This window comes from Vombatus ursinus, unplaced genomic scaffold (genome assembly GCF_900497805.2).
Source record: "Vombatus ursinus unplaced genomic scaffold, bare-nosed wombat genome assembly UNPS02014807.1, whole genome shotgun sequence".
Taxonomy (NCBI): domain Eukaryota; kingdom Metazoa; phylum Chordata; class Mammalia; order Diprotodontia; family Vombatidae; genus Vombatus; species Vombatus ursinus.
Window position 1 is genome coordinate 43328861 of NW_020954585.1, and position 71559 is coordinate 43400419.

Genomic DNA, 71559 nt, shown 5'->3' on the forward strand with positions numbered 1-71559 from the left:
CAGGGCAGGTACCTTCATTCAACGACCGCAGCATGTCCTAGGAACTAGAAATACAAAGACAAAAAAAAAAAAAAAGGAACAGTGCCTACCCATGAGTTTACATTCAATTTGGGAAAAATAATGTGTACATAGAAAATTAAATATGAAATATTTATGTGTACAGAAAACAATTTCTATGGGAAGGTACTAACAGCTGAGAAATCAGGAGAGACTTCATGAAGGAAGCAACAACAACTGAACCTTGAAAGGAGCCAGGGATTTCATGTGTCAGAGGTAAGGGACTCTATGAATACAATTACAAAATACTCTTCACACAAATACAGATCTAAACCACTGGAGAAATATTCATTGCTCATTGGTAGCCAATATAATAAAAATGACAATTATATCTAATAAATAATTCTACATGACAATTCTACCTAAATTAATTTACTTATGTAGTTCCATACCAAACTTCCAAATAATTATTTCATAGAATTAGAAAAAATAGTAACAAAATGTATCTGGAAGAATAAAAGATAAAAAATATCGAGAAAATCATTGAAAAAAAAGGTGAAGGAAGGTGGCCTAGCAATATCAGATTTGGAACTATATTACAAAGCAGTAATTATCAAAACAATCTGGTACTGGCAAAGAAATAGAGTGGTGGATCAGTGGAATAGATTCAGTACACAATATACAGTAGTAAATGATGTAATCTAGGGTTTAATAAACCCAAAGATCCAAGCTTTGTGCGAAAGAACTCACCATTTGACAAAAATTGCTGGGAAAACTAGAAAGCAATTTGGCAGGAACTAGGAATAGATCCACATCTCACACTGTATACCAAAATAAGGTCAAAATGGATAAAATGATTTAGACATAAAGGATGTTATCATAAATAAATTAGGAGATCAGGAAAAAATGTACCTGTCAGATCTATGGATAAGGGAAGTTTATAACCAAACAAGAGATAGAGGGGATCACAAGAAGTAAAATCAACAACTTTGATTACATGAAATTAAAAACTTTTTGCACAAACAGAACCAATGCAGCTAAAATTAGAAGGAAAGCCAGAAACTAGGGGGGAAAATTTACATCAAGTGTCTTTGATAAAGGCCTTATTTCTCAAATATATAGGGAACTGAACTGAACCAAATTTATGAAAGTATCCTCAGCTGGCAAACAATCCAAGGATCCGAACAGGCAGTTTTCAGAAGAAAACAAAGCTATCAATAGTCACATGAAAAATCACTATTGATTAAAGAAATGCAAATTAAAACAACAGTGAGATACCACCTCATATCTGTCAGATTGGCTAACATGACATAAAAGGTAAATAGCATGCTGGAGAGAATGTGGAAAAATTGGGACATTCATGCACTGTTGGTAGAGTTGGGAACTGGTCCAACCATTCTGGAGAACAATTTGGAACTACGCCTAAGTGGCTATAAAATTATGTATCCCCTTTGACCCAGAAATACCACTACTAGGTTTGTATCCCAGAGAAATCAAAGAATAGGGGAAAAGACCTATTTGTTCAAAAATATAGCAGCTCTTTTTGTGGTGGCAAAGAATTGGAAATTGAGGAGATGCTCATCAATTAGGGAATGGCTGAACAAATTGTGGTATGTGATTGTGATGGAATACTATTGTGCTATAAGAAATGACAAGCAGGATGCTTTCAGAAAAACCTGGCAAGACATATAGGAACTGATGCAGAGTAGAGTAGAACCAGGAGAACACTGTATACAGTAAGAGCAATACTGTAAGGACTTAGCTGTTCTGATCAAAACAGTGATCCAAGACAGTTCCAAAGGACTCATAATGAAAAATGCTATCCACCTTCAGAGAGCAAATTGAAGCATAATTTTTTAACTTTATTTTTCTTGGGGTTTTTTTTTGGGGGGGGTTGCAACATGGCTAATAGAGAATTGTGTTTTGCATGACTTCACATGTATAATTGATATACTGCTTGCTTTTTCAATGAGTGAGTGAGGGGCAGAAAGGAGGCAGAGAGTTTAGAACTCAAAAAAAATTTTTTTGAACTCAAAAAATTTTAATGGTGTAACAGTAAGGTGTTATGGGCTGCGAAACACTTAAAATTTGTTTCACAGGTTCAGATCTGTACCCACAAGGACACATTCACACTTTTCCTAGCTTATAGATGATTTCATAATGATAATAATCATAAACATCCATGCACATAAATGTGATTACATATAATTATACAATCTTAGAAGCAAAGACTATTAGCAGGATAGAGAGATAAAGAAGAAGAAATATATCACCAATCCAGGGAAGCACCAACTCCTGAACATCTGGCTGGGGGAATCTTGTATCACAGCTGTCAGGGTCTTGGTTGGGAAAGTCCCTACGGCAGAGCGTCCTCTCCGAGGGAGACTCCCAAAGTCACTTTCCCAAAAAAGACCCTTTTTATCATTCTTACACAAAGAAGGCAGGGAGCCAGGGAATAAGTGATTAATCCTAAGGACCTGAGAGTTTTGGCCAAAATTCTCCGACCTCCAGAACAATTTTGTTATGTCAAAAATGTCTCGGGTCAATGCCCAGGAACTGGCCAAGTCCCTGGATGTTTACCTCAAGACCTGTTTTTAAGGAATAGTTCCCCAAGGTGGGTCGGGGTTGAAACAAATCCCAGAACAATATGTTAGGGAAGTTCCTTGTCCCTTGGCTTGGGCTGTGGGTAGGGAAGATCTTATACATTAACCCTTCAAATGGATATTTAAAAATTTAATGTAACTGGGAAATAGTTTATGAAATAACTAAAATATAATTCAGTGGTGATTTAAAAAAACAAGTCTTGAAGCCATTACACTGGACAATTTTCTTGTTGGCAAGAAGATGAATCACAGAAACCTTACCAGCCTCAGCATCCCAGAGTGGTCTTACAAAAAGTACATAGTAGGCATTTAATAAATGTTTATTATATCATACCAATTCAATTCAAAAGACACTTATTAACTACCCACAGTGCCTCACAGTACAGGCATCGGGGGAGTTTCAAAGATCAAGAAAATAGCCACTGAATAAACATATGAATGAAAAAGCATGTATAAAGCAATGGGAAGGTAGACAGAAGTAGGCTGCAAATGCTAAGAAGGGGCAGTAGGGGCTTTGATAGCAAATCAAAATCTTGATATCAGAGAGAAATATCTCCAATTTTGTGGTTTTATATTGTTCTTGTGAAAAACAGAAATCAGTCCCAACATGGCCAGGCAAAGCTGAGAAATCGAATGTATTTTAACTACCTACCATGTGCTAAGCAGGGAACCAGTAATTTGGAAGACTGGGAGTCCTAGATCTGAGCAGCCACTTTGGCACACAGAGCCTGACAGATGGCAACGCAGTTGGCACAGTGTTGCCACCTCTGTGGTTTCATATCCATTCTGAAATTTTTTTTCCTCTTTTAGTTATATTGAACAACTCCCACGTATAAGGCCTTGTGGGTAGTCACTGAGAGGATAAGAAGAATAAAACACAGTCCCTGCTTTCAAAGAGTTCATCATTTATTAGCAAAAAATGAGACATAGAAACGTAGTAATGTTTTAAAAAAGATTTCTTCATGAAAATTATAGAAAGAGGTATGGCTGTCTAGAGAAGCCCCTTCAGATGAGGAGGGATCAAATAGAAATGATATCTGCCCGAGGCCTCGAAGGATGGGTAGTATTTCGGAGGAGAAAGATGCAAAGGGAGTGACTGAAATGTGCAGATGTGTGGAGACAAACTGGAGCAAAGTATATATGAAAAATGGATGGCAGTCCGGATTTGGCTGCTAGAGCATAGATTTATGTGTGAAGAAGAGTGGGGGGACAAAGTTGAAAAAGTAGATTATGGCCAGATTTTAGAAAGTACTAGATGCCATGCTAGAGAATTTGGATTTTACTCCTTAAGTGATGAGAAATCAGTGAAGGTTTTTGAGCAAAAGAACTGCCATATCAGAGTAGTGCTATATATAACCCTAATGTGGGAATGGGGTGTTTGATGGAGGAGTAAAGATTGATGGCAGAGAAGCCAGTCAGGAGGCTACTGCAGTGGTCCAGTGAGGGGTGATTAGGGCCTTCACTATGGGAGTTGCAATCAAAACAGAGAGAAGGGGACAGATTGAAAATACAATGAAAAGGAAGAAGTGACTGGATTCGTCAACGATTGGATAGGTAGAGCTGGCATAAGGAAGGGAGAAGAGTAAAGGATGACCAGGGATGTTAAGTCTTGGTGACTAGGAGAATGGTGATGCCTGTAACAGAAATAGGGAAATTAGTGAGAAAAGTTTGGGGGTGAGTTTTAAACATGATGGGTCTGTGGTGCCATACAAGATATCTTAGCTGGGGTTTGCTGATTAATTGCAAATACAGAACTGGAGTTTTAGAGGCTGAAGATAATAGATTTGACAGTCATGCTCATAGAGGTCACAGTTGAAGTTGGAACAGGTAGTGTCTACAGAAAGGAAAGAACCAAGAACAAAATCTTGGGGAACATTTATAGTTTGGGGGCTGGCAAAGGAAGAAAAGTCAGTGAAAAGGATAGAGGATTGGTTTCTATTCAGTCACAGAAACCAAAGGGAAAGAGCATTTCAGGAAGAAAGGGGATGGTTAAGAGTTTTACATGTTACACAGAGTTAAAGAATGAGGACTAAGAAAAGAACATTGGATTTAATGATTAGGAGGATGCTGTTGACTTTTGAGACAGTGGTATCAAGGAGGTAGTAGAGATAAAAGCTATGATGCAATGGGACAGTGAGGAAACCAAATCTGGTCAAAGTGCAAAATTCAGAGATGGGAAGTACTGGTGAGGTTGCAAAAGTAGATCGCAGGCCTTAGGAAGTGAGAGGCCAGAAACTTTAATGACCACCTAGTCTAATCCATCCCCCAAAATTGTAAGCTTCTTGAGGATGGTTCATGTTCCCCTTTGCATCCTTAGTATTTAACTCTGCAATTCACACATAGTAAGTCAACTTAGTGAATATTGAATTTGTTGCTGAATGTGGTGACTTCCACAGAGAGGTAAGGTCACAGCCTGCCAAGTGGGAGAGCTGGACTAAGAACCCAGGTCTATAGACTCCAGAGGCGTAGTAATGAAGGCGACTCTTTCTCCTTCTCATCTCTTCCTATGCTACATTCTTTTCTATCTCTAAGACTTCCCTATCTTGAAATCCCTAAAAATCCCTCTTCTCTTCCTTTACCCCAGTCTCTTGATGAAGGGGTGACTCTTCTCATCAAGGCCAACCTCTCTTCTTGTGCCTTTGGTCTCATCTCTTTCAGTCTTCCACAGCAGGCTGCCACCACAATTGTCACTCCCCTCCATCTACTGACTCCTTCCATACAGCCTCCCAATATGCTCATCTCTTCCATCATCAAAATGCCTTCCCTTGACCTTATTATCTCATACGATCATGGATTTATACTTGGATTGGCCCTTAGAGGCCAGCTAGTCCAACCACCTCGGTTTACAGAAAAAGAAGCTATGATCCAGAGATAAAGTAACAGGTTAGCAAGTAACAGAGCAAAATTCAAAGCCAGGTACTCTGACTACAGATTCAGCCCCCTTTCCACTGTACCTTGATGCCTTGTCTTTCTCAGCCCGATTCTCAGATAAAGCTATCTATTATTTATATGTAGCCTCAACTTTCTTGTTCAAGTCTCAATCTCTTGCAGTCTGGTTTCTTACATCATTACTCAGATGTTTTCTCTGAGGTTACCCATTATCCCTTAAATGCCAGATTCAACGACCCTCTCTCAATTCTCATCCTTCTTGACTTCTCTACAGCATTTGACATTAATGACCACTCCTTTCTACAATACTCTGTCTTCCTGAGTTTTCATGACACTTATCTATCGGTTCTCTTACTATACAGATCTCACACACACACACACACACACACACACACACACACACACACACACACAATCTCAGATCTATATTTCCTTGTCTTTTTCTTGAACTCTATGGTCTCACATCACTAACTGCCTACTGGGACATTTACAGCTCTAATTTCATATGTATACCAAAGTTAATATATATTTAAAAAGAATTCATTATCATCCCTTTTCAAGCCCTCCCATCTTCCTAATTTCTGTCTTTCTGTTAAGAGCATCAGCATGCTTCCAGTTACACTGGTTCATAACTATGGAATCATTCTAAATTCTTCCCTCTCACACCCCAGAACGAGTCCACTGCCATACTGGATTGATTCTGTCTCTAAATAATCTCTCACATCATTCCACTCTCTTCACTCACACAGCTACAACCTTAGTTGTCAGATTCTATGGATTCTTATTTGGCAGTCTCTCAAATCTGTCCTTTCTCTTCAGTTTTCACGGTCACCACGCTAGATTTAGTTGTTTTTTTTTTAATCAGTCACCATACTACTGAAATTAATTCATAACACAATTATTTCTCTTACTCCAACTCATTTTGCATACAAGCAATAGATTAATCATCCTAATATCACTTTGTTCAGACCAATACCCTTCTTAAACAAAGTTCCAACTCAGCCCTGCCTGGTACTGACTCTTCACCATCTGTAACCTAATTTTCCAGCCTCAGGTTATTTTCTCTCTCCAATGTACCCTATATTCCAGACAAATTAGTCTGGTTCTGTCCCAAGAAGCCTGCCGCTCATGTAGGCGAGGGAATGCCCTCATGAAAGAAGCCTCGGAGGAGAAGATAATTTGTGTTGCCTTCAAACATCATCCCTAACCTAAGCTGATGAATTTCTGACTGTCTCCTCTGGTCTCCCTCCCAGTACTAATATCATATTCCCATATTTTCAATTAGGTTTGAAGGACCACATATCTGAGAGCCCTTTTGGCCCCTGCCTACTTGCAATGAATCTGGACCCAGAGTAAGAGCAACCAGACATTCTTGGAACAATGGAAACTGCAGGAGTCTTGTGCTTGTCGTGTGACTCTCTGACATGTCATAACCTTTCTGGCCCTGAGTTTCCAGCATCTGTAAAATGGGAGGACTGAAGCAGAGGATCTGCTGCGGATAACGCAGGAAAAGTAACACACATTCTTCTCTCACTGTTGGTCTTTCGAAGTCTCGACACGGTCTAATCTGCCTGCGCGCCTCAGGTTGGCGAGTTCCTGCGGACGTCGCTGGGGGACAGCTTTCAATGACCGTGAACTTTCCGCGAGCAGAGCCCGAAGCAGAGTCGCGCCATCTTGGGTAAGGTCAATACCTGAAAGCCGCGGGGGGGCTCCTGTTGCCTCGGGCGGAAGAGCGGTGAAACTGGAGCGCCGCCATCTTTTCTGAGGGCACTCTTCGCTCACATTTCTCCCTTCCCCCCCCCCAACAGCCACCTCCCGCCCAGCGGGAACAGGGGAAATACCACCGGCTTCCCGCGGCTGCGGTCACGGCAGTGGTCTAGCAAACACTTCCGGTCCTTTAGGTTCCTCCCCTTCCTGCGTGGGCAGAGTCAGGGCTGCCCAAGGGTGCTGAAGCCACAAGGGGGCTACCCCATCCAGTCTGCGCCGCGGAGGATGAGCGAGGCCGAGGCCGGGCCCGGGCCGGGGGCCAGGGGCCCCGTGAGCTTCGCCGATGTGGCCGTGTACTTCTCCCCGGAGGAGTGGGGACGGCTGCGCCCCGCGCAGAGGGCCCTGTACAGGGACGTCATGCGGGAGACTTATGGCCACCTGGGCGCGCTGGGTGAGGGGCGCGGCCGGGGCGGGCCGGGGCGGGGGCGGGGGATCAGAGCTTCTAAATTCTGGGACCCTCCACCATAATCTTCTGTGTCCATTCCCCCCACCCCCTCCCCTCAGGATTTCCAGGTCCCAAACCAGCGCTCATCTCCTGGATGGAACAAGAAGCGTGGGACTCGGATATCAGCTCTCCCGAGGGTGAATGGGAGAAGGCAGTAACCTGTGGAGGTGAGGGATCGCTGCAGAGTGCGGCTCTTGGAATCCCGAGACTTAAGTTCTGAATGTTATGTTTATTTGGGTGACAGTGGGCAAATTATCAGCTTTGACTTGGAAACTAGTTCTGTGCCATGGCTAGTGGATAGAGAGTGTTTCCCCCAAAGGGGAAAACTGTCACACAGTGGGCAATGGGATTCAAAAATAAAAGTTTGTTATAAGGGATGATTGGGGGGTGGGGGTGAGATCAAGGGGAAGATAGAGGTTACATAAAAGCAAAAAATAGCACTACTAAGAATTTTTAAGAATAAGCAAAATCTTTTCTGGGGGCAAAGAATAGAAAATTGAGGGGATACCCATCAATTGGAGAATGGCTGAACAAAATGAGGTATGTGATTATTAAGGAATACTATTGTGGTATAAGAAATGATCAGCAGGATGCTCTCAGAAAAACCCAGACAGACTTACATATGCTGATACAAAGTGAAATGTACTGTGTACAAAGTAACAGCAATATTTTAAGATCATCAGCTGTGCATGACTTAGCTATTTTAGCTATTCTCAGCAATACACTGATCCAAGACAACTCTGAAGGACATGATGAAAAATGCCATCCATCCCCAGAGGAAGAATTGATGGTGTCTGAATACAGATTGAAGCATCCTTTTTCACTTTATTTTTCTTGAGGGTTTTTTTTGCTTATGTTTTCTTTCACAACATGACTATTATGGAAATGTTTTGCATGACTACACATGTATAAACTTTATGGAATTGCTTGCCTTCTCATTGGGAGTGGGTAGAGAGAGAGGGAGAAAGGGAGAGAATTTGGAAATCAGAGTTTTAAAAATTAATGTTAAAAATTGTTTTTACATGTAACTGGGGAAATATAAAATACTAAATTTTTAACATAAAAATAAGCACAATAAGTTATAGTTAACTCATGAGTCTGAATTATTCTTTATCCAGCAGGAGCTAAGAACAATAATAAGGAGAACAGGAAGATGCTTGGAGCTGAGGAACAACCTGTGATCAAGAGACTGGAAGATGTTGGACAGCCCACAACTAGGACTGGAGAACACAAGGATCAGCCAGCCCCTCTTTCTGCTTCCTGTCGGGGCCGCCCTCCCACAAACCCCAGCCTGCGTGTCAACCTTCCAGCTCCTAGGACTGACAAACGCCATGGCTGCAACATATGTGGGAAGCACTTTGCCTGGCGCTCCACACTGGTGGAGCACATTTACACCCATACTGGTGAGAAGCCCTTTCATTGTTCCGACTGTGGCAAAGGCTTCAGCCAGGCTTCTTCACTAAGCAAGCACCGAGCCATCCACCGGGGAGAACGGCCTCATCGTTGCCCCGACTGTGGCCGGGCCTTTACTCAGCGCTCAGCCCTTACGACTCACCTCCGTGTCCACACTGGTGAGAAGCCTTACCAGTGTGCTGACTGTGGCCGATGCTTTAGCCAGAGTTCAGCCCTGTCACAGCATCATCGTGTCCACAGTGGTGAGACACCTTTCCCCTGTGCTGACTGTGGCCGAGCCTTTGCCCATGCCTCAGACCTAAGGCGCCACCAGCGTACCCACACAGGTGAAAAGCCATTCCCTTGTCCAGACTGTGGACGCTGCTTCCGGCAGAGTTCAGAAATGGTTGCTCACAGACGAATTCACAGTGGTGAGCGGCCCTATTCCTGCCCTGAGTGTGGGAGGCGATTCAGCCAGAAGTCAGCTGTAGCCAAACATCAGTGGATCCATCGGCCTGGTGCTGAGGGCAGGAGGGGCCAGTTGTCTGAGGTATTACCTGTGCAACTTGTCTCTATCCGGGGAGACTTAGATCCCCCAGTGGGCTTCCAGCACTACCCAGAGATCTTCCAGGAGTGTGGGTGACTGGCTAAGGACGATGGGAGAAACCAAAGGTCCAAAGATGGCTCAGGATTAGAGTCTGAAAGTACAGCCTAGGGACAGACATAAAACCTACTGCTCTTGCCTCCTCTGATGGTTTGAGAAAGCCAAAAAGTTGCACAATGGACAGAGTTGCTGCACCAACTCCCTGAGGGCCTAATGAATGAGGATGGTTATCCTCCCCCTCCCTTTTGGAGTTTGTTGTTCAAGTAGTGTCTGACTCTTTGTGACCTTGTGGACCATGGCACACCAATATTGTTCATGGGGTTTTCTTGGCAAGGATACTAGAGTGCTTTACTATTTCCTTTTCCTGTGGATTAAGGCAAACAGAGGTTAAGTGACTTGTCCAGGGTCACACAACTATTAAGTGTCTGAGGCCAGATTTTAACTCGGGTCTTCTTGACTACAGGCCCAGTGCTCTATCCACTGAGCCACTTAATGGCCTGTCCTGGAGTTTACCATCCTTCAAAGTCACATCTCTGACTACTGCCCCTGTGCCAAAGGCTCCAGCTTTGGATGGCTACCTAGTATCCCTGAATTCTCAGTTTTGAGCCTGACCTTGTCTTTTCTCTTTCCTCAGTTGGTTCCTAGCAGGGAGCTTCCCTTCCCTTTGACTGCAGGAAGGTGTACATATATAGCTCCTGGCTGTGTCAGGGCCAGGACCTCCCTCCTTTGTACAGTGTAGGACAGTAAAGGAGTTTTCCTAAGAACTGCCTCTGTGTCTTGATAGTATCGCTGGGGATCTGAGTTTATTCCCTCCCCCACCCACCCCCTTCAATCAGACTTGTGTTTTATATATTTTTCCTCCTTACTGCAGCAGGAATGGGAGAATGTTAGAAAGGATAACCTTTTAAGGTAGAGATGGAAACAAAAAACCCTCCTAACCCCTTTAGTATCATACCCAACTGAATACTTAATTTGGAAAGGGAGATAGAGGAGACTGAGTTTTGGGCTAACACCTGAGAATTTTAAAGTTCACCTGAACAGAAAATTGGGAGTTTAGGCAGTAGAGGGACCTGGGTAAGGAAGGAAGAGGCGTAGCTTGTCCTTCCTCCAGCCTCTAGAACCAGTTCTCTACCATACTCGATGCTGTCCCAAGAGCTTAAGGCCCTCAACACCAGATTCTGAGAACCAACCTAGAATGCAGCCCAAACTTAAACCAGTCCAGACTCATGGTAGATAGAACATAGGGCCCACATTCAGACTGGCTGCTTAATTGGCTGATGAACCATTTTTCTCCCTGAACACAAACATTTACCAGTAGCCAGAAGCCCAGTCATGTCACACTCTTTATCCTATGATGCTACCTCCTAATGTTGAATCCATAGCTCATGGGTGAACACCTGTTAGTGTAGTACTCTAGGTCTTTCTCACCTGCTCCCCCTTTAACATAATGATTAGGATTGAATCCAAACTCCAGCATTAGATACTTCTACCCAAGGAATAGACAGCATCTCCTTTACACTGACATGATACTGGCTTTTGAAGCATGTAAGTTTGTGAGAGATTTTCCCTGGGGGCCATTGCACTGAACTGTGGAATGATAAATGTCTTATCCACCAAATCCAACAGAGATCTCACCAGCATGAATTTCTGCATCCAGCCAACTGGCACCTGGCAGTCACTGTTCATGCATGAATTCCCAGATCCCCTTTAAAAAGCCATACATGGTCTATCTTCTAATGCAGGGGTGGGGAACCTGTGGCCTCAAGGTCACATGTGGCCCTCTTAAGTCCTCAAGTGTGGTCCTTTGACTGAATCCAAACTTCACAGAACAAATCACTTGAGGACCTAGAGGGCCACATGCCAGTTCCCATCATACCAGGCAAGGGGATACATCTAGAGACCCTTACTTCCTTTATTTTCCCACAAAGCTCTCCATTCCCCTAGAGCTCCAAATGATACATAATGCTCCAATGGTTGGACCCATCTACACTTGACGGTTTTCTCTGAGTAGAGCCTCTTGCTGTCTCTTCTCCAGGTATGTTTTCTAGTGCAAAAAGAGAGCAGGGTTCATACAGAATCCTTTCTTATATTCAGTGGGGTTTCTACCTAGTATAGACACATTTATGCAGAACAAGGGCCAAGCTGACCCAAAACCCAGCCACACACCCCAATGCTACATCTTCCCTGTAGACCAGTGACTAGGCCTGGAGGTGAGGTCCTCCCAGACTTGCTGCTTTGCTAAGACTTTGTGCCACTGTGAACACACCTGTGCTGGAGGAGGATGAGCTTACCCCCAAAGTATTTCCTATAGTTGAGACATCTGTAGGCTTTTCTGCCTCTGACTGCAGTGACACTGTTATTGACAAGATTGGTTAGAAACTTCATATGATCTAGCTCCCTCATATGGGGAAACTGGTGCTGAAGCAACTTAGAAGCCTTTGTCACTCAGGACTCATGTAGGGCTTCTTTCTGATCAGGCGTATGGCTAAAGGTCTTGTTACAGAACAGGCAGGACTATGATTATTCCCCAATGTGGGTTATCTTATGTATGATATTAACATTCTGCGAAAAGCCCTTAGGGTAATCTGACCACTACTAGGATTTCTAAACCATTTGGATATACTGGTAGGCGATTGGGTATGAGTTCTGTAGGAAGTTATTCCCAAAGTCAGAGTTTTTATAGGGTTTCTCATCTGTGTGGGTTCTCTGATGCTTGCTGAATGACCAAGTAAGAACTTTGGACAAAATCCTTTCCAAAAACCCTACAGCCTCTTGGATGTCTAAAGACAGAAAAGGTGTCCCTGTTTAATTTCTGAAACAATATAGACAGGGTATCCCAAAAGTCTTAGTGCAGTTTAAAGCTATTAAAGTTTCAACTAAATCATCTTTAATCTCTGTGTCCTTGCCAAGTTCATCTTCTATTTGAGAGTTAAACATATTGGAAAGCTGGAAACACTTTGATGAAACATTGTTGTAAATTTTAATAGCTTAAAATGGAAGTATGACTTTTGGGACACTATGTCCCCTGACCTGGGATTTTCTTTGAAAATGTCCCTATGCCCTGGCCTTTCCCATTTGGGGTTCTCATTCTTACTCTCAGTCCCAATGGTAAGAAAGGGAGAATCCAGATGCAAGCCACTTCAGAAACAATCTTCTAGCTTTTCCCTTTCTTTTTGAGCTTCTTTTCCTAGGCATCCAGGCTAAAAAAGCAGCAAGAAGAATGATTCAAGAGTCTCTATTTAGTACAGCAAGGGTAAGCCTACCCTGAATGGTTCCTACCACACAAACAATCCATTCTCAACAGGGCATGGTGGGCAAGTGCTAAAGGGTCTCCCTTCAGTTCTAGAGACCTACATTTCACCTCTCAATTTCCCTGACAGCAGTGGTACAAGAGTATAAAGAAAACTAGATTTGGAGTCAGGAGACCCAGGTGTGAATCCTGATTCTGACACTTGGTTTTCCAAGTGTTTGTGGACAATGTTCATGGACATGTTGTTTCCTCATCTAAAAAACAGGAATAACACGCACAACCTACCTTGCAGGGTTGTGGCAAAATACTTTCTAAATCTTTAAACATTACTGAAACATGAAGGTTATTATCAGATGCTTTACCCTCATCACTTCTCACTTACATCATTGCAACTGCCTGTTAAATGGACTTCCTGCTTCCAGTCTCTCCCCTTTCCAATCTTTTTTCCCTATGGAATCTTCCTAAAGCACAAATCTAACCATGTCATAGGATCATAGATTTAGAGCTGGAAAGGACCTAGGAGATCAATCTAGTTCTTCTCTCCCCCCTCACCCCTCACTTATTTTACAGATAATGAAATTTACCCAGTAAGGAGAAATAATTTGCCCAATGTCTCATGGGTAGTAAGTGGCAAACTGGTGATTTGAACTCTGGTCCTCTGACTCCAAATCAAGTTTTCTTTCATCCACCATGTTGTATTTTCCTCTACTCAGGAACCTTCAGTGGCTCCCTACTGCCTTTAGCATATAATATATACATTCCCTAGCTTGCTATTTAAAGCTCTTTACAATCTGCCTCCAATGCACCTATGTACACTTATTAGGCATTATACTCCTTCATGGACTCTACTTCCAAGTGAACCGACCTACATTCTACTTTCTCCATCTCCTGCCTCCTTGCCTTCGTCCACACTGTCCCCTGGGCCTCTTAGAATCCTCCCAGTCACCTCCTCCATGAAGACTTTCTTATCCTCTTATCCTCCCTTTCAGTATTCTCTTCCACCTCCTGGAATTATCAAGCATACTGATCTGTTGACACACTGCATCTACCCTATTACTCCCCTAGAATGTAAGTTCCTGGAGGGCAAGTCCTGTTTATTGTTTAGTCTCTGTACTCCCAGTGCCTTAAACACAGTAGGTGCCTAATAACACTTGTTAACTTGGACTTTTGCCCAGTTCTCTCTGGTTGTGATTTTGACAGGACCCCAGCTACCTCCACTCCCATTCCCCGACCTAATTAATTTGTCTGGATACGAGATCTGGGACGTTCTTCGCTACAGGAAAAGAAAAGGCCATATTTTCCTCCTTCTCCACCTTTCCCTAAACTTAGGTGTGGGGCAGCCAGGTGAGGCAGTGGATAGAGCACTGGGCCTGGAGTCAGGAAGATCTAAGTTCAAACCCGGTCTCGGACACTGTGTGGGCAAGTCACTTAACCCCTATTTGTCTCAATTCCTCGTCTGTAAAATGGGGTCACACTAGATAAGGAAATGGCAAATCACTCCAACTATCTTTTCCATGAAAACCCCTGAACTGTGGGACACGACTAACTACCAAACAACAACAAACCCAGGCGCCCTGTTCCCCCCTCCCCCGATACACTCACCTCTCAGCGACCCATTTCCCCCCGGATCCTTTACCCCTTTGGCAAAGAATGTCAGAGAGGGGAAAGAGGAAGGGGAAAGGAAACTGAGCACCTAGGAATCCAGAGATTTAGACCAAGCTGGGGGAGGGGGAGGGAGGGGGAAGCGGGAGGGTCGATGGACGAGACAGGAAGCGGAAGGAAGAGTTCGGTGCCCCCCCCCCCCGTCTAGGTCCTCTCTAGGATCTCCTGGCTATAGAAGGTGGGACACGTTAACCCCTTAGCGTCTGGAACCCGTGGGCATCCTGAGAAGGGTCTCAAGGTGTGGGTGAGTGGGAGTGGGGAACGGGGAGGTGTGGGGCGGGACTTGGGGAACGCAGAGGAAAGGGGTAGTCCCTTAATTTGTCAGATAGGGAGAAAAACCGAGGCGGAAAGGGTAGGGACCACTTAAGGAACCCGAAGGACCGCAGGAGGTCTGGGGCTCCCCCCAAAGCCCTTCGCGGGAGCTGGAAAACCCCGCCCCGCGAGAGCCTTCGGGCCAATCAGGCTCCGCTGGAGGATCCTCGCGCCTGGGAGCGACGGTTAACGCCCCCACGAGCAAGAGGGAAAGGGGCGGGGAGAGAAGAAAATGGGCGGGGCATCAGAGCCATGAGACCAATGGCTGGCCCCCTTCTCATGAAGGAAGGCGGTGCCTCCAGGCCATCCAGCTCGCTCCGCCCCTGCGGCGGAGCCGTCTCCTTGGCAACGATCCTAGACTGGAGGGAGGGGCAGGCTGTTGGAGGGGTGGAATGAGGGCTGTGAGAGGGGATGAGCGAAAGGAGGGGTGGGGGGGCCCCGGGTGAGTCTGGGGGGCCTGGGTCTGAGCTGTGTTCACTAGCGGGGGAGGCATGAAGGGGCTCTCCCCACGGCAAGCGGGGGACTCCGCTGACCGCCACGCCACTCCCGAGCTCCGCTGGAAGGCCGGAGGAGGCGCGTCGCGGAGATCTCGCCGTCTCCGGGTCAGAGGGAAGGGGCGGCGGCGGAGTTTGATCGCTGAGCCAGAGCCAGAGCACGAGCCCGTAGGGCAAGCCGCCCCCCGCCTCGCCGTGCCTAGAGTCTGGGGGCTGCTGCTCCGGAGCTCCGGGGCACGCTTGCACGGACCGAGAGACCAGCAGACAGACGGGCAGACAGCCGGCCTAGGCTCTGGGACGGAGCGTCCAGGCCACTATCCCTGCCCCACGCAGGAGCTGCTGCTGTTCCTTCAGCACCTGCTCAGGCTCGCACCCCGGGGCCCGGGGCTTGGTCGGCCCTGCACAGGGTTAATGCCACCGAGTCGCACCTCCGCGGCATCCTAGAGCGGCAGCGGCGCCAGCCTAGCGGGGAGCTGGCCGATCACGGACACTTCCTGTGCAAGGGGCGGGGGGAGGGGGCTGGGCAGCCGCAGCCCAGCAAGGGGCTGGGGAGCCGGGCCACCAACACCTGGGTCCCAGGAAGGGTGTCTAGGGGCCGGAGGGCCGTCGATTCTCGGGTTCAGGCGGCCTAGATTCTGAAAGGGGACGGGGGCCTTGGGAGGAAAGTGGGAAAGAGTGAGCTGGGGGGAGGAGGGGGAGGGGAGGGGGGCGGGGCTCCGGGGAGGGAGAGCTGGAGGCCTGGGGTCAAGACATCTGGATTCTGGGAAGGGGAGCGGGGCCCCAGAGGCGCGCGCACACGCACCCGCTCCCGCGCCTACCCGGGGCTGCGGGGAGCCCGCCGCTCAGGTGACTCTTCCCGGACCGTGGGGGCACCCGGGGCTCACGCCGAGGGGGAGCTCAAACTTGGAGGGCTGGAGAGGGAAAATTACTCTTGTTCTTCTCCAGAGGCTTCCCTCGGCTCCTGATTTCTAAGATGGAGCAAGAGGCCAGGCCGTGGGGCCTAGATCCCCAGAGTCCCGAAGAGATGCAGAGCCAGAGAGGCACCCCCACAGGTGAGAGGCGCGGGGCCCTCCAGCTTGGAGCTCTGCTGATCGGGAGGGAATACCTGGAATGGGGGAGGACGCCTGCTGTTGCAAGGGTGGGAGAGAAACGAGGGCTGAGATAGAGTAGAGAGTGTTGGGGAGATGAGGTTCAGACTCCACTTTTCTTTCCACAGGCAGCGAGTGTGGCAGACGGAAGAGTGTGAGTGAGAATGAGGAAGAGATTCCTCATCAAGAAGACTCTGAGAATGAAGACGTTGAAGAGATACCCTTTGGAGTTGAACCTCAGAGTCCAGGTTTTGATGAAATTGCTGAGATGCCCCTGAGCCCTGAGGAAAAGGATCCTCTTGAACTCTCCCTGGAGGATGATCCCCTGGACTCCTACACTGAAGGGTATGAGGATCAACCCCCTAGGGACCTGCCACTGGGGACCACATTTGAGATGCCCTCAGGGACCCTGCTCACTGACCCCCGGTTTGAGATACTTCAGGAGAACCCTCTCAACCTCACCGAGACCATCCACAGCCAGTCTCGGCGTGGTGGGGGCCCTCGAGGTCAAGGTAGGCAGCCCCCACGTCCCAATATTTGTGGTATCTGTGGGAAGAGCTTTGGGCGGGGCTCCACACTGATTCAACACCAGCGCATCCACACAGGAGAGAAACCTTACAAGTGTGAAGTATGTGGCAAAGCCTTCTCACAAAGCTCTGATCTCATCAAGCATCAGCGTACACATACAGGTGAACGGCCATATAAGTGCCCCCGTTGTGGCAAGGCCTTTGCTGACAGCTCCTACCTGCTCCGCCACCAGCGGACCCACACAGGCCAGAAGCCCTATAAGTGCCCATACTGTGGCAAGGCCTTTGGCGACAGCTCCTACCTCCTGCGCCACCAGCGCACCCATAGCCATGAGCGACCCTACAGTTGCCCAGATTGTGGCAAGTGCTACAGCCAGAACTCATCCCTTCGCAGCCACCAGCGTGTCCACACAGGCCAGAGGCCCTACAGCTGTGGCATATGTGGCAAGTCCTTCTCCCAGCGCTCAGCCCTCACCCCTCATGCCCGAAGCCACACCCGAGAAAAGCCCTTCAAGTGCCCTGAGTGCGGGAAACGCTTTGGCCAGAGCTCTGTGCTTGCCATCCATGCCCGCACCCACCTACCTGGCCGAACCTACAGCTGCCCTGACTGTGGGAAAACCTTTAATCGCTCTTCCACCCTGATTCAGCACCAGCGGTCCCATACGGGTGAACGGCCCTATAAGTGTGCTATCTGTGGAAAGGGTTTTTGCCGTTCCTCCACTCTCCTGCAGCACCATCGTGTCCATAGTGGTGAACGGCCCTACAAGTGTGACGACTGTGGCAAGGCCTTCTCACAGAGCTCCGACCTCATTCGCCACCAACGGACGCATGCAGCTGGGCGGCGCTGACCATGGAACCCCAGGAAGCAGGAAGAGGGTCACATTGGGAGGGGGTGGGGATAAGCAGCCTAGAGACATGGGTAGAGTTTTTTTGGGGGGAGGGGGAAGGGAGAAGGGTTAGGGTCAGATATTTGGTTTCAGAAAAGGAAATTGAACACAAAACCTCTCTTGGAAGCTGGGGTAAAAAAAAAAAAAACTCTACGCTTTAGGAGAGGGAGCTAGGAAAGACGAATTGAGTATTCTGTCTTTTTCTGGGAAAATATCCCTGAAAAAGTTTTCAAATAAGGGGTAGGAGCCAACAGCCAAGAGCAGGCCTTCCCTGTGCCCTCTGAAAGTCTTTGGGAGAATCAGAGGAGAAGAATAGGCAGAGAGCTGACTGCCTACGCACCAGTGCCATCTGCTGGAATCCTGGAGATGGCGAATTGCTAGATGTAGGGGGATAGCTCGCTAGGTGGTTAGATAGAGTGGGAATTAGCTTAGTTGGGGAGCTCCCAGACCCACTAGGAGTCAGGGAGAGGGTGGGACTGAGGATTGGGGTGGGGATCCGGGTATCTGGAGTGGGCCTGGCCCCAGCATTCAGTCTGGGGTCTCCTCTGCCCCATCCAGCTGCATCATCACTGATTCAATAAAAACATCAATATGGAAATAGAGTGCCTCAGCCTCATACATCCACCTTGGGTTAGGGTTTTTGTTGTTCAGTCATTTCAATCTTGTTGGCCTCTTTGTGACCTCATGTGGGTTTTTTGTGGCAAAGATACTGGAGTGGTTTGTCATTTCCTTCTCCAGCTCATTTTACAGATGAGGAATTCGAGCAAATATGGTTAAGTGCTACTTGAGGCTGGATTTGAATATAAGTCTTCCTGACTCCAGGCCAGGCTACTAGCTGCCCTGGGTTCGGGCTAAGCTATCACTATCTTTTCCCCATCCTGATTGGCTCATTCCAGGTTAAACTCAAACTGCTTGGAAACCAGATAGAGCTACAGTAAAGAGACTGGTCAGAGAAGAGACAGTAATGCATACTTGTTCCACCCTAGCCAAACTGGCAAATGCCGTAGCAGAACTGCCTAGGAGAAGAATTGTGTAGTCTACTGTCTACTCTTTCCAGCTCCAATCTGATCCAAGTCCCTGATGGCTGGGGCCTCTGGGAATCTCTGCCCTGGAGAAGAAGGCTAAGTGAAGAGGTCTCATTGCCTGAGGCCCTTGGGCTAGGGAATGGTTGGCTTTGTTTTGTTTTCAAAGTGGAGAGGGGCCCTGCCCATTAGAAACACTTGGTAGAGTCTTCTGGCTGATTTTAGGTCTAGACTTGAATAAGTGTGGCTTCTGTAGGTTCTAGGACCCTAACTTCCTTCCCACTGACCCCTCCTTGTCTGCCCTGGCTCCTCTCACACGTTCCTATTCTCTCCTTTGTAGCATTTTGGCCTCCAGTTTTTCGAAACTGAGCCACTGTCTGGCTGCAACCTGGCCTTTATTGTTGAGTTGTTTTAGTCATGTCTAACTCTCCATGACCCTATTTGGGGTTTTCTTGGCAAAGACACTGGAGTGGTTTGCCATTTCCTTCTCCAGCTTATTTTACAGATGAGGCAAATAGGGTTAAATGACTCGCCCAGGATCACACAGTTATTATGTGTCTGAGGCCAGGGATTTGAACTGAAGTCCTCCCAATTCCAGGTTTGGGGCTTTATCTACTTTGCTACCATAACATTGCCCAGGAGAACAGGACCAGGGAGAGAGCTCTAACAGGAAGTGGGCATGCACTGTGACTTGTCTCTGGGTCCAAAAGTGAAGGTGGGGTAGGGAACTTCAAGGTGGTATTTTCATTCTGATTCACATGCATTTGCTTATTTTTTCTTCCAAGTTGGGCTTCTTGTCTGGCACTACCAGCCTGGTGAGAGAGCACTGGGGCCGAAGTTCTGATAGTGTGGCCCTGCCCAACCCAACCCCTTTTCCTTTGGTTTCCCCAAAACTCTGAGTTGGGAAATCCTTGCTGTCAGGTGTCATTTGCTCTCTAGGTCTAGTATCTCCCCAAATGAATAATGGAAGGATGAGAACACATTCACCTGGCTTCTGAGTTAACTCAAGTGATAGCCTTATACCTTTAGCTCCATAAGGCTAAGCAGACACACACCCCTCCACTATTAGTTTAAATCGCCATCTGCGGTTCCTTTTTCTTTCAGTAGGAAAAAATGATTTCCTAGCCAGTAAGGTGTGTCTGGAGGTAGGAAGGGAGGTCAGCCATGGGTAGAACCCCATCCCTGTAGAGAAACCCCAGGTATCACCTTGTGTGATAACAGAAAGTTACAGAACCCTATAATGGTAGTTGTTCATCCTTCATTTTCAAAGAGGACTGATGACTTCAGGAGTCTTAAATTGCTCATTTGCTCCCTCTCTCTTCCAGAGTCATCAAAGTCCAGTGGAAGGACAAGAGCTCAGATGACTGACAATGGCCCAGGATTCAGTGGATGACCTTGGTGCTTTTTATGCCTGACACATGCCTTCATGGCCGTCATTGTTCTCATCCACTCATTCCTCCAGGGCAAGTCTTCACATGCTTGGGGTCGATATCTCCCTAACTCTTGGGGTTTGAGGCCTGTCTGTTACCCTCGACACCTGTTTGAGGTATGTTTTGGGTATAGGTCAGTGTTATTTGACAAACCCTTCACTGATATGTTTCTTTTATAAGCTAACCAGAGGACAAAGAAAAAGACATTTAATTAAATAAGCATTAGCCCATCTGCCCAAGAAAGTTTACCGAATGTGGCTGCTGTGCCTGCTGTAGCTTCTTGGTCACAGCTGAGAGCTGAATGAGCAACCCTGAAAAGGGTGCGGCAGCCCTCACACCAAAGGTACTATTCCTCCCTGAACACTCCATAAACCTATAGAACCCTATAGTATTTGTTGAATGAAAAAATGTCCCAAGCTCTGTACCCACTCTGACCACTGGAGGAAGCCTAGAGGCAACTCTTCCCCCAACAACCGTCTCTCCTCCATTAAAGAGAGTTGAACTTCGAGATGACAGGCTGAGAAGGAATTTCAGGCTATTGCCCTCATACCTTTTCCCTTCCTCTCTTTCTGTCTGCCTTATATGCAGATATAATGGGCAGACCTTAACCCCAGACTACTTGGTTAAGTTACAAGCCTCCAAGGCAAAGGCCTCACATTTGTCCAAATGTGTTCAGAGATGCCTCCTCCAAGGAGGAAAGGATGCTCCCCAAACCAGGCAGGAGCTTTTGTGTCACCATCCTGATCCCCAAACCCCCTTTTAAATTTTTCATTATTATAAAATCACAATCTCTGAGCTGCAAGGGACCTCAAAGGTCATGTAGTCCAAATTGTAGCTACATAAGAATCTCTATGACAATATGCTGACAAGGGTTCATTTGGCTTTTAGTTGAAGACCCTCAGTGATGAGAAACAATCCCTACCTATTGAAGGAGGTCATTCCACTTCTAGGCAGCTCTGTTTTCCCTTATATCGAGAATAAATCTGACTCTCTGTACCTTCTATCCATCACTCCTAGTTCTGTTCTATGGGCGGGTCCCAAACAAAGCAAGTTTAATCCCCATCTTCAATGTGACAAAGACAGTTATCAAGTTACCCTAAGTTTTCTCTCATTCAAGCTAAATTTCACTAGTGTGAGTTGGCCCAGAGACGTGAGCACAGGCTACATATATTTCTAGCTATGCATATTCCCTGGTAAAATGCTTTCTAGTCACTACATGTGTTCATTCCCTGGCTGGTAGTGTGGTAACCTGTAGGAGAGTGTACATCTATGTCAGGCCTACACAGCATATCACCCATGGGCCCCTTGCGGCCCACCAAAGCAGCTGGGATGTATGTTGTGCAGACCTGCCCTAAGGGAACTTAGAATGGTCAGTTTTGCTGAGGGATTTACATAAAAGCAGGCCTGTACAACATATGGCCAGGGGCTGTTCTGGTAGGCCACAAGGGGCCCAACGGCTATATGTTGTACAGGCCTGATCTATGTTAATAGGAAAAACTTTTTTGTTAATTATCTTCTAATGCTTATTTAATTAAATGTCTTTTTCTTTGTCCTCTGGTTAGCTTATAAAAGACAGATATCAGTGCAGGGTTTGTCAAATAAGACTGACCTATACCCAAAATATACCTCAAACCCAATGTAGGGCCCAAGTGCAGCAAAAGGAGCATATTAGTGGTCTTTTTTGTTTTTTTTGGCTTCCATACAATACTGTTTACTCATCTTGGATTTGTGGTAAATATTTGTTGAATCATAGTTCATTAAAAGCCCAAATCTCTTTCACAGAAATTGTTGTCCAACTATGCCTCCACTCCTGTATCCATATAGTTCCTAGTTAACAAAGTACCAACGCCTGTTATCTTAGCTTCAAAACAGCCCCCTGATGGAAGGTACCATTATGTCCATTTCAGATGAGGACAAGGAGGCTCTGAGAGGCTCAGTGATTTGCCAGAGACCATACAGCAATTCAGTGACAGAGCAAGAAGTAGATCACATATCCCTTCATTTCCAACCCAGGATTTCTCACCCCTCATCACACTCACTTTCATTCTTTTTTTTTTTTTTTTTTTTGCTTAGGCAATGGGGTTAAGTGACTTGCCCAGGGTCACACAACTAGTAAGTGTCAAGTGTCTGAGGCTGGATCTGAACTCATGTCCTCCTGACGCCAGGGCTGGTCCTCTATCCACTTCGCCACCTAGCGGCCCCACTCACTAACTTTCTTTCTTGAGGATCATATACAAAGGGATGTATCACTCTGAGACATAGGGGCCACTGACAGAGTGTGATGTGGGAGATACTGGAAACATCCTTCCTACCCTCTGCCCCTTCCACTCTTGAGGAGCATCGTCTGAGTCAGATCAGAGAAGGAAAACCGTGTCATTTGCTATCTCTTGGCCTTAGTCTCCTCATCTGTGGAATAAGAAGATTATAGATCAACTCTAGGTTTCATTCTGGATTTCACACATGATCTCTCAGGCCATTTCCAACATGTGCTTTCAAGTACAAACATCTCAGTCTAGCATTTAAGGCTGCCTGTGATCGGTTCCCAACCTTTCCAGCCTGATCTCCTGCTGCTGCCTTATAGACACCCTATGTTCTCACCGTGATAGGCAGAGCCTTTGCTCACACTGATCTACCCGTTGCTATTTTTCTGTCTGAATTCTACTCAGCTTTTACAGGCCAACTCCGATACAATCTCCCTGACCATCCCAAAACGCAGACCTCCTGCGGTTCTTGCCGTCTGTGCCTTATCACACACCTGTGGCTTGGCATCATTCACTGACTGTCTCCTCAGGGGCCATCTGTCTTCCCTTCCCAGCTAACTCAGAGCTGAGAAGCTCATAAAAGGTCCAGGGACCAGGGTGAAGGGGAAGATGCTTTACAAAATTTGACTTAGAGAGGCACAGAATTTTAACCAATTTCCTCCAGAGGAAAAGAAAACCTCAAGAAGACAAAGGGGTTTTGAAGAAGGGTAGGAAGGCAGGGTGAAGAGGGAGAGGAATTGGATGGAACAGGAAAGAGATTTATGGTGTATCGAATTCACCATAGGGTTGGTGAAGAGGATCTGGGGGTCAGGAACCCTGTTTTTTAGGGTTCTTTCACCATACCCAAGAGATGTATGTTTTCTGCTGCCCTTTCTGGTCCTCACAGCTGAAAGCGATGAACTATAATATGAATAACAAGAGCTCCTTGAAGGCAGGGGTATTTATTTGGGGATCTCCCTCAGCACCTTAGATATCACAGGTTCTATGTTTGTTGAATGAATGTGAATGACGTTCCAAAGTTCTTTCATGTATATTATCACTTCAGATCTTCACAACCTCCCCACGGAGTAGGATAGATATTATTTGTCTCCATTCCACAGATTGGAGAACTAAAGCTCAGGCAGGGGAAGGGACTTGTCTAAGGCCACACACCAAGTTCATGGTCATGGTAATACTAGATCTCAGGATTCCTACCAGCCCTGGGCTTTTTCCGACTTTGGGGCCCCAGGACCCCCAGCTCAGGCTTCAGTCTGCACATCCTTCTCCTCCTCCTTCCTCTAACTGAAGGGGCTCTGTGCAGCCTGGGTCAGCACAGCCTTCACCTTTCCCTTCCTGTGGTTGAAGGGGCTCTGTGCAGCCTGGGTCAGCAGTAGCAGAGGGACTGGAGGCTTCACCCATGATTCCATCCTGGACTGCACCATTAGCTTCCATCTTCTCTTTAAGGTCCCTTTTGAAGAAGCCAACCTGCCCGTGGGAAGAGAAAAGAGAGTGAGATGTCCTCCAACACCAACACTGATCCTCCCACCCCTCTGCTCATGCCCTTCTCTTACATCCAGTGAGCCCTCAGTACTTTTCTCTGCCAATCCTTGTTTCCTCTTCAGAGCAGAAACCTCCTTCCTTTTCTATTTGCACGCCCAGCATTCAGCCCAGTGCTTTGCACATAGAAGGATTTAATACATGCTTTTCCATTACTTCATTCATTACCTTCACAACTTTACTTAAAATTCTCCTCCTTCCCTGATACACTCCATTCAAATCACTCGCTCAGGATCCTGGAATTTTTGTCTATCTTGTGTATAAAATACAACCTTGCCTCCTAAAAAAAGCAGAGCCGTTTCTTTCCAGTTTCCCCACAGTGGCTAATACTGGAGCTATACAGTAGTACAGTATAGGAAGATCACAGAACTTGGAATCAGGAGATCTGTGTTCAAATCCTAGCTTTGCTATTTATTTACTGGCTGTGTAAGTTTGGTGTTTTTGTTTTTGTTTTGCTTTTTTTGGTGAGGCAACTGGGGTTAAGTGACTTGCCCGGCGTCACACAGCTAGTAAGCGTCAAGTGTCCGAGGCCAGATTTGAACTCAGGTCCTCCTGACTCCAAGGCTGGAGCTCTATCCACTACCACCTAGCTGCCCATGGCTGTGTAAATTTGAGCAAGTCACTTTGCTTCTCTGAACCTCAGTATCCTCATCTACAAAATGGGTGTGACTATACTTGTTCTGCCTCCCTTACAGAATGAAGTGAAGATGAAATGAGGATGAACCCACTTTGTAAACTGTAAAAGATGAAATAAATGCAAGGATCCATTACTATAGTCAGGGAGGATGCAAAGCCCGAAGCAATGTTTTGTATTAATTTCACTGATCCCAGAACATGTGGATAAAAGCATTTGAAGGACTGAATTTGGGGTGCCATGGCCGCAGTCCTACAGTGACAGTCCAGTTCTGAAAGGAAGCCAATATTGCATTTGGGGATAATAATATAATCAATTGAGAAAATGCATAGTTTAGGAAAGGAGATTGCCACCTTCTAGGAATACTTCATTTCAAAGGGGATCAGTAACAGCAATAGCTTGGTTGGACACTGTGTTTCTCAGTGACTCCACAGTTTAAGAGGGAGGATTGATAAGGTGTAGAAGGTTCAGAGGATAATGAAGGTTCTTAAGTCCAAGTCATGTGAAGATAGATGAAAAGAACTGAAGATGTTTAGCCTAGAGAAGAGAAGATTCAAGGAGGATGTGAGAGCTGTCCTCAAGGGCTGGACTTAGTCTGCTTGGCTCCATAGGGCAGAATTAGGATTCAGTGGGTAGAAGTTACAGAGAGACAAATTTCAGCTTGTTACTGGTGAAACCTTCCTAATTGTGAGAGCTAGTCCCAAGTGGGATGGGGTGCCTCAGGAAGTAGTGGGCTCTATTTCACTGAGGTCTTTAAACAGAGACTGGAGAATTATTTGGGAGGAATGTTAGTTGTGGTGAAGAATCCTTGTTGGGTAGAGGTTGGACTAGAAGGCCCCTTCCAACTCTGAAAATCTGTATAATTGTGTCCCCTGAAGGCAATCAGATTGAAAGGCGAAAAGTAATTAGCAAAGGACCATTTGACAGGTGTGTGGTTGGCAGAAGACTGGCCTAGTGCTGGGTCTTGGGGATAGGAGTCAGTGTATGCACTGAATGTGAGCATCAGGGGGGTTATAGTACCAGTCAATTGGGGCCAACTAAATCTCCCCCACCTGCTGCTTCCCTGAGTCACACTGCCCAGTACAATGACATTCACCTTGTGCCAAAGACAGGCTTGCCTGAATGTACTGCCCAAGACGTTGTATCTTCTAATTTTGAGAAGACCAGGAAATTTTAAATTGTAGGTGATAGTTTTATTTTTCCCTATTTCCTCCTCCCAGCAATTTTAAAAGGATGAAGGATATCATCTTAATGAGTGAATAACTATGAAAGAATCCCACTCACCTCCCTGATTTTGTCCCAGGCACACACTCTAACAAGGGGCTTCCTGATTGGCCAAGAGAGCTAGAGATTTCAGAATACAACAGTGAGTTCCATTTAGAGTAGAGGTGTCAAACAGTAACTCTTCCCCAGAGGCCAGAACAAGATTGAAATGTAATTGGGAAATACTTAACAAAATAAATAAAAATGCAATAAAACATAGAAAACATTACACTTTAAAATTAAGTCAATATTTGGCTAGCAGGGATCCCCTTATGAAAGGTTTAGTAGCCCCTGACATCCCTGATCCAGAGTACCTAAGTAAGAGAATCACTAATCATCTGGTGATTTTCTCCCTTGGGAGACAATATCCTTTTTTTTTTTTTTTGGAGGGGGGCACCAGAGAACTAGAAAAGTAAGAATAATAGTTCACATTGGTAGAATATAAAGCAGGTGGCTAGGTGGCACAGTGGATGGGCCTGGAGTCAGGAAGACTCATCTTCATGAGTTAAAATCCAGCCTCCGACACTTGCTAGCTGTGTGACCCTGGGGAAGTCACTTCACCCTGTTTGCCTCAGTTTCCTCATCTGTCAAATGAGCTGGAGGAGGAAATAGCAAACCACTTCAATATCTTTGCCAAGAAAACCCCAAATGGGGTCATGAAGAGTCAGGCATGACTGAAATGACTGAACAACAAAAGAAGTATGAAGCCCTTTGTTCACGGAAGTCCTGTGAGGTAGATAGTGCAAGATGAGGATATTAAAGTTGAAGTTGATTGGCTTATCCAAGATGACATGGCTTATGTCAGAGCCCGACCCGATTCCAAGTCTCTCTTCCCACTATGCTGAGTGGGGACAAAGTACTCAGGAAGCCAAGCTGGTTTAGGGGCCAGGAAGGCCGAGGGCAACACTGCCTGAAGTGAACTTCCTTGATCAGCAAAGCAGTGAAAGGTAAAATCCCTTGGAGCAAAAGGGAAACAAATTTCTTAGATCAGCTCCAAAGAGGAGCTGGCACCACCTCAAGAAGCTAAGATCATCTAGGCTCAAGGATCATGGCTAATTCCTTTACCCACCCAGTTTACCATGGGAGGTAAGGAAACACGGTACAATGGAAAGTTACCGAAATTGAGTCAAAGTACATGGGTTCAAATCCAAGACTAACTACTTACTACCTGTGTGAGCCTGGGCAAGTCATTTAACCTCAATGGGACTTTGTTTCCTTTTCTGTAAAAATAAGCAGGCTGGACTAAATTGCCTCTAAGTCCCCTTCCAGCTCTAAATCTATGATGCCACAATCCCAAGGATGGCTCAGCCAACCACGGGACCTTCCAGAATTCTAGACCAGCTGAGAAGAAAGAGCCCCTAGAGCTCATCTAGTCCAATCCTCTCATTTTTACAGAGGAGGCCTAGCAAGAAGTGGTTCACCCAACACTGCACGGCAAGCCAATGGCAGACATTCCTGCCCCACCCCAACACCACCCAGCCTTAGTACCACTGTGTCATCTAGCCCAAGAATCCATTTGGATGGATTCTTGGGCTCCTATCATCTCTCCTTCCATGAGGAAAGTCCTCAGTGACCCTGGCCCTTCTCAAGTCCGAAGGATCCTCACCTTGTAGAGCACTCCGAAAATCAGCAGAAAGAGAAGCAAGCCACCAATTCCGCTAAGCACGTAGAGGTAGAGAAGATTCTTCTCATACACAATGTCCACCTTTGTAACAACCTAAGGGAGAAGAGCGGGATCTTGTAGAGAAGGCTTTTCCACCTTCTAGGAAGAGTTTCTAGGAGCCAGGAGAAAGGCGGATGATTCCTGAATGCTGCATAATACCTGGGATTGGGCAGATGCCTTGCCATAGAGGTGGTAGTATTTGCTGGAGTTGAAGATCACAGAGATGTTGCTGCTCAGGCTAGACATGGAAGAGGCCTGAGAGAGGGGGAATTTAGTGGCAGCCTTAACCCCAGTGCCTACTCCACAGGCCCATCCCCATTCCCATCCCCATCCATCAGACGAACCCCAGGGGTCTCAGCCACCTCTCAGGCTGCTTACCTGGATCTCTCCAGTGATTTCTACCACTCCACTCACTTGAATGAAGATCTTTCTCCTGAAATCAACTACACACCGGAAGACAGGCCCTAGGACATGGGCCTTGGGAAAAGGGGAAAAAGGAATTAAGTTAATTTTATGATCCTGGAATCCTATGCTGGAGTTGGAGATAGACTTGACAAATGAGTCTGTTTGGGCTGCCTTTGCTCCTCACCCTCCCAGCACCTAAATGCTTACCTGAGTGGAGTGGGACAATCCATCTGGGTTCTCAAGATAGCAGGGTACTGGGGGTTCCTAGAGGCATGATGGGGGATGGGGCAAGGAAGGGAGAATTCTCCATTACCTCAGAAAAGGCATTGCACCAGGTTCCTCTGAATACAAACCAGCTGTCTCTGCCCCCTCTCTGATTGAGTCTCGACATATACTGATTCTCCACCCCTGATGTACCCGCCTTAGCTGACTCAGGCCTCCCCAGTTCAGATCCAAGCACCCCCAACCACCTATAATACCTTTTCAGACTTAGAAATCTTGAGCACTCAGCTAGATCCAAGCATCTTATATCCTCTCCCAACCTCTAATGCCTGCTCATACTCATTGAGCCTAGAATACGATGTGGTTCCTTGCATATAGGAGCATTTGAAGGACTGAAGTTGCCACTCAGATCCAGGCCTCCCTTTTATCCCTCAGATCCAGATATCTCTACCTCCTAAAGCTCAGACCTAGGCATACAAATCCTCCCAGCTCAGGCTCAGAAGTTCCCATCCTTCCTTAGACTTCAGGTTTTTCCATTGCTCCCTTGATACCAACCACTTGAACAGTCCAGTTCTTTGTAGAGAATTCCTTCATCTGGCTTTTTGGTACAAAGACAATGATTTCTAGAGTAGGTGGGGCATCAACAAAGATCTGAGCCATCACCTGGAAACAGAGAAGGGACAAATTGTCACCACATGCTCCAGGTCAATGACTCCCAAGAGCTTTCATGTTCTGTGCTTTGTATGCCAAGGTTCTACTCGTGTCTCCTCTACTTCTCAGACAACTCATTCCCTACCCTTCCATGTTAACCTGAAGCTAAGCCTTTATTGACAACCATAAGGCTCTGCCTTTAGCCCTATCTTGACCAATATATTTTTTTAATTATTGTAATCTTTTGCTTTTATATCCCCTAAATTTCCAAATATATCCCTCTCTCCTCCCCTCCCCAGAGAGCCATCCCTTCTAACAAAAAATGAAAAAAAGATGAAATACTGCAAAACTAACCCACACATCAACCACATCTAACATTATACCCAATATTCCACATCCAGAGCTTCCCAACTCTCCGAAGAAAGGAGGAGCATTTTCTTGTCACTTGTTGGCTGGCCAACATTTTTTAGGAATCAATGACTTGGAGAAAGATATAGAAGGAAGCAATCTGGTAGAGCAGAAATAGGACTGAACTAGGAGTCAGTACACCTGGACTCTGAACTTACTATGTGAACTTGGACAGATCTCTTTCCTTTTCTGAGCCTCAGTTTCCTCCTCTGAGGAGGAAGCAAAATGAGTGGGTTGAATTCATGATCACCATCACTAAGATTTCTTCCAGTTCTAAATTCTGAGAGTCTATGAGCCTTCTTAGATTTGGACCATTGCTTTAAATCTGAAAGGGAGCTTATAGGTTATCAAGTCCAACCCTTTTGTTTTACAGATGGGGGAAATGAGGCACATACAAGTGAAATGATTTGCCCAAGGTCACTCACAGCTAGTAACGGTGTTTAAATCATCACGGTAACTGGGTTTAAAATGATCTGAAGCAATGAGCGAAAATCACTATGAAATTCAACAACAATAAATGCAGAGTTTTGAGTAAAAGGGTTTATTGATGTTGGAGGCAATCTTGGTTAAGTGACTTGCCCAGGGTCACACAGCTAGTAAGTGTCTGAGGCAGGATTTGAACTCAGGTCCTTCTGACTTCAGGGCCAGTCCTCTATCCACTGCTAGCTGCCCTTGCATATAAGTTTTAGAAATCAATTGCACAAGTAAAGGATAGGGAATGAATCAATAAGCATTTATTAAGCCCTTACTATGTGCCAGGGAGCTGCTAGGTGGCGCAGTGGATAGGCTGCTGAGCCTGGAGTCAGGAAGATTCATCTTCCTGACTTCAAATCTGGCCTCACTTACTAGCTGTGTGACCCTGGGCAAGTCACTTCACCCTGTTTGCCTCAGTTTCCTCATCCATCAAATGAGCTGGAGAAGGAAATGGCAAACCACTTCAATATCTTTGCCAAGAAAACCCTAGATGGGGTCACAAAGAGTCAGACATGACTAAAAAAAATGACTGAACATGCACACACATATGCCAGGCATTGTGCTGAACACTGGACAATTATACAGCTGACCACAAATTTAACAGGAACCAACATCATGATGGGGCTCCTTAAAAAACTAATACCACCTTGGTTTGCACCAATCAGACTATAATTTTAGTTTTACTACTACTTTGAGTTTTAGTTTGACCACATATGGAGTGAAGTGTGTCTAGCTCAGGTTTGGGGTGCTACATTATAACAAATTGGAGGGGTCAAGAAGAAGACCTGAAAAGCATCTCAGAAACCAAACCACGTAACTGGTTCAAGTAAGTGGGGATGTTTAGCCTAGAAAAGGAGAGCAGGGGTGGCAGAGGGATCACGATGGATCTCTAAAAGTACCTGAAGGGCTATTGTGTGGAAGAGTGATGGGATTTGTTTTGCTTAGACCCAGAAGTCAGAACCTGGACCAGCAGGACACATTTTTGGCTTTTTGTGAGGAGCTTCCTAACCATTAGAGCCGTTGAATAACGAAGCCAGAGTCTAAGCTTGGGTGTGTTCAAGTATTAGGCCCAATGATGACTGGCCAAGGTTGCTATGGCAGGAATCCTAGTTCTGGGGAGGTAATTGGACTAAATGATCCCTGAAGTCTCTCTCAGTTCTAAGATTTTAAGATTTAAGCCTAAGAGTCTATGATTCCTACCTCATAAATGTGCTGCATCACGTGAATCTTGGGGCCTTTGGAGGTGAAATTGAGGTACAGAGTGGAGTTCCCCTGGCTGCGAAGAGAGAGAAAATGCAAATAGTGGCTATGTACAGCTAGAGAAAGGAACATTAGGTACCATGTCCTACAGAGCTAGCAGGTGCTATGGGAGAAAGAGCAAAGATGTCGTCTTTAGCTCAATGACTGCCTTCCAAAACAGAATAAATGCAAAGTCTTGCATTTAGGTTTAAAAAAATAATTGTACAAGTAAAGAATAGGGAAAACATGGCTTGGAGATCAATCAATAGGTATTTACTAAGTACTTATTATGTGCCAGGCACTGGACCCATGTGGCTATTACAAATATGAAAAAGATCTAAGTGTTTTAGTTAACCACAAGTTTAATATAAGCCAATAATGTGGCATGGCTCCTAAAAAGGGAGGGGGCAGCTAGGTGGCACAGTGGATAGAGCTGTAACCTTGAAGTCAGGAGGACCTGAGTTCAAATCGGACCTCAGACACTTGACACTTACTAGCCATGTGATCCGGGGCAAGTCACTTAACCCCGATTGTCTCACCAAAAAGCAAAAAATAAAACAAGAAAGCTAATCCTGCCTTAGATTGCACAAAACAGAATCTAGTACCCATATAAATTGCATATCCTCACCAGCTCACAGGGGAGCAAGAACATGGTGAAATACCAAGCTAGCTGTAGAGTGAGAGAACCCGGGGTTAAGTGCTGGTTCTGCCCCTTAGTGGTCTGGAGCAAGTCCTTTCTCCCCTCTGGGCCTTGGTTCTCTAACCTGTGCTATGAGGAGGTTAGACGGTCCCTTCCAGCACTAAATCTATTCTCCAATGGTTCCCACTCTTGCCTACCCCAGAGATTTGAGATGGGGACCCTTGGCAGCAATGAGGAAAAGATTAATTTCACCAAAGATACAATATAAATGACGATACAGTATGGCCCCCTGGAGCAGAGTTATGAAACATTTGGCCTATAACACTTCCAAGTGTGGTCTGAGCCAGATTAAAATGTACTTGGGAAATATTAAACCAAATAAATAAAAGTACCACAAAACACAGATAATATTATATTTTAAAATTAAGTCAATATGTAGCCCACAGGGATCCTCAGTGGTCCAATTTCTATTTGAGTTTGACATCACTGCCCTAGTGGGTCTCTCAGACCTCTCCCAGGCCTTATATTTTGTGTTTAAGGTACCTCCTAACTCTAAAGTTTTGTGTTCCAGTGTCCATTCCAGCTCTGGCATTCTATGTTCCAGAAAGTTTTAGAGTAAATTCCAGCTCTGACACCTTATGTACCATGTTCTAAGGTTCCATCCAGCACTGGAATTCTGTATCCTTAGGTTCCTTCCAACTCTAATGTTCATGTTTTAATTAAGAGTGGAGTTAGGATGTGTTTTTGCTTTATGTGCCCTTTGCTAGTCTGCACTCTCTTCCTTAGAGAAAAACACCATCACATCCTCTGGATTTTCTTCGTTCAGTATCTTAAACAATTGACCAAACAATTCTCCAGGTCAGAGCCCAAGGGAATCTGAGGCATAATAGAGCAAAAAGCTAGGTGAGCCTGGTTAACTAGGGATTCTTAATTGAGTCTCTCATCTCATCTTGGCTTTATCCTTTGGGCTATACCTACTGAGTTCATAGCTCTCTTACTTCAGATCTTTTGATTCTGCCACACAAAGCTTCCTAATAGCCACCGTGACACTTCCCTGCTCAAGGACTTTCAATGGCTCCCTGTTGCCTACCACATAATTTTTTTTTTTTTTTGGTAAATAGTATTTTTTCCAATTACATATAAAGGTTGTTTTCAACATTCATTTCTTATGAAATTTTGAGTTCCAATTTTTTTCCTGCCCTCCCTTCCCTTCTCCCCAAGATGGCAAACAATCTGATATAAGTTATACATACCACATCATTTTCAAAGCTTGGCTAAGAAACATATGGTGTGGTGGAAAAGGTGCTGCAGTTATCATCATTAGATCTAGGTTCATAGCCTGGCTCCAACTAGAAGTATAGGCAAATCCCTTCATCTCCCTGAGCCACAGAATTCTCATATAAATAATAAAGTTAATAATAATTATATCCCTTTACAAGGTAGCTGTCAAGGAAAAACCTGTCTTTAAACCATTTAGTACTCTAGAAATGTAAACTGTTCTTATTCAAGAATCTAGAGATTATGGAGTGCCTTAAATGTCAGCCAAGGAGTTTGACCTTTGTCTGTTTGGCAGATAATAGGGAGCCATTTAGGATTATTTTTTTTTTTAAGAGGAAGGGCATGACCAGATCTACTCATAAGGAACATTAGTCTGGTAGGGGTATGAAAAATGGATTAGAAAGTAGGAGAAAGTCTTAAAGCAGGAAGGTCTGTTAAGAGGCAATAGCAATAGCTTGAAATAAGTTGGTCAGTCCTGGGGTTGGAATTTGGGGCAAGTCCCACCTGGGAGGTGAGGAAGAGCAGGGATTCAGAGGGCAGGTTACAGGGGAGAGGGCTTAGGAAGGCAGGAGGGCAGAATGCCTGGATCCCGGGTGGGAGGGGCTGAGGAAAACATACTCTTCAACCATCACGTTGACAGGGAACAGGACGGGGATCCTCTTGGTGGCCAAATTGTCCTTGAGTAGTATGGAGTCCTCATTGTCACTGAAGACATAGATCAGTTCGTCAGCCAACAAACATTTATCAAGCCCTTACTATGTGCCAGGGACTGAGGATACAAGCAAAGGCAAAAATAATCCCTGCCCTCTGAGAGCTTATAGTCTAATAGGGGAAATGGCATGAAAAATAACAATGTACATATCAGATAAATATAATAGGGAAAATGGATGGTAATTTTAGAAGGAAGGGTCAAGCATCCTGAAGATGGTGGGATTTGAGCTGAGTCCTAAAGGAAGCCAGGGGAGCCAGGAGGGAGAGGTGAGCCAGGAGAGCACTGCAGTAATGGGGGACAGATGGTGCGAACATGTGTAATCTGTGAGGAATTGCAAAGGGGGCAATATTGGGAGGGAGCTAGGAAAGGAGGGACAGTGCTCCTAGGCCTGAAGAGTAGCTGAAGGTAAGGAAGGGGCTTTGAGAGAAGTCATGCCTAGATTTCATTCACCTGTTCACATTTGCGTTCATCTCCAGGAAGTCCCCCCAGGAGCTGTTCAACAAGGTGTCAAACATCATCTGGACAAATACCTGGGGTCAGGGAGGCACCAGGAAAGATTAGATGCCTCCCCAGAACTCAAGCATCCCTATCTCCCTTATTCCTCCTTCCTTCCTGGGAAAGGACAGATGTTCCTCCTCCTAGGCCCCAGTTTAACCCCACCCCTTCCATTCCATCTTACAAGAACATGTGTTTATCCTTTCCCAGATCTTGGGGAGTGATCCCTGCTTTTCCCCCTACTTCTCATCCAAGACCTTTGGGGCCAATGATTCGAGAAGATCTCACCGTACTGCCTCCTTTCAAGATGGGGGAGCTCACGTTGCAATACAGAGTCCAGGCAGAGAGCCTGGCCTCATGACTTTCTTCCTCACAGCTGACAGGGACCCAACTCTGAGGTTATAGAGAGTAGAGGAGAAAAAGGAAGTCATTTAGGGGTGCCAGTTGGATCCCGAAAGGGCAGAGTTATCCTCCCAGACATCAGTCTCAAAGAGGTTAGGAATATCCCTCAAACAGGACAATTGGACTTAATGGAAAGAGACCTGATCGAGGATCACAGTTTGTGATACATATAATGTCAGAGCTGGAAGGGACTTTAGGGGTCATCTAGTTTCATGCTTCCATTTCACAGATGAAACAGGCCCAGAGGGGTTAAATCACTTGCCCAAGGTCACACAGGTAGAAAGTGGCAGAGCTGGGATTCAAATCTGGGTCCTTCTGACTCCAAATTCAGCTGGTCTTTTCTCTACGCCATCCTGTGTCCCAAGTCCCAACTTACTGTGTGACCCTGGGCAAGTCACTTCCCACTCTGGTGCTCAGTTTCCCTCTCTGTAAGGTGAGGCCTTTGGTCCAGATGACCTCTAAAGCCCTGTCCAGCTCTGACATTATATGAATTACAAATTCCCCCTTACCAACTTCTAATGTTTCTTTTATCCAGGAACTTAAGGATTTAAAGACTTCCCCTTTCTTGACCCTATTTGTATTTTCAGTCTTACAAGGTTGGGAGAAGGGAGCAGAGAGAGACTGAGGGAAGAAAGCCAAGACTTTGAGAAGGCACTCACTGCCTTCTTCTTTACCTGGAGCATGGACACTTTTCTGAAGGAGAGGCTCCAGGGAACAGTCAAGACCAAGTGAACCCGGTAAGCATCTTCTCCGACATTACTCAGCTCCAAAACCACAGAGAGGCTAGATGAGGGGGCCAGGTGCAACTCAGGAGATCTGAGGAAGAGGTCAAGGAACAGGGCCCAGGACCCACCAATCAATCGATATTTGTTAGGCACTGTTCTAATCAGGATCAGGGAAGTGGGCTTGGTTTGGGGAAAAACGGATGGAGGCCAGGCTCAGGATCAATATTGAGGTCAAAGGGCAAAGGTCAGAGCATCAGACATACAAACCCTTTGGAATGAAAGTTCAGCTTCAGATTGGCCTCACACTTCTTATCATCCCCACAATTCTTCTCAAAAGGAATCTAGAGAGAAAAGTACCAATGGAGGTTCCTTCCACCCACCCCTAAAACCTTTCTTCTCTCTTTATCCATCTCCCACCTCTCCTCTTACCTCCTTGGTCTCTGAATGTGGGACAGGCCTCATCGTAGGCTGTATTTTCTTTCCAGGTGAAAATCCATGGGGAAAAACAGGAGAATGGATGGGGAAGGGGAAGAACAGGTCATTCAGATGAGAATTTTCAGAGAAGGGTTAGACCAGGGGTAGGGAACAAATTAACAGAAACAAATCTGTTCTGTAAAATTTGGATTCAGTCGAAAGGCTGCACCTAAGGACCTAGAAGGCCACATGTGGCCTGAAGGCTGCAAGTTCCCCACCCCTTGGTTAGACTCTGGGTATTATCTGGCTATGGTCTTTGCCCCTTTCCCAGAGTCAATGCTATTCTCTCTCCAGCCTGCTGTCGCCCTTAAAAGTAGAGGATGAAGTGTGCTATTCAACTCCTAACAAGAGAAGAGATGGACTCAGGATGCAAAACGAGACAAGCATTTTTGGACATGGCCGATGTGGGAATTTGTTTTGCTTGACTATACATATTGTTAAGAGGGTTTGGGTTTTCTTTTTTTTTTTTTTTTCAGTTGGAGTAGGAGAGGTGAGACTAAGAGAAAATAAATGCTTATGAATTGTTAAAAAAAAAAAAAAAGGACTAAGGATGCCACAGGTTGAGACCTACCTGCTGGGCAATGAGTGAGGCCCTTTGAGGACAGTAGGTGCTTAAAAGCAGACACTAGTAGATGTCTAGTCAATACGTGTTGATTGGATGCTTGATTGAATCCATAGGGGAGGTTTCCCCTGATATCATCACTTCATGACCCCAGAGGGTTTCTAATACTGGCAACTGCCTCCTAATTGGTTAATCTACCTCCAGAAACCTCTCCCTCATTTCATCCTGAACACCCACCCAAGACTCATTTTGTGATGGAGAAAGTGTTTGAATTCTAGTTCCACAAACTAGTGCCCTTTGCCACATATTACTTTACCTCTAAGCCTCAGTTTTCCCATTTTTAACATGACAGGGTTTGACTAGATAGTCTCTATGGTCCCTTCCAGCCCTGACTCTCTAGGTTCCTAAGGTCCCTTCCAGCCCTGACTCTCTAGGTTCCTAAGGTCCCTTCCAGTCCTGACTCTCTAGGTTCCTAAGGTCCCTTGAGCCCTGACTCTCTAGGTTCCTAAGGTCCCTTCCAGCCCTGACTTTCTAGGTTCATAAGGTCCCTTCCAGTTTTGACATTCTAGGTTCCTAAGATCCCTTCTAGCAATAAGTTGGGAATTCTAAAATTATGTAGAATTGAATTTCCACTCCCACCCAATGCTCCATCCCTGCAACTCCTTCTTACATTGTATTCACCCTCAAAAAGAGAGAATCTCAGGGAGACATTGATGGGGGAGATGTAGTCTTCAATGCATTCCTAGAGGGAACAAGTATATCAATATTATAACTGTCTGTTGAACCTCTCCTGCCCCAAGTTAGTAACTCTTCAGGATTACATTTAGCTGCCATATTTCCCCTCCCCAGAGCCAAACCACTTAATTTCCTCACAGGAAAATTAAACCAGTGTTGGGTGCAGGATTCCTTTGTGGTGACAGTCATGTTCCCTCCAGTCTCCTGTTTCCCTCCAGGGAAATAACCCCGACTTCTCATCCGGTGTCCATCCAGTTGTAGGATATACGTGAGATTAGCCACTAGAGGACCTGGACACAGTAAAGAGGTTAGGAAGGCTGGGATGAAGGAGGCCTTAACTCTGAGCAGGAAAATGGTATAATGGAAGGAACAATTGATTTGGAGCAGACAAATTGGGGTTGCAATACTGGCTCTGCTACTAGCAACAAATGTATGAGTTTGGGGAAGTCTCCTAGCTTCTCTGTGCCTCATTTTCCTCATCTGTAAAATAAAGAGATTGGCCTAGACCAGGGGTTCTTAATCTTTTTTGTGTCCCCCTTGGCAGTCTGGTGAAGCCTACCGACCCTTTCTTAGAATAGTGTTTTTAAATGCCTAAAATAAGGCACATAGGACTACAAGGGAAACCCAATTATCTTGAAATGCAGTTATCAAAATAAAAAAAAAATACTAAGTTCATGGACCCTTGGTTGGGACCCCCAGCCTGGATGATTTATAAGGTCCTTTCTAGTTCTAAATCTATGAGACAATGAGATCAAATGGGGCTAGATGGTGGGTGGTGAGAACTGTTTTGTGGTGGAGAGGTGACTAAACAGCACTGACCTAGGAATTTGGGTGTGAGGTTCTTGACCCAAAAGCATACAGTGATGTTGACCCCAGACCTCTTTGTACTGGCCTGGTAGGAGCACTCCACTTCATGCACTGGGATTTCCACTGGGGAGAAGTCCATTGAAGAGATTATGTCCAAGACTGGACGAGAGCTGGGTGAAGGGAGGTCAAAAGGAGAGGTAAATTCAAGTGAGAATTCACAAAGGAAGGTGGGGCTTTGGATTATATTCAGCTGTGGCCTTTCCCCCTTCCCAGAGCCATCTACCCCTAATCCCTTTTAGCCTTCATGTTTCTTTCTCTGTAGATCACTACCCTTATTCTACCTTCCATTTTTAAAAAAGTATATAGGGTTGTCCCAGGCTGAGATATGTTTGATTTAGGGTGAGGAACTCTCATTCCTTTTCCCTCAGACACTCCCCCAATAATCATACCTAGGCATCAGTCCTCCTGTCTCTTAAATCCCAAAGTTGGGATCTTTTCTAGATAGAATTCAAAGGAGGCCATGCCATCTCACCTCAACATAATCACTTGGCCCTGAGTCCCTACAAGCACATCTACGAGTCCGTCTCCTCCAAGGTCCCTGACACCATGGATGGATCGTCCAAAGTACTGAAGTCCTGGGGATACCTGGATGCCCTCAATGCGCTAGGACAAAGGAGAGAGGCCTCACTGAGTCAGTAGTTCTAGAAAAGGACAGGTTATGGGTAAAGGATTAGGTTTAGGTTCTTTGACCCTAGTCCTGGAAAGCTCCTTACCTGGCTAGGCCGGGAACTGAGTCCACCAGGCTTCCCATTGTAAATGTAGATGGAACCCCTCCCCTCCAGTGGGGCTCCCACAGCCACATCTGCCAAATCATCCCCGTCAATGTCCGTCAGAGCAGAGATGGCTGCCCCAAAACGACCCAGGGGATAGCCAGTTTCCCCTTGAAGCTCCATCATCATCTGGAATGCCAGCTGGGAGCAAGGAGAAAGGTTCACACATTCGTTCATTTATTCATGCACTCATTCACTCACTCATTTATTACCTCCAAAAGTGTTTATTGGGCATATACCATGTGCAAGATACTATTATCAGACAATGAGATTACAAAAGAAATATAGCAAATGCATAATTTCTGGAATCTTACAGCTAGGAAGCGCATTAAATCTGGAAGGGACCTCAGCAAACCAAGTCATGTTCAAGATAAGGAAACTGAAACCCAGAGAAGAGAAGCCTTTTGCCAAAAGTCAAATAATGATTTAGTGGCAGGGCCTAGAATAAAATTTGAGTCTCCTGAATCTCAGCTCAGTGCTCTTTTTCTTTTGCATCCCATCTTCAAGAATCTTACACTCTAGATAAGAAAAAAAAGATTTACACTCTTGAAAAAGTTAAGTTGCAATATAAACCAGTGAAATAGGGGTACTAATGGGGGGCTCCTTTGATCTGCTGGACTAGAGCTTGTGCTGTGTTCCCTTCTGGTAGGCCCCATGCTTAGGCATAGGCCAGAATGATCGATAATTATAGTAAGGGCAGTAGAAGAGCAGAGAAGAACAAGGTTAACTCAGGTTAGGATGAAGTTGCCAAAACTTGGGCTCATCCTTAGAAGAAACATACTCTCTTTTTTCTCCTTTTCCATACTTCTCTTATGCCCCCCAATACCCCCTGCATGCGCATGCATGCACACACACACACACACACACACACACACACACACACACACACATACACACACACAAAATGCCATGGCTTTCTACCTCTTTCCTACGGTAGACAAAAGCACGGCCTCCTCTCCGCTCCCCATAGAACAGGGGAGCTCCAACCAATAGCAGCTCCATCTCCCCATTTTGGTCCACATCAACCCCACACAACTCCCCACCAAAGTAAGAGCCAACCTATAGAGAGAGAAAGAAAGAAGAGGTGGTATAATGATGACCACACGCATTTATATAGCACTTCAGTTCACAGAACATTCTCCTCACAATAATAATGCTGGATAGCATAAATAACTTGACCTCCACTTTACATAAAAGGAAACATGTTAAGAGACTTGCCCAAGATTACACAGCTAAGTGTCAAAGCTCAGATAATTACAACAGGTGACATTGAGGCAGCACTTTAAGGTTTATAAAATACTCCACACACATTATTTCATTTAATTCTCAGAACAACCCAGTGAAATAGGTACTAGAGTATTACTTATTTTCATTTTACAGATGAGGAAACTGAGTGTCAGGTTAAGTGACTTGCTCAAGGTCACACAGCTACTAGATATCAGAGGCAGGATGTCAATCCACTGAGTTGTAACCAAGGTAGGACAACTCAGAGCTTTGTCCCAGGGCACTGAAATTTAATGGAGAAAAATAGCACTTCCAGCAGTAGAGAAATAACTATGCTTAGCACTTAGATTTCAAGAATAACTAGTTAAAGAGGAAATTACCACATGGGGTGGTCCTCCGTACCCTTCTTATTGCCCAGGACACAGGACAGGTAAGTTCCTCTTCCTCTTACAAAGCAGCCTTCCCTGAAGCGGTCTTACAAGTGAAGGGGGTGAAGGGAAAGGCTAGTTTCATGTTTCTTGTCCTGTACAAATTTTGTACCACTTGCCTCAGGCACAAAAATGGCTAGTAACAGCTGTGCCAACCTAGGTTCCTGCCCCCAAGTTGAGAGCTCTTTCCATTTCACTAGGGTCTTGGGGATGCCTAGGTCCGCATCTTGTCCAACTCCGTCAGTCTCAGGTTGGCTCTCTCCATCACACACACACCTTAAGATCCACCTGTGGCCACATACTTTGCTCACCTGGGGCCCTTCAAGCTTCTGCACTTGGCTCCAGTTTCCTCCCTTGCTGTCTGGTTCTTGGAAGAGGAGCACCCGACCTACATGCTGATATCGAGGAGCACCAGCTGCCAATAGTTTCCTGTTTCCCTGGGAGAGTAGCCAGGTCACTGTATAGCCTGCAGAGGGAGCCAGACACTTGGAAACAAGAGCCTATAGGGCTGGGTAGGGGGACAAGGGTCACTGGAGCAAAGCACATTGTCTTAATCAGGGAATTAGGGGGAGGATTACAAGATGACCTTACCCAAGTACCCATCCTCTGCCTCCTGGTTCATGGGTTGATTACCCACGAATGTTTCATCCTTCAGATCTTGCTCCAGGTCAATAAACCCCCCAGCCCAGTCCAGAGCCCCCGCAGCTCCCACCACACTGCGGCCCTGCAGAAGGAAAGACACTAGGGGCAGGTCAGCTGTTTTTGTGCCCCTCCTCAGAAACAACTGCATCCCTGGGTTTCACTCAGCTACTTCTGGTCCTCAGACTGAAATATGCACCTCCCCCTCCACTGCACTGTTCATCCTCCACACAGATGCTAAGGTGATTTCCCTAAAGTACAGGGCTGACTATGTCATTCCCCCTTGCCCTGCTACCTTCCTTCAGCCTTCAAACCTACCTTAGTGAGGTCAGCACTGATGCCACTGGATGACAGCTCCATCTTGAAATCAATCTTATCTTGCTGTTTACTAGTGCCTGTGAGGAATTATAGAGGGTATGTGGTACAGTGGAAAGAGTAGTAGATCTTGAGTCAGATGACATGGGTTTAAATTTTGGCTCTGTTACTATGTCACCTTGAGCGAAGCTCTTAACCGCTGTGGACCTCAGAGATTATCTAATTCAGTAGTTCCTAACTCTTTTGAGGATAAGAGCTCTTTTTAATATAAAAAAAAAATTTGAGGACCACTCCCCCAAATAATAGTAGTTGTACTCTGTGATCATTAATTGAGAAATAATAATAATGACGATAGCTAACATTTGTAGAGGGACACTGGCCCTCTGGCTGTTCCTCAAACAAGATACTCTATCTCCAGACTCTGGGTATTTTCTTTTTTCTTTTCTTTCTTTCTTTTTTTTTTTTTTCTTTTTGGTGAGGCAATTGGGGTTAAATGACTTGCCCAGAGTCATACAGCTAGTAAGTGTTATGTGTCTGGGGCCGGATTTGAACTCAGGTCCTCCTGACTTCAGGGCCAGTGCTCTATCCACTTCGCCACCTAGCTGCCCTGACTCTGGGTATTTTCACTGGCTGTTCCCCATGTCGAGAATGCACTTCCTTCTCGTTTCTGTCTCCTGGCCTCCCTGGCTTCCTTCAAATGCCAGCTAAAATCCTATCTTCTCCAAGAAGCTTTCCCTGATTCCCCTTAATTCCAGTGCCTTCCCTCTATTGATTATCTTCAATGTATCCTGTATGTGTCTTATTTGTACATAGGTGTTTGCATGTTGTCTCCTCCATTAGACTGTGAGCTATTTGAGAGCAGAGACTACCTTTCACCTTTCTTTGTACCTCCAGTGCCTGGCATATAAAAGGCACTTAATAAATGCTTTTTGACTGACTGATGCTTTAAGGTTTGCAACAAATATTATTTTATTTTATCGTCACAACACTGTGAGGTAATTGCTATTATTATCCCATTTTACAGATGGGGGAACTGAGACAGACAGTGGCTAAGTGATTTATCTAAGGTCACACGCCTAGTAAATATATAAAGGTGGATTTGATCTCTGGTCTTCCTGATTTAGATCTAGCATTCATTTAGCTGCTTCAAATAAACAGTGATGGGGCATCTAGGTGGCACAGTGGATAGAGCACTGGCTCTGGAATCAGGAGGACCTCAGTTCAAATCTGATGTCAGACACATAACACTCACTTATCTGTGTGACTCTGGGCAAGTCACTTAACCCCAAATGCCTCACCAAAAAAACAAAACAAAACACAATAACAAAAAAAAACAACAAATAAACAGTGATGAAAAGTTGGCATGATTTTAGTAGCCTTTTAAATGGATTCATATTTTATGAATCATATTAGCTTACATGTATTTAAAAAATAGTACTTACATAAATTGACTTTATTCAAATTTATAGAAGGTATGTTTTATTTATTATCCTAAGTGATTTAATGAAGTGGGGCGTTTACAATAGCACATAGATTGAGAACCACTGAATCTAATCCAGCCTTCATTTTGTTTTTCAAAACTTAATTTTATTGATATCTGTTGTCTTTATATTTTAATCATTTCGCACCTCCTACTACTAGATTGAACCACCTCTGACAAAAACAAACTAATTAAGCAAAAACTTGCTGATACAGAAAACTTGTCTGATAATTAGAATGTGAACTTTTCTGGTTTTTTGCCTTTCTTTTTATCCCCAGTGCCTAGCCCAGTGGCTGGCACATAGTAGGCTCTTCATAAATGCTTGTTGACTGACTGCTCACACATTTTCTATGCTCACCCCTGTCTGGTGACTCATCACCTTCCATGAGTTTAATTATCCTCTCTACGCAGATGACTCCCACATCCAGCCCTAGCTTCTCTTCTGAGAATCTATCATGGCCCATTGGACATTTCAAAATGGGTCTTCTATAAGTATCTTAAATTCAACATGTACAAAACAGAACTCATTATTTTTCTCCCCAAACCTACTCTTCTTCTGAACGTTCCTGTTACTCTGGAGGATACAACATCGTTCCAGTTACTTAGGTTCCCTACCACCTTGATGTCATCCTCACTCCCACTCACCCTACGTATCCAATTTGTTGTCAAATCTTATACCTCTGCAATGTCTCATCCACCCCTCCCAACACCTATCCCCTGGGCTATTTCAATAGTCTCCTAATTGGTCTGTGTGTTTCATGTGACTCTGCCTTCCAATCTCTCCTCCTCACAGCTACCAAAGCAATTTTCCTAAAATCTGACCATGTCACCCACCCACTCAATAAAGTCCAGATCCTTCTTATGCCTTTTAGGATCAAATATAAATTCCTCTATTTGGGATTTTAAAGCCCTTCACAACCTGGTCCTTACCTACTTTTTTTTATTTTTTATTTTGTCTATTTTGGTTAGGCAATTGGGGTTAAGTGACTTGTCCAGGACCACACAGCTAGTAAGTGTCAAGTGTCTAAGACCAGATTTAAACTTAGGTCCTCCTGACTCCAAGGCCGGAGGTCTATCTCTTACTTACTTTTCCAGTTTTATTATACCCTATCCAACCTTCATGGTCCAGCCACACTGGCCTCCTTGTTGTCTCACACACACACACACACACACACACACTGCTTTGTGTTTTCATACCCACTGTACCCCATGTCTGGAATGCATTCCTCTTAGAATTCCATGTTTGCTCCAAAAATAAAGCTCTACCTCTGACATGAACCCTTTTCTGGTCCCCTTGGCTGCTACTGTCACCTCCCCCCCAACAAAAAAAAAAAACCTTGTATTTATTTTGCATACACTTTTATATGCATTTATTGTCCCCTTGAGAGCAGAGATTGTTTCATTTTTATCTTTTCAATCCCAGCATCTAACACAGTGCCTGGCAATAGTAGGCAATTAATAAGTAGTTGTTGATCAACCGAATGTTTATGATATTCTGTCCCATGACATAGCATTCTGCTATGAGGAAAGAGTCAATTTTTTCATTTTACAGATGAAGAAACTGAAACCATGGATTGGAAGTGACCTGCCCAAGTCCACAGAGACACTAAGAAACCGGGAGGGCAGGACAGAGGAAAGCCCTCCCCCACCCACCCTGTCCCCAAATGATTAAACTCGTTAAGGACTAAGAAATAAATGCTAACCTTGGAACTCCATACAGATAAGCATTACACTGCGATGTCTCCAAGCACCTTATAACAAAGCTTAGCCCCCTGAAGATCATTCATTTAGAAAAATAGACAGGCAGGCAGGCAGACAGACAAACAGAAAGATAGATAGGCAGACAGACAGCTAGCTAGATAGGCAGCTAGATAGATAGATGGATGGGTGGATGGATAGATGGATGGATGGATGGATGGATAGATGGATGGATGGATGGATGGATGGATGGATGGATGGATGGATGGATGGATGGATGGATGGATGGATGGATGGATGGATGGATGGATGGATGGATGGATAGATAGACAGACAGATAGACGGACAGACAGACAGATAGATAGATAAACTGCCTGTTATGTGAAGGACCTCGTGTGTGGTCCCAAAAGAGGTAAGAAGATAAATACTATAGGCCCCTCCCCTCAAGGAACTAATAGTCTAGCTCTTCTTTTTGTCTAAGAACAAATATAAAATAACAAAATAATCATCATCCACCTCTCCTGCTCAAAAACTTGACTGAGGAGATTGAAGACGTATGCTCCAAGCTACACTGAGAGCCAGTGTGGTCTCTTGGCCAGACTGGGAGTCAGGAAGCGTTGGGTTCATACCCCACCTCAGCCTTTCATCAGCTGTAAGACTCTGGGCACAGAATCTGCTTCCTCCCACTGTACACTCTTTCCTCTTTTGGCTTCAGAGAAGTCTGGTTCTCCTCCTACCTCTCTAAACACTCTTCGTTTTTCTCCTTCCCCGTGACCCTGTAATGTGAGTGTTTCCTAAGGGTCTGTCCTTGGCCTTCTTTTCTCTCTCTCCACTCTCTCCCTTAACTATGTTATTCACTCTGACAGCTTCAATAACTACCTCTATACTGACCCCCAAGTCTATGTGCCTCCAGTCCTGATCACTGTTCTGAATGCCAGACCTGCACCCACAAGTCCAGTACCTTTCTCCCCAGTACATATCTCTGGATGGTGAACTGGATTTGGGTGATCACTGAACTTCTGTTTGCCTCGGGATAATGACAGCACCTATTTTCCAAAGTTATTGTGAGGACCAAATGAGACAATAATTGTAAAGTGCCTGGCACACAGTAGGCACTCTATAAATATTAGTGATTAGTATTATTACTCTCCATTCCCTTCGAACTATCCTTCACACATCAATGGGGTGATCTCATTTCCCTGCTAATGAGTCTCTTCTGGTTTCCTGTTTTATACTGAGTAAAATTCAAACTCCTTTGCCTGAAATGCAAGGCCCGCCATCATCTGACACCACCCTTGTTATTGTTGTTTAGTCATTTCAGTCATGTCTGACTCTTCATAATCCCACTTGGGGTTTTCTTGGCAGAGATACTACAGTGGTTTGCCATTTCCTTCTCCAGCCCATTTGACAGATGAGGAAACTGAGGTAAAGTTAAGTGACTTGCCCAGGGTCACATAGCAAGTATCTGAGGCAAGATTTAAACTCAAGAGGAGGAGTCTTCCTGATTCCACTCTAGTTTTACAAATTCAAAACAGATTCCTCCCTTCCAGAAACTCTATGCTCCAACCAAGCCAGGTCTCTCTAACTCCTGAACATTCTCTTTTCCTTTCCTTATGCAATTCTTTCTATCTAATTTGCATTCTTTACCTCTTGGATTCCTACTTCTCCTTTAAAACTCCCTTCAAATGCTACCTTCTCCAGGAAGCCTTCCTGGAACTTCCTGGCAATAATTGTTTCCCCCCTGGGACCTTACATAGCACTTTGTTCTTGACTACTTTTATACACTTACCATGCATTATTTTATATTATAGTTGTCTGTATTTTTTTTTAATCTCCCTACTAGTTTGTGAACTCCATGAGGGCAGGGACTATGTTTTATCTAAATGTTGTTATCTCTCCCAGGGCCTCCCACAGTGCTCTGCACACAGTATTTGATTCATAAATGTTTATTGCATGAATGAATGAATGAATGAATCCTTTGTTCCAGCCAGACTGAGCTCACACTGTCCTTATAACATGCGCGTTAGTATCACACCATTTTGAACACTCACCTATGGACAAATTTTACTTATACCCTTCTCTGTCCTTGCTATGCCAACATAATAACAATATCTCATATTTCTACAATGCTTTATGGTCTACATAGTGCTTTCCTCAACCCTGAAAGGTAGGTAAGGTATGCATTATTATCCCCATTTTATAGATGAGGAAACTGAAGCACCTAGAAGTTCAATGATTTGTCCAGACTCACATAGCTTGTAAGAAAAGGCAGTCATGTTAATATACTATTGGTAGAGCTTGGCCCCAACTGGTTCAGTTGTTCTGGAAAGCATTTTGAAATCATGCTCCAAAAGTGACAAAAATATCCATGTTCCTAGTGGTCCTTATGCTAGGCATATACCCTAAGGAGGCCAAAGAAAGAAAGACAGGCCATAACAAAGGCCACAACAAAATATTCATAAGTAGCACATTTGTGGGAAGCAGAGAATGGGAAATAAAGTAGGTGCCCACTAACTGGGGAATGGCTAAATAAATGGTGGTACAAGTAGAATATTACTATACCACAGGAAAAAAAAAAGCTAATATGAAAAATTCAGAGAATCATTGGAACACATATCAACTGAGTCAAAGTATTTAGCAGAATCAAGAAGACATTATATACAGTAACTATAGTAATGTAAAGATAACACTTCCACTTAACCTTCACATATTGAAGACAGCTTTTAATCCTGCTGTGAGTCATCTCTAAGCTTAACATCTCCTGTTCTTTCAACTGATTCGCCAATGACAGGGATTGGCGCCTCTTTCCCATAATTCATCAATAGTCCCCTTAAAACTATTGAGTGTATAATACAGAATGTGAAAGCTAGACCAAAATTTAGAATGTGGAACACAGACCATCTGAACTAGAAGAGACTTGAGAATATAGAAAGCGAAAGTCAAAAGGAAAAGAATGAAAACAAAAAGAAATAAGGGAGGGTTACTGAAGCATTTTTCAAAAACGTGCATGGCAGGCAGATGCTTACTAGTTGTATGACCCTGGGCAAGTCACTTAACCCCATTGCCTCACTCCAAAAAAATACATGGATCTGACCTCAGACATTTGATACTTACTAACTGTGTGAACCTGGGCAAATCTAACCCTGATTGCCTTGCCAATAACAAAACAAAACAAAACAAAACAAAAAAAAATACATGGAAGAGAATAATAGGAAATCAGAAGGAATCATAGGTAAATAGGAAAACTTTGAAAGTTACATGCTGAATTATATGTGTGTGTATTTTATATATATATATATATAAATGTATTTGTATATTATATATACAAAAATGTAAAAAAATAAAAATTTATATTATTTACAAAATATATATAAAATATATGTATATTTATGGTCTACATAAGGCTATCCTCAAACAACCCTGAAAGGTTATTATTATCCCCATTATCATTATTATCCCCATTTTATAGATGAGGAAACTGAAGCACCTAGAAGTTAAGTGATTTGTCCAGACTGACATAGCTTGTAAGAAAAGGCAGCCATGTTAATACACTGTTGGTAGATATGTGTGTGTGTGTGTGTGTAAGTATGTATATAGATATCTGTATATATAATACGCATACATGTATATAATATATATATGAATAAATTTATATATACCAACATACATGTATATATAATACACATGTACACAGATCTTTAAGAAAAATAAGCTATGTATTATAGACATTTATAGTTCTATATACAATTCTCTTTTATTTTATTGCACTCTGCATATGAGATTGAAATGTAAAGGAAAACAACAGAAAAATAAACTAAATGCTATGTAATTATAATGCCTAAGCTTGTCCCCAAAGAAGAGTTGAAAAAAAGCACTTCCATCTTTTCTTTGTAGCAATGGGGTACTCTTGGTGGAGAAAAAGCAATTGATGTGCTGGTTGGTGTTCTTGAACTGTCTTTTCCCCCCCTCTTTCTTTCTAAAATCTTTGTTACAAAGAATGGCCTGCTTAGGAAGGGAGATAGTAGGGGCATATTTAGAAATGAAAGTGATTAATGGGCTTTCAGTGAAAACAAGATACATTTATGGGATAGCTACGTAGTGCAGTAGATGGAGCACCAGCCCTGGAGTCAGGAGGACCTGAGTTCAAATCCCACCTCAGACAATTGACACTTACTAGTTGTGTGACCCTGAGCAAGTCACTTAATCCCAATTGCCTCACCCAGAAAAAAAGATACATCTTCAAGAGTCAAAATTATGATTTTAATTCCAATCTTCTAAATCCAGGTTTAGCACTCTATCCATTCTCCAATGAGAGTGAACTATTGGACTAATGTCAACCTAGAGAGAGGTCTCCAATGGAGGGCCCTAGGGATCTGTCCTTAGCTCTGTTCCAGTCACCATTTTCATAAATAACTTGGTTGAAAGCAAAAAAAAAAAAAAGGGGGCATGTTAATTGAGTTTGCAAATGATACAATGTTAAGAAAATAATAAACAACAGAATCAAGATCCTGTAGATGGTGATGGTTCACTGAAATACCAATAGATTCTGATGATTACCTGAAACTAACAATATGAAATTAAACCAGGAGAAACGTTAAATCCTATACTTAGTTGAAAAAAAAGAAACCTAACTCCAAAAGCTGAGAATGGGGAGAACTTCCTGCTTCTCATTAGTTCAAGTGAAAAATGTCTGACTGAACAGAAGTTCAATCTGAAGCAATAGTGTGATGTGCTAACCAAAAAGAAAAGAAAAAAAGAAAGAATGAAAGAAAAAATTTTGAAAATGAAATCGTAACTTCTATTAAGAGAAACCTAAAATCCAGAGTAGTTGGGGCAGCTAGGTGATGCAGTGGATAGAGCACTGGCCTCAGAATTGGAAAGACTCATTTTCCTGAATTCAAATTCAGCCTCAGACACTTACTAGCTGTGTGATCCTGGGCAAGTCACTTTACCATGTTTACATTAATTTCCTCATCTTTAAAATGAACTGGAGAAGAAAATGACAAATCACTGCAGTATCTCTGCCCAAAAAAAACCCCAAATAGGGTCACAAAGAGTGACTGAAACAATTCAACAACAAACAAAAAACATCCAGAGTAAGTGGGTAGTATCACTCATCAGGTTATGTCAAGGATATCTCGTTCAGTTTTTAGTATGTGTTGCCAAAGCAAACAGAACACAATATATTAAGAGGACTATTCACATGTAAGCTGTCTTCAATATGTAATGGGCTATTACATAGTATTATGGACAGTTAGGTGGCACAGTGGATAGAGTGCCAGGCCTGGAATCAAGAAAACTTCCTGAGTTCAAATCTGGCCTCAGATACTTACTAGCTATGTGACTCTGGGCAAGTCAACCTGTTAACTGGGCAAGTTAACCCTGTTTGCCTCAGTTTCCTCATCTGTCAAATGAGCTGGAGAAAGAAATGGCAAACCACTTCAGTATCTTTGCCAAGAAAACCCCAAATAGGGTTTGGGAGTCAGACATGACTGAAAAATGACTAAATAACAAAATTATGTAGAAGTGTTATTTTTTCATCTTTATAAATAGTGGAAAGAGCATTGGACTTGAAATCCGAAGATTTGGCTTAGAGTTCAGTCTCTGACACTCAGTACTCTGACACAGACTACTGGCCCAGTGTGACCCTGGGCAAGAGACTCTGAGTCTCAGTTTTCTCATCTATAAAAGGAGGGTAATAAAGTGGTGAACAAAGTATTTTGTAAATCACTAAATGTTATACAACTGTGCTGTTATTAATATCATTATTATTATTATTATTAATTATCTTTCCAAGTAGATTATAAGCTTCTAAAGGGAAAGAACTAAGTGTTTCTTGTTCTTTTTTCGCATCCCACTCAAATGGAGCAGAACAAATATTTGTTGGTTTGCTAAAATACTGGATAAAATTGTTATTAAAAATTTTTCAAATTTTCAGAACAAATAAATCAGAGCATGATTATTTTCATGGAAGATTCTTCTCTTTGCAGCTATCTGGTATAACGGGTAGAGTACCAGGCCTAGAGTCAGAAAAACCTGAGTTCAAATCCAGCCTCAGACACTTACTAGCTGGGTGACCCTGGGCTAGTCACTGACCCTCTGTTTGCCTCAGTTTCATCATCTGTAAAATAGGGATGGTAATATCACCTACCTCCCAGGGTTATTGTGAGATTTAAATGAGATTATATTTATAAAACCTTAGCACAGTGCCTGCCACTCACCTTCAATATTATAGATCTTCTTCTCCAGGTCATCAAACAGTCCTTTAAGCTTGTCATAAGTGTCCAGAATCTTCACAAAATCCTTCTTGGGATTTGAGGCAAAATCATCAAGTTTCTCAGGTTCTTGAATTCCACCCCCAATCTGTGGGAGAGTGAAGAGGTCACCTCAGCAGGCTCCCTGACTGATGCTTCAGAGCCTCACTGACCCTCCAACCCACCACGGAGCAACAAGAGCGAGAAGTGTCCTGGATCTGGGGCAGAGCTGGGGCTACCCGGGTGGCAGCCTAGGGGACCCCTACCCCAATCACATAGCGGATGATGTGTTTGGCTTCCTCGATGTCTCCGCTGTCTGTAGCATCCCCATCTGTGATGATGATCATTACTCGCACAGCTTCAGGGCGGGCACCCCGACTCGCATCAAACACATCCTTTCTGTGTCAAAAAATGAAGTGAATAATGTGAAAATACTTTTAATAGGAATGTAAATGTATAGCCTATATCAGATTGCACACCGTCTTGGGGAGGGAGGTGGGGAGGAAGGAGGAGAAAAATTTAAAACTCAAAAGCTTATGGAAGTGATTGTTGATAATTCAAAATAAATTCATTAAAAAAATGAAGTGAAGTGAGGGTCTTCTCCCCTTGCTTCCCCAGTACAGAGGGCAAGGGGCTTCCTCTAGGATAATGTTCCTGTTTCATTATGTCATACTCATGGGTAAAGGGAAAAAGCATCCTGATATAGGGAAAAGAACTTGAGATCTGGGTTCGCATCCAGCTCCCCTACTTCCTTTCCATGGGATATCGAGCAAAAACTGGAAATGAAGTGGGGCCGTTGACTGGGGAATTGACTGAACAAATTGTGACGTATCAATGCAATATATTATTACACTATTAAAATGATGAGTAGATAAAGTAGAAAAATAAAATAAAATAAATGATGAGTAGGAGCGATCCTGAGAAACAGGAGGACTGGGATGAATTGGATGAGGAGGGGGAAGAATACAAATGGGATCAGGATAAATGCAATGATCCAGATTCATTAGTGAGGTTAGATAACAATGGATACTGAAAGAGGCAGGCACAGAGTGATGTGGAGCTGTCTGGGTCAGTTTTGCCTGCTTTCCTTTGTCATCCAGGAGGGTTGGGGAAATGGCACGTCGGAAAATGACTAGGACAAAAAAAAAAGGGCATCCATTTCTATATACGTGTGTATATATACACATATACATACATACATATGCATATATACATACACATATGTGTATATACATGTATGTATGTATACGTGTATATATGTGTGTATGTGTGTTTGCCATAGGTCCTAGACCTACTGTTTAGAGGACCAAGTGAGAGAATGTGTGTGCAAGTAGCCCTTGTAGCCACAAAGATTAAAGAACTCACACAACATGTTTGATGCCGCCAAAGGTGTTGGTGAGCTCTTGCATGTGTGTGACATTATCTAGCAGAGTATCAGGGTTTCTTGTCTTGATATAGTCTGAGAAGTAGAATTCAGTCTTGGAGGAGCTTGAGAACTGGACAGCTGCAAACTGGACAGAGATGGAGATAGGAGACTTGGCTGACCTACTCACTCCACATTTGGCCCCCCCTCCCTCCCAGCCCTTGCTTCCCTCCCAGGACCCAATCACCCAGCTCCAGTCTCCGCACGTGGAACGAAGAATTGCTCAGTTTTCTCATCACATCTTTCATGAATTCCAGGATTTTCTTAAAATCATTATTAGTTATGCTGTAGGATCCATCAAATAAGAACACCAAATCTACGTTTGCTTTTAGACAATCTGCAGAGGGGCCAGATATAAGGAGATCAGGAGAAGAGACCCCCATCATTTCATCCCAGCACCATCCCTGACCCTGTCTCTGTCCCTTTGGCTTAGTCATTGCTGGGCCATAGGACAAACCAGCTTAGTAAGTTGCATTTCTCACTTGTGGTCTTGTCAGTCCCCAAAGTGACAGCCCCTTTGCCAGGGCTGGGTTTCCTCTTACCCTGATAACCAGGATACGCAAGAAGTGCAGGGCCGCCCAAATTTGGTGGGAAGATATAGCAAAGACCGCTCAGATAGAAGTTCTGATCACATTCCCTTGCCAGCCCAGGGTCACAAGCCTGTGGGAAACCAAAGGTGGAGGACAGTCAGAAGCCCACTAATCAAGTAGCCATCTATGCATCTATCTGTTGCTACTGTTTTAACTTTTTTTTTTAAATTACGAACTTAAAACTGTTGTTGTCAGTGGAGGAAGGTTTTTAGAAGAGCTAGCAAAGAATCTTAGACTTGAAAAGTACATGAGGACATAATATAAAATGTGAGAACTGGAAGAAACTTTAAAGCATATCACAGAGAATATGAAAGCTAGCATGAAATTTAGACTATGGAGCACAGAATATCAGAACTAGAAAGAGACTTCAGAAAATAGAAAGTGAAGGCTAAAGGGAAAAGAAAGAAAACAAAAGGAGAAAGAAGGGAGGGTCACTGAAGCATTTTTTTTTTAACATTCAGAGAAGAAAACAGTAGGAAAGCCTGAAGGAATCACAGACAAGCAGGATAGCTTTGAAAGTTATGTGCTGAATTGATTATATATACTTAGGAAAAAACAAGCTACACACAATAAAAACTCATAGTTTCATGTACAATCCTTTTTTTGTTGTTGTATACGGAAATGCTCATTTTATTGCGCATTAAATTCAGAACAAAATTAATTTTAAAATTTTAAAAGGAACTTTCGAACATAGAACAAGGGGTTTTAGAACAAAGAAACAAGAATTTCAGGATTGGAAGATACTTTAGGATAGAAAACCTCTATGGGATAGAAGAGACTTTGGAACAGGGAGAAAAGAATGTAGAAGGTCAGAGGTGGAAGGAACCTTCAAACCCAGAGCACAGAACATCACAGCTGCAAGGGACTTTAGAACCCAGAGCACAGAACATAGCTGGAAGGGACCTTAGAGACCACTTACTGAATATCTATTCCCAGCCCAGTGTTCTTCCAAATATGCTATGCTGGCTGCTTTTTCCTGATTAGTGACCTGCCCATATTTCTTTTACCCTCTTCTCTTTACTCCTCTTTTTCACTCTACGTTTGCGTATATGGTATCTCCCCTTTCCTCTCCACCTACTGGAATACTACCTATGTTTGTAATTGCTATGTGACCTAGACAAGTCACACTCCTTGTTGGGCTGTTTCCTCCTCTGAAAAGGGAGGGATTTGGACCTAATGGTCTCTAAGTTTTGTCCTTGCCTGGACATTCTTTGAGAAAGTGAAGCATTCTCCATGAAACTTTAAAGCCCTCTCAAGCCCATGATGATTTCTTCTCTGATCATATCTAGTTATTATTTAATTTTCTACACTATTACTTGTCTCCTGCACAAAGGTGGACTGTAAGCTGGAGTGCAGGTACCTCATCTTACTCTATTCAGTGGAGCATAGGGCCTTGAGCCCTAAACATTGATTATAATGATTTACATTTTTAAAGTTCACAAAGAACCTTTCTTATAACCTCCCTGTATGGTAGGCAGTTGGAGTATTATTATTCCCGTTTTACAAATGAGGAAACTGAGGCTCAGAGAAAGGAAATGACTTGCCTAAGGCTACAGTTATTATTAATAATTGGCAGACCTAGGACTTAAATAAACCCAGGTGTTTTTATTCCAAGTTGATCACTCTTTTCTTTTTTTTAATTTAACATTTTATTTTCCCCCAACTATATGTAAAAACAATTGACATTCTTTTAAAAAAAGTTTTTGGGCTCCAAATTTTCTTACCCCCCCCCCCAAGCAAAGGGGCAGCTAGGTGATGCAGTGGATAGAGCACCGGCTCTGAAGTCAGGAGGACCTAAGTTCAAATCCGGCCTCAGACCAAACACTTGACACTAGCTATGTGACCCTGGGCAAGTCACTTAACCCCAATTGCCTAAAAAAAAAAAAAAGGCAAGCAATTTGAAATAGATTATACATGTACGGTCATGTAAAACATATTTCCATGTTAGTCAGATCACCCTTTTTTTTTTTTTTGAGGCAAAAAAGTGACTTGCCCAGAGTAACACAGCCAGTAAATGTCTGAGGCCAGATTTGAACTCAGGTCCTCCTGACTCCAGGTCCAAGATCACTCTTTTCTTGATTGATTGACATTCTCTCTGTCTCTGTCTGTCTCAAACCATCTGACTCTTTAATTTTACCCTTTACCTCCTCTTATTTGCCTTCCCTTCCTCCTCACCTATTGATTCTCTATTTCTCTTACCATGAAGCGTCCATCTGTGGGATCTGTGGCCAAGGTCATGCCTAGATACTTGGAAGTGAGATTGGCATCTGTGGTGAGAAAGAAGATCAATACCAGAAGTAACTCAGAAGCCACAAGGAGTTCCCTGACCTTGATCAGGCCTCCTGTTACATATCACTGCTCTCACCTTGCAGGTCCATTGGCTGACAATGTCCTGTGGACGGCTGGCACTGATAGAGGTTCCCGGTATTGTTCCCCTCACCAGGAGCTCCCACAACGACCCTGATGGGAAATACTTTCTGTAAGACAGAGATTCCTGGACCTTGGGAAACACTGGGACTCCTATTGGAGTCAACCTTTGGGGGAGGGGGGCTGGGACCCCTGAGCAATGCCAGATGCTGCCTCAAAGAGCTCTCAGCATCACTCCCCACCCCCAGGGTTTGCTGGTGAATAATCCCTCCCATTTTCCCACTATGTGTTTTAGTACCTCGAATTTGAATGGGTGCTTTACAATTTCCAAAGTTATATATCCAATATAGCATTATGTGAGTTTTGTAAAAGCCCTAGGAAGGAGTAAAGGCAGGGATAATTATCCAAATTTTTCTTATTTTATCCAGACTTGTGATCTGTGGATGTAAGGAACTCCTGGTGTGGAAAACCCTCTACCTACAGCTCATTTGTATTTTATAGCCTTGAGAGTTGCCTGAGGGCACTGAGAGGTTAAGGAACTCATTCATGATCACACAGCAGGCATGTGTGTCAGAGACAAAACTTGAACCCAGGTCTTCCTGACTCCAAGGTCATCCTTCATCAACTATGACAAACTTTCACATATAGTAAATGTCAGAATAACTAAAGTCAAGTCTCTGGACTCCCAGGCCAGTGTCCTTCCCGCTACCTTAAGCATCATCCACCATCCATGCCCAGGGAGGTGGAGGTGTGGGAGTAAGAGCCAGGGCCTCGAGGGCAGTGGCCTCAAAAACTAAATAGAAAAGAATCCCTGGGCCAGCCAGCATATTGACTTAGAAAATCACAAATGAACATTATCTATGTTGTATTATATGTTTTTTAATTTTTGTTAAACATTTCCCAATTACATTTTAATCTGGTTCCCCATAATGCAAGGGTTTTACTGCTGCTGGTAGTCAAGTCTGACACCTTTTCTCTAGGGCCTTACCCATTTCCAACTTGCAGGACCTGATACCCAAAATGGTTCCCTGCATCTTGGAAGGAAAAGCTCTGGGAGTGTCTGGTATCCAGGTTATAGCTTGAAGCCAAGGCTGCAAGAGAAGGAACAGAGAATCAAGGCCTGGTGAGGCCTCAAAATATCCCCTTCTCTATCTCCCCAACCCACCTGGCCCAGCTCCTCAGTTGCCCCAGACCAGTAGCTGCAGGAACAGATTTAGGGCTGGGAATGCCTAGAGTTGAAAACTAAGAGGAAGCCAAGGCCTCAGTTTCATGTTTATCTATTCTTTTTTGGCTTAGCAGAGGGGGAAGTGAAGAGAAACTGCATAATAGAGGAGAGAGGAGAGAAGGTGAAGAAGGGGACAAGCAGTGCATCTCCTTTGTACTTTTCTCCCTCCTCCACAAGGGGATTTTGGTTCCCAGTTCCCAAATCTGAGTCGCCAACCAGCCTCAACCAGCAACCAGCACTGACCACAACGCTTCATACTTCCCCATTCTAGAAGGTCCCATTTTCCCCAAAGATTTGGGTTCCCGCCTCTCCAGATTGAACTCTCCCGCTGGGTTTTCCATTAAGATTTCCAGCCTCTATTTCCCCAAGTACCTCCCCGACCCCCCCCCCCCCACCTCTCATATATTGGCTCTTGCCTGTCCCGGTCTCTCAAACACCCAGCCTCTTTGACCTACCCCAGACTCTGTCCCATAGTAAACATCAGCTCTGGCTGCCCCAGCATATCCTGTCTCACTCCACCTCAAACATCCCCAACCTCATATACCCACATCTTCTTAATTTCAGACACCTCTTCCCACCCTTCCCACTCAGCACCTCCTGTTCCCACTTAGGAAAAGCATTTTGAACTGAAATTTCTAATGCCTAACCCAATTGTCTCCTGCATCTTCTTTCTCTGTTTCTGTTTCTCTGACTGTCCCTGCTTCTCTTTCAGCCCTCAGTCTCCCTCAATATTTTCTCTTTTTCTTGTTGCCTAGGATCTTGAGTCCCAATTAGGCTGTCCGTGCCTTCTCCTCCCTCTCTGACTGCTCCTTCTCCATGATTCAATTCCCAAAAAAACCTCCCCAACCAACACCCCCCAGGCTCCTGTTTTCCCCTTAGTCTCTGCCCTTACATGTTCTGCTCTTCTAAACTCAACTTACCCCAGAGAAAGCTCCCAAGCAGGGGCAACCTGAGTGAAGTGCTGGCACCCTTCATGGCACTATGGCCAGTGTGGAGTAGGGTCAGGGATGGAGAAGAGGAGACCCAGGAATCCCTAGTTCTGGGCTCAGAGAATCAGTTGTTAAAGCTAGTTGCTAACTTAAGGTAAAAGGAGGAAATGACTGTGTTCAGGGCCCCCAGTGGCTAGGACTTTCTCACAGGGGAAGGGATGAGGGTGTCACAGGGTGGTTGATGGAGTTATGAAACCAGAATGGGCTTAGAGAGGAAGTGTAAGCAGGTTAGATTTCCTGCCTGGCTGCTTTTCTTATCAACTAAAACCCAGACTCATCACAGCTGGGGCATTACATTAGGTTGTTATCTCATGGTTTGGACAAGCTGGAAAGAATCTTAAAGATGGTCCTAAACTCCCTTGTTCTATAGATATGAAACTACAGCCCAGAAAGAAGAATGAAATTACAATCTTTTGGATGCAAGAGATTTGAATCTGAATCCCAGGTCTTCTGACCCAAAGTCCATTATTCTTTCTTTTTAATTAATGTCTTTTTAAAAAAATCACACTCATTTGCTCAACTCATCACTGAACCCTCTCCTACATCAGAGAAAACTGATTAAATAAAACTAACCAACAAAGCATCCACATTTGGCAGTTTATTCAACATTCTCTATCCATAATCCCTCCATTCTAATGCTCTTTCCCATATGCCCCACTTTGTGTCTTCTAGCTTTTTTTCATTCCTGTGCTAGGGACTAGCTTCAACAGAAAATCCTAAGAGAAGAAATATGTTTGTTCAAAACAAAACTGAGGGAACCAGGTAATGATACACTGGAGCTGGCTTGCAGAGGCTCAAGAGAGCTGATTGTTAAATTTTCAGCGTGAGCATTTATGCCTCAGAAATCAGCAAAGGTTAGAAATCAGGGCTTGATGTATCATTATGTTGATTATCTAGACTTAAGAAAGTGATGGAGAAAATGTCAATAATGAAGATTAAACTTTAAAACTATGTCAAGAACATATTCCCCACCCACACAGAGCTGGTTGTTAAACATTTACCAGCACTTTTACCCAAGGATAAGCACTAAAAAAAAATCTCATTTGTGCCATGTGATACATTTCTGTGTTTCTCTGATCTTCATACCTACATGAGCATCTATAAGCACATATAACTAATATTACTACACATATAGCAGTGTTGTGAATTGGTCCAGACATTCCAGAAAGTAATTTGGAAATATACCCCAAAAGTCACTAAACAGTGACTTGTATGCCTAAGAAACCTGGACAGTCTCCCAGAGCCATGCCAAAAAACTGAATCGCTTCCATTGGAATTGTCCTAGGAAGATTCTGAACATCACCTGGCAGGGTAAGATACCAGACGCTGAGGTCCTTTCTTGAGCTAAACTGCCAGGCATTCAAACTCTACTGCAAAGAGTGCAACTCTGATGGACTGGCCACATTGTCCAAATGCCAAATGTACTTTTGCCTAAAAGACTATTTTATGGAGAACTCACACAAGGCAAGCTCTCATATGGTGGTCAGAAGAGGCAATACAAGGACGTTCTCAAGGTCTTTCTGAAGAACTTCGGAGTTGATTGTGAAACATGGGAGACACTGGCACAGGGTTGTCCACCATGGTGTGCCTGCATCAAAGAAGATGCTGCGCTCTATAACCAAAGAAGAATTGCAGTAGTTCAAAAGAAATGTGAGATGTACAAATTTAGAGACACCTCCATCTGAAATGTTCATATGGACTATTTGTGCCTGACCTGTAGTAGAGCCTTCAGAGACTGTATTGGTCTGATCAGTGACAATCAAACACACTGTACCTTGAGTCCAACATAGTAATGTCACTTTGCTCCTCTTCTAGAACCAAGGACAACAACCAACCATCTGACTAACTCAACAATACCACTATTAGGTTTGTATCCCCCCCAAAAAAAAGATAAATGATGAAAAGGATCCCTAGGTACAAAAATATTTACTGTAACTTTTTTTGTGTGTGGTAGCAAAGAACTAGAAACTAAGGAAACAAGTCATCTAAACAATTTATGGCAAATGTATATAATGGAATACTATTGTTCTATAGGTAATGACAAAGGAGACAGGCATCATAGAAACTTGAAAAATTTGTACAAACTGTTTCAGAGTGAAGTGAAAAGAACCAGGAAAGCAATTTCTACAATTACAATTTATACAATTTGTAAAGAAAAAGAGCTTTGAAAGACTCAGAAACTCTGATCAATGCAATGACCAACTACAGTTCCAGAGGATGAATGATAAAGCATGTTACTCACTTCCTAACAGAAAGGTGAAGGACTCAGAATACAGAATGAGATATACTGGGTTAGTCCAACACCTCCTTCTGTTCATCTGTGTCTCCTGAGTAGTGGAAGACTAATGAAGCCCAAGTTTCATATAAAGAGCCAGAGCATGAACAGGGATTGTCAAATCACAGCCTGGCCTGAAGCCTGTTTTTGTACAGACCTGGAGCTAAGAATGGTTTACATTTTAAAATCTTTACACTTTAAAATATTTACAGTATTTAAAAATGTAAAAACCATTTTTAGCTCAGGGTATAAAAACAGGGGGCAAATTGCTGATCTCTAGACCAGACTATATATGTCATGAATAATATTTAAATTCAATCTCAACATTAACTATGTGTCATTCTGTTCTACCAAGACCTCTTTCTTTCTCTTTCTTTCTTTCTTCCTTCCTTTCTTTTTTTCTGCAGTTGATGAACACAGTATTAAAAACATCGAGGTGAAGGGGTATTCAGGGAAGACTAGTATTTCTAGTGTGAGGGCTTCTGAGCCCTTTTCACGCTGCTCATCCAATGTTAGTATCCACCTGATAAACCCAACTCTCATCTGTGGCTCTAAGAAGCTGTAGCATGCAATAGCCACACCCAGTTAAACCATTTAGGCAGACAGGCTAAACCAGGTTGAGAGATACTAAGGGGCCACAAACCCATTGGTGAGTCAGGGGGGTGTCTACCCCAAGCATGTGAAGACCTACCTGGTAGAATGGGTGGATGAGAACAATTTGTTCTAATGGCCATGAAGGCAACTGAAGTAGGCTTTGTTGAATGCTTAGAGCTTGGTTAGACACTGAAGATGCCAAGATGCATCCCAAGTCATCTCCAGTCATCTTGACTTTTGTCTTGCCACTGGACTTCGATGGCTGTGGAAGAGAGAGTAAGGCTGATGACTTTGTGCAACTCTACCTTACTTAAATTCAATTTATTCGAAGGTCGAAAGACATCACAGAATGATATTATTTTGGTCCTCTTTGAGCACGAAGGACAATAATCAACCAATTAGAAAAATTATGGAATAAAAACCCAGGCCATTTTTGGTCCTTTGCTGATTAAATGAAAGTTAGCAAAACTATGTCTTGTTTCTATTTACTGTTGAAACATAAGCAAAGTGGCAGCTCAGTGGCATAAGGGATAAAGCACCAGTCCTGGAATCAGGAGGACCTGAGTTCAAAGCTGACCTTTGCCACTTACCCAGCTGTGTGAGCCTGGGCAAGTCACTTAACCCAAATTGCCTTGCAACAAAGAAACAGAAGCAAAAACTAGAAGTTTCATCAGGTTTTTTGTGAAACTGCAAGCAGTAGTACAGCTCTCCCTGTATTCATCTCCTATGTAATGATTTAAGAATCTATGAATGGGACAGCTAGATGGAGCAGTGGATAGAACACTAGCCCTCGATTCAGGAAGACCTGAGTTCAAATCTGGCCTCAGACATTTGACACTCACTAACTATGTGACCCTGGGCAAGTCATTTAACCCCATTGCCTAGCCACCCCCCCAAAAAAATCTATGAATGAAAGTAGTTGTTGGTTAACTATGGGGCTGTATCTTCATACCCCTAGTTTTGTGGACTCTATCTCCCCTTTAATGGTGAAGTTAATTGCATTGGTAGAGTAACCAAGAAGTTTTACTTTAGACAATATTCTCTAACCAAGTCTAACTCCTTATAGGCAATAGATGGACAAGCTTGATTCTCTGAACAAAAGCCCAAACATTAAACATCACAAACTTCACTAGTATGGTGATCCTGCTGTCAAGTGTAGAAATCTTCCTTAAAGAAATGTTTGTGACTCTTTTGTGTGGACCATCTGGAAATTCTTCTGGATTTAATAAAATATTTTTGTTATGATAAAAGAGTAATCATCAGACTTCTTGAAAACCTTTACTGACTACAATGAAATAAAAAGTATTGGGTCACGGTTTTCAAGGATAATGAGAAATCATAAGTGAAAACTAGACATATTTATAAGAGTCAGAGGGCAAAGTGAAAATAAAAAGAATCTACTGGTCTCCTCCCGGAAGAAATTACAAAGTGAAAACTCCCAGAAATGTCATAGCCTCAATCCAGAGCTTCCAGGTCAAAGAAAAAAATACTGCAAACATTCAGGAGGAAGAAATGAATTATTGAGGAAACATTGTCAGAAACAATAAGACCTGGCAGCCATGATTATAAAAGATATTCCAAAAGGCTAAAACCAACAATGATTTACCCTGAAACTCCAAAGAGAAACTCATAAGGGAAAAACAGATCTTTAATGGAATAGAGGACTTTCTAGCATTCCTGATCAAAAGACCAGAGTTGAATAGAAACTTTGAAATGCAAACATGAGAGTCTATAGAAGCCTAGAAAGGTAAATTCAATGCAATAACTACAAGGGGCTAAATAATGATGAAATACTTACATTCTAATAAGGGGAGAAAAAACAAATAACCCTTGAAAAGCCCACTGTCCTCTAGGGTTACATAGGGAAGACAAACAGAGGGATTGGGTGTGGTTTTGTTTTGTTTTGATGATTTTAAGGGAAGAAAGAAAAAAGGAAGGAAAAAGGAATTCACTAGAGAAGAAATGAGGAAGAAGAGGGTAGGAACTTGCTATTTCCCATAACTGTGGTGCACTAGAAAAAAGTATACAAAAATAGAGGAAGGGGTTGGGGGAGTGGGCATCACCTGAACTTCATTTTCATCTGAACTGGACAAAGGAAGGTCGAACACACTCATATTCATACACAAACAGTTTGGGTTAGTGATACGTTAAACTCAACAGGAAAATAACAGCTAGCATTTACATGGCCAAGCAATTTACAAATACTTCCCCATCTTAACTTAACAACAACCCTGGGAGTTAGGTGCAATTATTATCTCCATTTTATAGATGAGGAAACTGAGGCAGACAGGGGATAAGCAACATGCCCAGGGTAACACAACTAGTAAGTATCTAAGGTGGGATTTGAACTCAGGTCTTTCAGACTCCAGGTCCAGTGCTCTATCTGCTGATTGATCTAGATGCCTCTAGAAAGGGAAAGGGTGAAGAGGAAAAGAGGGGCTTAAGAAGGAGGATAGAGTCAAGGAGGGAGTAGTCACAACCAAAATAAACTCTAATTTTGGAAGGTAGATCATGAAGGAGGGTGTAACACATGCCTACTCTAGAACTATTCTTCCAGTTTTCACTGGTAAGGGGAGTTCCCAGAGGGTAGCTTCTACATTCACTGTCAAGGTTTTAGTTGAGGGGTTGGGGTTGTTTTTCTAGCACTATAGCTCATGGGCCCTTACCAGTGTGCTCCACTACTACCATCCATGACTATCAATCAGTCATATAAACTTAATTAGCTTTTAGAAAGGGTTATCTTACTAAGTTAGCATAGTAAAAACAACTAGTACAAAGCAGCACTACAAAAATCTGTGACACCCTCTCCCACCAAAACATAAAGATTCCAGGGGAGAGTGGGCTCAAGCTTAGAGTGCACAGGTGTCAAAGGAGTATAACTCACAACTCCTACATGGTCCTTTTCTGTATTCCCCCCACAGGTAGGTTTCTGTTGGGCTCCTTGTAGTATCTTAAAGATGCTCAGTATGTCTATTGACCTTGGCTTTGAACGCAGACACTATCAGCTGCTACTATTCTAAGGAAGATGTTAGAATACTGAGGGTAATAAGTTCAGAAGGACCTCCTCTGGCCAAGGGGAGGGAAAGAAGCCAAAGTGCTCTCCTCCCCACGTATCAACTGATTTTTTTTTTCTCAGAGGCTTGGCTAGAGGCTTTCACTACTAAGCTTTTATACCCTCAAATGCTTGATTCCAAACTGGCTTATTGGTTTTATACAAACCTCACAGAGTTTGATCCAATCTCCTTAGCCAGTCCAAATATACTTTCTATGCAGTGTCATTCCATTTCATCCAAAGGCTTTTAAGGACTCGTAAACTGACCAAAGACTTTATATCTAGTCTGAAGTCTCTGACTAATTGAGAGATTCAATAACAATTACGGATCATTAGTATCTATCTCAATCATTTTTTCCCATAGCCTTCTTCACTGAAAAGCAGGACAAAAGAGAGGATATGATGGAAATAAATACACATTTAGCATCATAACCATTACCATTAATGGGATAACCACAAATGTAAAATGAAAAAGGGTAGCAGAATGGATTAAAAAGCAGAATCCAACAATATGATGTTTACAAGAAACACGCATGAAACATAAAGATTCACAAAGAATTAAATAACAGAGCTAGAGAAGAATTCATTATGCTGTATATGAACCTGAAAAAGCAGGGGTAGCAATCATGATCTCAGACAAGACAACAATAAAAGTGTACATGGTTAAAAGAGATAAACAGTGAATGCTTAAAGTACCCGTGTACAATAAAATAATATCAGTATTTATATATATGCACCAAATGTCACAACATCTAAATATTTAAAGAAAAAGTTAATCCAATTACAGAATGAAATAGACAATTGAAAAAAAATAATTGGGGACATCACCTTTTCACACAGAGATACATCTAACAAAAATATAAAGACAAAAGAAGTTAAGCACATGAGTAGAAATTTTGAAAAGTCATATTTGATAGTGTCAACCATTACTGAGTTCATTCTAAGAAACACAAAATTAGCCTGCATATGCATGTTTATTTCTCTCAAAGCTTGCAGAACATGCATATAGAGGTATGCATGGGAGCTCATTGTGGAAAATGAGCCCAAGGACAGATAAACAAAGGTAATCATATTTCTTCAGAGTAATTCCTTCTCACCCCTCCCTCCCTCCCTCCCTTGTGCAGGATGCCTGTGTCAGCCGAAATTATAGTCTCCATCTGTGTTGACCATAATATGAGAAACTAATTTCTTAATTGGATAGATTGTAAATACAATAAGATAAAAGAATGTCAAGGTGTCAGTTGAAATTATAGATCCAGGATGTCTGTGTTTCTTTTATCATTAACATGAATATATATATATGCATATACATTTATAAACATAGCGTAACATGTGTCCATAAAATACCAAGATAAAAAAAGTCCCATTATTCAGGATAGTGTCCAGTTCAAGGCATCCTGCCCTGCACAGTCATAAGCAGAAGAATGCTCCCGGTCAATTTCATTCAGCCTTGTAATTGCTGACACAGGAGGGAGCATTTTGGGTTCACTCAGAGAGCAAAGCAAAGCATGTCTGTTATGCCAGAGCACACAAAGCATTGTGGGTAGGTTAAGCTCAGAGTGGGCCAAAATGTCTCTCCTGATTGGCCAACCCAGGTTTTTAGGCTTTTCCCAGGTGGAGATTCAAAATGGTTTGGAAAGGGGTTCACATTTGATATCTAGAGATTATTGAATGGTAATTTTAAAAGGGTTTATGTTTTTCTCAGCCTTGCATGGGAAACTTTGCAAAAATTAACCATGTATTTATTAGTGTACAAAGGGAGTTGCTAGATGGCAGTGGATAGAATACCAGGCCTGGAGTGAGGGGAACTCCTCTACCTGAGTTCAATTCAGCCTCAGGCACTTACTAGCTGTATGACCTTGGGCAAATCATTTAAGCCTGTTTTTATCAGTTTCCTCATTTGTAAAATAGGTTGTAGATGGAAATGGCAAACCACTCCAGTATCTTTGCCAAAAAACCCCAAATGGGGTCACAAAAAGTAGTAGGACATGACTGAAAAATGACTCAACAACAACAAAATTAGTATATAAAACTTCATAAACAAATGCAGAAAAGCAGACACATTAAGCAAATTCTTTACTGACCACAATTAAATTAAAATTATGAGCAATACAGGGCCTTTGAAGAAAAGATTCAAACTTAAATGGAGACTAAATGATCTTAAGGAATTGATGGGTCAAAGAACAAATCATTAGAAACAATAAATAATTTTGTCAATCAAGTTAATGACAATGAGACAACATTCCAAAATTTTGGGATGCAGCCAAAGCAGTCCTGAGGGGAAAATTTGTTTCTAAACATGTTCATCAACAAAAGAGAATAAGAACAGATCAGTGAATTGGACATACCACTTTTTCTTTTTTGGTGAGGCAGTTGGGGTCATGTGACTCACCCAGAGTCACACAGGCAGAGTGTTATATGTCTGAGGCCAGATTTGAACTCAGGTCCTCCTGACTCCAGGGCTGGTGCTCTATCCACTGTGCCACATAGCTGCCCTGACATATCACTTAAAAAAAAAAAAAACTAGAAAAGCAACCCAAAAAAAGAAAAAAACAAAACCCTAAAAGCAAAAGGAGAAATTCTGAAAAATCAAGTAAAAGATTAATAAAATGAAAGCAAAAACCCACTGAATTGAAAAATAAAACTAGGACATTTAAAAAAACTAATAAAATAGACAAACTGTTACCTAATCTAATAAAAAAGAGGGGGAAATTATCAATATAAAAAATGAAAAAGGAGAGTATGCAAAAAGTGAAGAGGAAATAAAGGAAATTATTAGCAAATTTTTTCCCAGCTATATTTCAACAAAATTGATGACTTAAATGAAATGGATGAATATTTATTAAAACATAAAATGCTCAGATAAACAGTATAAGAAAGAGAATTTAAATAACAATATCAAGGAAGAGAAACTAAACAAAGCATAAATAAGCTGCCAAAGAATTGCTAAGAATTGGGGTACATGAATGTAACGAAATATTATTGTACTGTAAGAAACTATGTATGTGATGAATACAGAGAAGTATGGAAAGATTTATATGAACTGATAAAGAGTAAAGTAAGCAGAAAATATGTATATACACAATGACTATGACAATGTAACCAGAAAGAGAAACCACAAAAAAAATCAAAAATGAATGTTGCAAAATTATAAAGAACAATCATGGTTAGAAAGAAGAAATGAGAAGATACTCCCAACCCATCACTTTGAAGAAGTGGAAGGTTCACAAATGTTAATGTGTATATTGCACATATCTTCAGGCTTTTTCCAATGTATTGATTTAATGTATTAATGGTGATTTTTCTCTTTTTTTATTTTTTTTTTAAATACTATTTTTATACAGTATTGCTCTCTGGAAAGGCGAAGGGAGAGAAAATGGGGGAAAGTATAGTGACGTTAAACAAAACAAAACAAAAAAAGTCATTGAGAGCATTTTTTTTTTTAAGATAGGAACTCCCCAAAGAAAAAACACAACCTGGGGCCAGATACACTTACAAGTGAATTCTACCCAACGTTCAAAGAACAATTAATTACAATATTATATAAATCATTTGCAAATAAAAATACAAAAAGGGATCCTATAAATTCAGGGGGGAAAAAACCTCTAATACACAAAAGAAGAGGGGAGACTAGGAGGGGGGATTTTTGAACTAATCACTTAACTAAGAAGTGGAAAAGAAAGGAAAAAGATGAGAATCATAATATTTCTTCTAAATACTAAAGTAGTAACAGAAAAAAAGGAACTCATTTAAATAAAACTCCCCAAACTTGGGAAAGGATTGACAAATAGGAGTGAGAGGCAAAAGGAGGGGGAGAAAACAGCCTGTGGGAATAGGATTGCATCAAAATTGTTTAAAGAAAACAAATCACAGGGACAAAGTACTGATTTAAAACAAGAAGAGGAACTAAAAAAAAAAATCCTACTTTACAACAGTCAGTACTAAAAATACAAAGGGAGTTAAACATAAACCTTACTCTCATTACATTAAATGTGAATGATTAAACAATCTAATAAAATAAAAATTGCAAGCAGAATGGATAAAAAAAATTCTATCTCTTGTTTATGAGAAACATTTAAAAAGCAAAAAAGTACATAGAATGAAAATGAGAAGTTGGAACAAAGTTTACTATACATTAGGCAACTTCCAAAATGCAGGAGTTTCAATCATGCTTTCAGGCAAAGTAAAAATAAAATTTCACAATATCAGTAGAAAGTATCAAGGAAATTATATTATGTTTATAGGAACCACAGGCAACAAACCAATATCAATATTAAATTTGTATGTATCAAATGGCATAGCATCTAAGTTAATAAAAGAAAAATTAACTTAATTGCAAAAAGACATGGATAGCAACATAAGAATAATAGGAGACCTTAATATTCTTCTTTCAGAGTCTGACAAAATCTAATAGAAAGATAAATGGGAAAATAAAGAACAGAACAAAACTTTTCAATGCCTTCTGAATGGGTTGACTAAAGAACATGCATATACCTTAGCACCATGTAACAATTTTACAAAAACAGACCACGTATTCAGGCCTAAAGAAAGTTAAAGAAATAGAAATATTAATCATAGTCTTTATAGACCATAATCCAACAAAAATAGTAAGTACCTTAGACATCACAAGCAAAAAACACAAACCTAAATGGGACTTAATAATGAAATCCTAAATAATGAATGTATTGAAGAATGAATCATAGAAACAATAACCATGTGAAAGGTAATGAAAATAATGAGACAACATAGCATAATTTCTGGGAAGCACCTTGGACAGTCTTCAGAGGAAAAATTACATCCCTACAAGCAAACATTAATAAAACAGAGATAATTAGTGAACTAAATGTGCATTTTTTAAAAATTAAAAAGTTAACAAATACATTTAAAATAAGCATAAAAGAGGAAACCTTGAAAATTAGAGAAGAAATAGATAAATTAGAAACCAAAAATATTACAGAACTGATAAACAAAACTAAATACTGATTCTTTTAAAAGAGTAACAAAATTGATAAAACTTTAGTCAACATGGTGAAAAAAAGAGAGAGTGGACAAACAAATTCACCAAATTAAAAAATGAATAGGATGCAATCCTAGCAAAGCAAAAAGAAATTTTAAAAATTATCAAAGCCTACTATATACAGCTATATGCCAACAAAACTCAGGATTAAAAAAGAAATAGAGGATTGCCTACAAAAATATAAAAAATAGCCAAATTAACAAACTACCAAATAGAGCTTAAAGAATCTAGTGTCAGAAAAGGAAATTGAGTTAGCAGTAAAAGGGACTAACAAAGAAAAAATTCTTGGTCCAGAGGGATTTATAGGGGAATTCTATCAGACTTTTAAGGAATAATTAATACTTATGTTATGTAAATTATTTCACAAATTGAAAAAAGAAAATATTCTACCAAACTCCTTTTATCAGGCAAAACAAAAAAAAAAAAAGGACCGTACTCTTCAGTTTCTCTTCCTCTACTAGGGTCTACTCTCAGCACCCAAAGGAGTCAAGCTTGTTTACTGGCCTTCCACTCCGAAGGTCACTTCTGCCTCTCATCTCCTAATCTCGGTGGCCCTTTTGGCCATCTTCTTGTACATTCCTGCACCAAGTGGAGAAGCTTATTGCTGTCTCTCTGATTTTCTTGGTGATTGGTCTATCTAGCATCCTTTTAAGATACTTGTTGGGGTATATTGGGAGAGCTGGGCTCTCCTACAACCTAAAAATCAACTCATTAAGATCTCAGCCTCAATGCATTTCAAGTTGAAATTATTTTCCCTTCACACACCTAAGCCCGAAACTCCCCATAATGTCTCTATTTTCTGCAGATACCTTATCCTCCCAGTAGACTGTAAGTTTCCTCAAAGGCAAGTACGTAAATTTTTTTTTATCTTAATATTTCCTAATGTTTAGCCCAAGGCCTTATATACAGTAAGCATTTAATAAATGTTGGTTGAATTGAATAGCATCCAGGTATGTAATCTCATATTATCTTTGACTCTTCTCTTTCCTGAACCTTCCACATCCCGATAGTTGCCAATACGTCATTTTTACCCTTTCTTTCTACTCAGTACAACCATCCTAGTTGAAGACCTTAAACTCTCACTTGAACTTAAAAGTTCTGATGTGTTCACTAAAAAAGAGTCATTGTCTAGTCACTCCTTGTGTATACACATACAGACATCTACATACATAATTGTAAAGTGCTTAGTACAGTGCCTAGAACATAAAGGGTATATAAATATTAGCTATTATTATTAGTAAACAGATGCAAATTGATGTACTGGGGGATGTAGAAGATGATTTGTGTCTGGCCTTCAAAGAGCTCACAACTGGGAAGGGGAAATAAAACATGAACAAATAACTATGAATAATAATGCAAATATTAATAATTCACATTTACACCGGACTTCAAGGCTTACAACAGTCCTTCCTTATATCAGTCCTGTTAGCTATTATCCCAGTTTTACAAATCATGAAATAGAGAAATGACTCATCATATAGCTACTCAAATCTAGGTTTATGTGTTTAACATGCAGTTCCATAAGTAGTAGGACAGTTAATAAGTTAATTCTTCAACAAATGTCTATGAAGTCCCTAGTAGCCCACAGGTAATGAAGTGGATAGAGCTGACCAGGTTCAGAGTCAGCGAGTCTTGAGTTTTGAACTCAGACACTTACTAGCTATGTGACCCTAGGGAAGTCACTTTACCCTGTTTGCCTCAATTTCCTCATCTGTCAAATGGGGATAATAATAGCACCTCATCTCAGGGTTATTGTGTGGATCAAATGGGATAATAATTGTAAAGTGCTTAGGACAGTGCCTGGAACATAAGGACTACATAAATATTAGCTATTATTATTAGTAGTAAACAAGTACAAATTAATGTACTGGATGATGCAGAAGATGACTTGCTTCTGGTCTTCAAAGAGCTCACAACTGGGGAGAGGAAATAAAACACAAATAATTATGAATAATAATGTGAATATTAATAATTCATATTTATACCAGGCTTCAAAGCTTACAAAAGCCCTTCCTTATATCAGCCCTGTTAGCTATTATCTCAATTTTGCAAATTATGAAATAGAGAAGTGATTCTTCATGTAGCTACTCAAATATAGGTTTCTTTTTTTTTTTCTGACTTTACCAGAATCCATATCAGTATGACATACAAAGGTGAATTGGGAAGTCCCATAAATGTAGGAACAAGTATTATGTGGGCATGTAAAAGGGACAGAACATTTCCAGGTAGGAGGAAAGAGGAAAAGTCTTTCTGGCAGAGACAGAGCTTAATACAATGCCTGGCATATAGTAGGTGTTAATAAATGTTTAGTGACTTTAGTCACTAAATATATATATTTATAATAAATGTTTAGGCCTTGAAGGATGAGTCTACAGGTGAAGCTAAAGCAATAGAGGGAAACGTGTTGCAGTCATGGGGAGCAGTGTGAGCTAGGGTGTCTTGGGACAGGCTACTGTGAGGTGAAGCTTAGGGTGATGCTTCCCAACCTTGCCCTCAGGGGTTCACAGGTCATCAGGGCAGAGGGGGCTTTGGAGGGGCTCTGGTCCAGTGCCCCATCCCTGTCCCCATTTCTCACAGAGGAGAACAGATGATGGAGTGCTTAGGTGCCTGTGCTTGGACACCAATTTCTCCCTAGCCTCAGAAATACTATCCCTGGCAGTTTCTCCCCAGCCCAAGGACACTACGCCTAGCAATTACTCATGAGTGGGCCTCAGCAACATACTTATCTCTCTCCCTGGTGCAGTTACAAACTGCACCTGTAGGAATTATGAATTTGAACTGGCTTTGTACTGGCTTATAAAGATACTCATACCCACTGGGGTATCTATACCAACTCCTTACCTCATTATCTGCATCCTGGACTCCTCATGTGTATCCTAGAATTAAGACATATGTACACTCCCTACATCTATCTTGTCAAACAAGACATTGATTGTTAGCAGACTAGACAATCCTCAGTTGGCCCTGCCTGCTAGTTAACTTAGTGATGTAGCAGATCTAAAAACTACACCTCCTTGAAGTCCCACCTTCAGCTTTTCCTGGTGGATTCTGGTTAAAATGCCTACACACTAGATACAAAAAGTGCATGATCCTTTAAGAACTGACCACTCCTTAACCACTGGCACATGTTTTACTGTAGTTTATCCTATATAAACTTTAACTGTACCCCTTCAAGGTCACAGGTTCCTTAAGAACTTTTGCCTG

The 71559-nt window shown here is 42.8% G+C and overlaps 2 protein-coding genes across 5 annotated transcripts; one reads left to right on the plus strand and one right to left on the minus strand.

The window, feature by feature from the left end:
* Positions 1-7288: 7288 nt before the first annotated feature.
* ZNF768 (zinc finger protein 768) lies at positions 7289-18515 on the plus strand. The gene is made up of 9 exons (XM_027874649.1): positions 7289-7647; positions 7761-7868; positions 8820-9732; positions 15019-15363; positions 15403-15780; positions 15822-16032; positions 16140-16261; positions 16361-16467; positions 16632-18515. The coding sequence occupies exons 1-9, from the start codon at positions 7482-7484 to the stop codon at positions 17876-17878; spliced, it is 3597 nt and encodes a 1198-aa protein (XP_027730450.1). The 5' UTR covers positions 7289-7481; the 3' UTR covers positions 17879-18515.
* Positions 18516-23555: 5040 nt separating this feature from the next.
* Positions 23556-57560, minus strand: ITGAL (integrin subunit alpha L). 4 transcript variants are annotated; one of them, XM_027874685.1, is made up of 31 exons: positions 57349-57556; positions 56192-56294; positions 55202-55296; positions 55036-55103; positions 52789-52906; positions 52453-52583; positions 52189-52334; positions 51090-51222; positions 50791-50932; positions 41395-41471; positions 41029-41161; positions 40749-40903; positions 39707-39844; positions 38729-38926; positions 38488-38618; positions 37968-38125; positions 37287-37438; positions 37084-37155; positions 35807-35854; positions 35645-35718; positions 35327-35468; positions 34539-34643; positions 34206-34285; positions 33662-33748; positions 31087-31162; positions 28909-29016; positions 28339-28395; positions 28105-28203; positions 27886-27981; positions 27670-27780; positions 23556-24094 (listed from the first exon to the last, which is right to left on the minus strand). In XM_027874685.1, exons 1-31 carry the CDS (start codon positions 57401-57403, stop codon positions 23876-23878), a joined length of 3507 nt encoding a protein of 1168 aa, XP_027730486.1. In that variant the 5' UTR covers positions 57404-57556; the 3' UTR covers positions 23556-23875. The 4 variants fall into 4 exon arrangements, with proteins under 4 accessions (XP_027730486.1, XP_027730487.1, XP_027730489.1 ...); XM_027874687.1 differs by lacking the exon at positions 23556-24094 and adding an exon at positions 24775-26144 and having other exon boundaries at positions 57349-57560; XM_027874686.1 differs by lacking the exon at positions 33662-33748 and having other exon boundaries at positions 57349-57558.
* Positions 57561-71559: the final 13999 nt, after the last annotated feature.

What these genes read in the sequence shown, in the direction of transcription:
- ZNF768 (XM_027874649.1), top strand. Translation starts at nt 7,482, where the DNA reads ATGAGCGAGGCCGAGGCCGGGCCCGGGCCGGGGGCCAGGGGCCCCGTG. An exon ending in TTCCTTCAGCACCTGCTCAG is followed by an intron (nt 15,781 to 15,821) that starts GCTCGCACCCCG and finishes GGCCCTGCACAG; the next exon opens with GGTTAATGCCACCGAGTCGC. An exon ending in GCGGGGAGCCCGCCGCTCAG is followed by an intron (nt 16,262 to 16,360) that starts GTGACTCTTCCC and finishes GTTCTTCTCCAG; the next exon opens with AGGCTTCCCTCGGCTCCTGA.
- ITGAL (XM_027874685.1), bottom strand. Translation starts at nt 57,403, where the DNA reads ATGAAGGGTGCCAGCACTTCACTCAGGTTGCCCCTGCTTGGGAGCTTT. An exon ending in AACACTGGTTTAATTTTCCT is followed by an intron (nt 37,156 to 37,286) that starts GTGAGGAAATTA and finishes TGTTCCCTCTAG; the next exon opens with GAATGCATTGAAGACTACAT. An exon ending in CTGAACTTTCATTCCAAAGG is followed by an intron (nt 35,469 to 35,644) that starts GTTTGTATGTCT and finishes CCTCTTCCTCAG; the next exon opens with ATCTCCTGAGTTGCACCTGG.